The 72089-nt window shown below is 44.4% G+C and overlaps 1 protein-coding gene across 2 annotated transcripts; it reads left to right on the forward strand.

Moving 5' to 3' along the window:
• Positions 1-3845: 3845 nt before the first annotated feature.
• Positions 3846-47873, forward strand: POLD3 (DNA polymerase delta 3, accessory subunit). Of its 2 annotated transcripts, none has more exons than XM_030556775.1 (12): positions 3846-4025; positions 6258-6313; positions 9608-9710; positions 13711-13750; positions 15406-15538; positions 18253-18517; positions 23322-23394; positions 26190-26352; positions 27688-27797; positions 36844-36938; positions 37171-37249; positions 46185-47873. In XM_030556775.1, the coding sequence occupies exons 1-12, from the start codon at positions 3966-3968 to the stop codon at positions 46388-46390; spliced, it is 1383 nt and encodes a 460-aa protein (XP_030412635.1). In that variant the 5' UTR covers positions 3846-3965; the 3' UTR covers positions 46391-47873. The 2 variants fall into 2 exon arrangements, with proteins under 2 accessions (XP_030412635.1, XP_030412645.1); XM_030556785.1 differs by having other exon boundaries at positions 27691-27797.
• Positions 47874-72089: the final 24216 nt, after the last annotated feature.

A 72089-nucleotide genomic window follows, 5' to 3' on the forward strand; every position in this document is an offset into this window, starting at 1 on the left:
CCCTGTGTGGGTGTGGTCAACAAAGCAAACAATATTATTATAATACATGGATGGTGAGTAATACAGAGACTATTCTAATGCCTTTATTTAAATCAATGGTGCAGCTTCATTTAGATACTGCTTGCCGTGCTGGTGACCCCTTCTCAAAAAGGATATTGCAGAGTTAGAGGGGGTTCAGAGAAAGGCAGTGAGAGCCATCAAAGGCCTGGAAACACTCTCCTATGAAGAGAAGCTGGAAACATTAGGATTGATACTTTAGAAAAGAGATGAATATAGGGGTCATGATACAAATATATACAATAATAAATGGTTTGGCAAAGGGAGATGGGGAACTTCTGTTCTGTCTCATAGCACCTGTGTTCAAAGACATTAAACCATGGGAAATTCAAAACTGCCAAAAGGGAAGACTTTTTCACACATCTAATTAGACTGTGGAACCAATTGCCACAGGAAGGTTAACAAGATTTAAAATAGGACTGGACATTTATATAGATACCCAGTTATCATAACTAACAATAACAAAATGTTGGGAAGGGCTATTAAACCTCATGCCTCTTGGTGGGTGGAAAGAGGTTAGGCAGGGAGGAGAGTGGCTAGGATCATGGCTGGGTAAGGTAGGTGGATTTGGGACAGGCTAAGGGGTTTGGGACTGGGATCACTAGGGAAACTGCTGTGGTGGTTTACAGGCCCTGCAAGAGGCTGGGTTGGGGGGCTGTTCAGAGCTGGGATAACTGTAGGTAGTGTGACAAAGTTCCTCCTCTATCTTGGTGGGTCCTGCACGTATTGGCAGATTTGCTCACCTCAGTGAACTTTCCCACAGTCTGGGTCAACTCCTCCCATGTCTAAGCAGGAGTTGGGAGGTTTGGGGGGAACCCAGGCCTACTCTCTACTCCAGGTTCCAGCCCTGGGCCCTGTGGATTGCAACTGTCTATAGTGCCTCCTGTAACAGCTGCAGACAGGCACTCAGCCCCCCAGCGCCTTTCATTGGGGGCACCACTGCTTGTAACTTGCTGGCAGGATTAGGAGGTGCGTGAGGCTGGCGTCTGGGTGAAGTGGCTGCTGTTTACCCCCCAAGGATGATCAGACCAACTTGCATCTGAAGTTGGGAGGGAACTGCCTTTCCTTTTAAATCGGAGTATTTGCAGTGGAGCTTGATGCAACAGGGCTGGCCCCTGTGAAACTGAGCTTGAATTTGCTCCTGTCTCTGGATCCTTAAAAACAACAGCCACACCTCTCTGGGCTCCTTCCCCATGGCCTCCTCCAAACACCTTCTTTATCCTCACCACAGGATCTTCTTCCCAGTGTCTGATAACGCTTGTACTCCTTGGTCCTCCAACAGCACAGCCTCTCACCTGACTGGAGTGAGCTCCTTTTTAAACCCAGGTGCCCTGATTAGCCTGCCTTGATTGGCTGCAGGTGTTCTAATCAGCTTGTCTGCCTGAATCAGTTCTAGCAGGTTCCTAATTACTCTAGTACAGCCCCTGCTCTGGTCACTCGAGGAACAGAAAACTACTCAGCCAGTGACAGGTATATTTGCCCTTGACCAGACTCCTGTACCCCACTGGTTTGGGTCTGTCACAGTAGGCAGGGGGATGTTTGGGGCTAGGATCACTGGGGGTATTGCCATGGTGGCTTGGGGCCCCACAAGATGCCATGGTTGGGGGTCTTTGGGGGGGGCAAGGCTCAGGAAGGGGGTGCTGGGATCATTGGGGATATGAAGATGGGAGGACTGGGATCATGCGGGTGGGTGTGCTGGGGGCTCTGGGCAGGGGGAACTTGAATCACTGGGGGAGGCAGGCAGTGGAGCTTAGGGCAGAAATCACTGTGGGAAGGGGGGTGGGGGCTCTGGTGGCTGGGGGCTTGGGGCAGGTCACAGGGGGCTTAGGGCAGGGGTCACTGGGGAGCTTGGAGCAGCAGGCTCAGGGCTGGGGTTACTGGGAGGCTCAGGCAGGAGGCTAGGGTCAGGGGTGACTTCGGGGTTTGGATCAGGGATCACTGGGAGATTCAGGGTGGGGGGCTTGGGGTGGGGATCACTGTGGGGCTCGAGGCGGGAGGCTCAGGGCGGGCGTCACTAGGTGGGTCCGGAGGGGGTCAGTGGGGGGCTCGGGGCAAGGATCACTGGGGGACTCAGGATGGGTGTCTCGAGGCGGGAGGCTCAGGGCAGGGGTCACTGGGGCACTCAGGGTGGGGGGCTCGAGGCGGGGGTGTCATAAACAGATAGCTAAGGGTTAATGTCTCTTTCACCTGAAGCACCTGACCAGAGGACCAATCAGGAAACCGGATTTTTTCAACTTTGGGTGGAGGGAATTTTGTGTCTGAGGTCTTTGTTTTCTGGCTGCCTGCTTTCTCTGAGCTTTGGAGAAGTAGTTCTGTTTTCTAATCTTTTGTTTCTAAGTGTAAGGACAAAGAGCTCAGATAGTAAGTTATATGGTTTCTTTTCTTTGGTATTTGCATGAATATAAGTGCTGGAGTGCTTTGATTTGTATCCCTTTTGAATAAGGCTGTTTATTCAATATTCTTTTAAGCAATCGACCCTGTGTTGTGTCACCTTAATACAGAGAGAACATTTGTATGTATTTTTTCTTTCTTTTTTATATAAAGCTTTCTTTTAAGACCTGTTGGAGTTTTTCTTTACTTCAGGGAAATTGAGTCTGTACTCACCAGGGAATTGGTGGGAGGAAGAAATCAGGGGAGATCTGTGTGTGTTGAATTGGCTAGCCTGATTTTGCATTCCCTCTGGGTGAAGAGGAAAGTGCTTTTTTGTTTCCAGGACTGGGAACGGAGAGGGGGAGTCACTCTGTTTGGATTCACAGAGCTTGTGTCTGTGTATCTCTCCAGGAGCACCTGGAGGGGGGAAGGGAAAAAAGGATTATTTCCCTTTGTTGTGAGACTCAAGGGATTTGGGTCTTGGGGTCCCCAGGGAAGGTTTTTCAGGGGGACCAGAGTGCCCCAAAACACTCTAATTTTTTGGGTGGTGGCAGCAAGTACCAGGTCCAAGCTGGTAGCTAAGCTTGGAGGTTTTCATGCTAACCCCCCTATTTTGGACGCTAAGGTCCAAATCTGGGACTAAAGTTATGACAGGGGGTCACTGGGGGGCTCGAGGCGGGAGGCTCAGGGCGGGGGTCACTGGGGCACTCAGGGTGGGGGGCTCGAGGCGGGAGGCTCAGGGCGGGCGCCACTAGGAGGGTCCAGAGGGGGTCAGTGGGGGGCTCGGGGCAGGGATCACTGGGGCACTCAGGGTGGGGGGCTCGAGGCGGGGGTCACTGGGGGGCTCGAAGCGGGAGGCTCAGGGCGGGGGTCACTGGGAGGGTCCGGAGGGGGTCACTGGGGGGCTCGGGGCAGGGATCACTGGGGCACTCAGGGTGGGGGGCTCGAGGCGGGAGGCTCAGGGCGGTGGTCACTGGGAGGGTCCGGAGGGGGTCAGTGGGGGGCTCGGGGCAGGGATCACTGGGGCACTCAGGGTGGGTGTCTCGAGGCGGGGGTCACTGGGGGGCTCGAGGCGGGGGGCTCGGGGCAGGGATCACTGGGGCACTCAGGGTGGGGGGCTCGAGGCGGGGGTCACTGGGGCACTCGGACCGGGACGCTCCGGATGGGGGTCACTGGGAGGGTCCGGAGGGATCAGTGGAAGTCTCGAGGCGGGAGGTTCGGGGGGGGAGGAACCCTGGAGCTCGCCTACGGGGGCGTGCCCAGCCCCGCGTCCGAGCAGACACCAGACCAGAAAGCTCCGCGCGGGCGGGCGCAGAAAACAGGCGGGCAGAGGATGGGTCAAGAGGAAGGGGGCGGAGCCAGCTACCGCCGAGCGGGGCGGGGACGGAGGCGGAGCGTGCCCGGCGTGGTCCCGCGAAGCTTGCAGCGGCTTGTGTCCCTGCGCGGCCGCCGTAGCACGCTCCGGGGGTTGCTATGGAGGCGGCGGGGCCCTGCTTTCCCTGGCGTTGATCCGCGCGGGAAGCGGCCTGGCGGGTGCTATGGAGGACGAGCTCTACCTGGAGAACATCGACGAGTTCGTCACCGACCAGAACCGCATCGTGAGAGCCTGGCTGCGGGAAGAGAGATTGCGGGGAGGCGCGCGGGGGCTGGGGCTGGGATTCCGGAAGTTGGGGTGGGAGGTGGAACTGGGAGGCGTTGAGGGGACGAGCACACCGGGAGGGGCGGTGGCTGAGGGCAGTTGGGGGATGAGGGCACTGGGATTGGTGCTTGGTGGTGATGGGCAGCATGGGGGGGTTGTGAGGGAGGGGGATGTGGGTTGGTGGTGGTGATGGGCAGGATGGGGGGTACAGGCGGTATTGGGGGAGGGGATATGGGTTGGTGGTGGTGATGGGCAGGATGGGGGGTACAGGGGCTATTGGGGGAGGGGATATGGGTTGATGGTGGTGATGGGCAGGATGGGGAGATGCAGGGGGTCAAGAAGGAGAGTTGAGGGGTGGGAGACACTGGAGGGTAGCGGGGGTATCCGGCAGTTGGCAGGGAGGAAGTTGCAATGCAGGTGGAAGGATTCCATGACTCCTAACTCACCCCCACTAGAAGCAGCAGCACTGGGCTCACAAAGCACCATTAGAATAAACTCATAGGAGCAAGGCCCTACCCCTTGCCACCTCCCATGTGTTAAACCAGCCTTGTGGCACATTCTGTCTCCTATCATATTTAGGAAGGAACAGCACAACTGCAACCTAATGGTATGGGAATGTAGGTGGGGCAGGACTCTGACCTTGCATCGCTTATGAACATGGGGAATATTTTACCTGCTGAATAGCATTTCTAGCAGTGCTGCATTTCCACCACATAATGCAGAACACATGGATAGAGCAGGGCATTCCTTAGAGCTACAAGCTTGGTGTCATCTTAAATAAAAATGTACTGCCACGTGTGCCGTCCTTAACTTTCAAAGGCACACAACTCAGTCAAATCAATATCAGTTTTATTGGAATAATTTAAAGAAGGCACTTTTTAGGGAGAGCTACTGTCCTGCAGTTTTCTAGTCAACTATTTTGACTGTAGAGAACCGCCATAACATTAATTTTGTTATAACGTATTTTTTCCAATTTTTCTTGTCCTCCCCAGTACATGAACTATTTTTGCTAAAATCATTGTTCCGAAAATCACTATAGGTCAGAGACAAGTGAGGAAAAACTTCAACCCAAAAGGTGAAAGTGACAAGTGACTGAAATCAGATTTAGAATGGAAACAGCTATACAACTTTAACTAGGTTTCCTTGTAGTACAAAAATACTTAAGCCCTGTTATGGTTGGCACTGTACAGAAACATAGAAGGACTTGTCTACGCACAGTTTTTGTACCAGTTTAACTATATTGTTTTAGAAATATATATACCCACATAATGTGGACACAGTTATACCATTATGAACGTGCTTATATAATTTACAACTTATTTCAGTAAACTTAAGCATCTAAACTGATATTTAAATTAAACCTGCATAAAAATAGATGTACAACAACCCCTAATGACAGGCCCTGCCCTTAGCGTGTTAGTCTGAATAGACAGGAGGGAGGGAAAACAGACACAAGGAGATAATTTACCTCAGGTCATATAACAGTACAGAGGTAGAGCCAGGAATAGAAGCCAAGAAATTGCCATGCTATGCTGCAGCACCTGTAACCTAACTGAAGTTTGCCACGTGCCCTGTGTGTGAGACCCAAAGAGAGCCATGGCAATCTTTAACATGGATTCCAAGGCCAGAAGGAACCACTGTGATCATCCAGTCTGACTTGTATAACACAGGCCCTAGAACCCCCCCCCCCCCCCAATAATTGCTGCTTGGACTAGATCTTACGTTTTGTTTTGTTTTTTAACTCCCAGTCTTGATTTAAAGTGCCAGTTATGGTGAATCCACCACACTCTTGACAGGTCCTTGATAGCAATGTTGTGTGAACAGCAGCCACTCTTCACAATTATATATTGGGGCTTGTTTTATTTTCTTCTCTGCTTTGGAAACCTCAACTCAGCAATGTCCATGTGTTGCTTTCTGAATGTTATTGGCTGTATCACTGCCATTCAGACTGTTTCAAAACAACATTCACAAATATGCACCATTTAGGTAGAGGTAGCTTGTTAAATATTTTTTAAGCACAAGTAGTATGCTCAGCATGGTATCACACACTGAGGCAAATTGCTTCCTCTCTCCATTTCTTAATCTTCTCAAAGGCTGGTGGGATTTAGTGAGTCACTGAATGGAGTTTTGTGTGCGTTGTGAACTCAGATTGAGAGCCACTGACCTGTGCAATTATTTTTTTCTGTTGCAGGTGACGTACAAATGGCTGAGCTTCACCCTTGGGGTTCATGTCAACCAGGCTAAGCAGTGAGTGTTTGTGTATACCACAAGCCTTTTATTCAGTGGCAATGCCTAATTAGTTGGTGGTTTTGATTAAAAAAAATTAAATCCAATCTTTTCCAGAAAGATGTAAAGTCTTATTTAGGATTGTATTTAGCATGCCTTATTCATACCTCACTTAAGCGAGTATTGCTTTAGAAAGCGATGCTTAATTAGGCTTCCTGGAGTTGCAGCTAGCAAGAGATGTTAAGAGAAACAAGAAGGGTTTCTTCAGGTATGTTAGCAACATGAAGAAAGTCAAGGAAAATGTGGGCCCCTTACTGAATGAGGGAGGCAACCTAGTGCCTGTGGAGAAAGAAGTGGTTCAGGAATATTTAGAAAAGCTGGATGAGCACAAGTCCATGGGGCCAGATGCACTGCATCCGAGGGTGCTAACGGAGTTGGCAGCTGTGATTGCAGAGCCATTGGCCATTATCTTTGAAAACTCATGGCGATTGGCAGAGGGCAATGATGACTGGAAAAAGGCTCATGTAGTGCCCATCGTTAAAAAAGGGAAGAAGGAGGATCTGGGGAACTACAGGTCAGTCGGCTTCTCCTCAGTCCCTGGAAAAATCATGGAGCAGGTCCACAAGGAATCAGTTCTGAAGCACTTGGAGGAGAGGAAAGTGATCAGGAACAGTCAGCATGGATTCACCAAGGGCTAATCAGGCCTGACTAACCTAATTATCTTCTATGACGAGATAACTGGCTCTGTGGATGAGGGGAAAGCAGTGGATGTGTTGTTCCTTGACTTTAGCAAAGCTTTTCATGTGGTCTCCCACAGTATTCTTGCCAGCAAGTTAAAGAAGTATGGGCTGGGTGAATGGACTATAAGGTGGATAGAAAGCTGGCTAGATCGTTGGGCTTAACAGGTAGTGATAATAGCTCCATGTCTAGTTGGAAGCCGGTATCAAGTGGAGTGTCCCAAGGGTTGGTACTGGGGCCAGTTTTGTTCAGTATCTTCATTAATGATCTGGAGGATGGCGTGGACTGCACCCTCAGCAAGTTTGCAGATGACACTAAACTGGGAGGAGCGGTAGATACGCTGGAGGGTACGGATAGGATACAGAGGGACCTACACAAATTGGAGGATTGGGCCAAAAGAAACCTGATGAGGTTCAACAAGGACAAGTGCAGAGTCCTGCACGTAGGATGGAAGAATCCCATGCACGCTGCTACAGACTAGGGACCAAATGGTTAGGCATCAGTTCTGTGGAAAAGGATCTAGGGGTTTCAGTGGACGAGAAGTTGGATAGGAGTCAGCAGTGTGCCCTTGTATCCAAGAAGGCTAACGGAATTTTGGACTGTATAAGTAGGAGCATTGCCAGCAGATCAAGGGATGTGATCATTCCCTTCTGTTTGACATTGGTGAGGCCTCATCTGGAGTACTGTGTCCAGTTTTGGGCCCCACGCTACAAGAAGAATGTGGAAAAATTGGAAAGAGTCCAGCAGAGGGCAACAAAAATGATCAGGGGGCTGGAACACATGACTTATGAGGAGAGGCTGAGGGAACTGGGATTGTTTAGTCTGCAGAAGGGAAGAATGGGGTGGGGGGGGATTTGCTAGCTGCTTTCAACTACCTGAAAGGGGGTTCCAAAGAGGATTAATCTCAGTGATTCCAGATGACAGAACAAGGAGTAATGGTCTCAAGTTTCAGTGGAGGAGGTTTAGGTTGGATATTAGGAACAACTTTTTCACTAGGAGGGTGGTGAAGCACTGGAATGGGTTACCTAGGGAGGTGGTGGAATCTCCTTCCTTAGAGGTTTTTAAAGTCAGGCTCGACAAAGCCCTCACTGGGATGATGTAGTTGGGGATTGGTCCTGCTTTGAGCAGGGGTTGGACTAGATGACCTGAGGTCCCTTCCAACCCTGATATTCTATGGTTCTATAGTTTCATATAATAGGTGTGAATATTATGTACAGAAATAGTTATCTTAGAATTGTATTTGTGTAGGAATGTATATAGGGCCTCTCTTGCTGAAAGGTCTAAAAGCATTTTACAAGCTATGGCCCAGTCCTGCAGTTGGATGCTTGCAGATGTAAGAGGCTTCCTCTGCATATCTGATCTCAGGATTGTGATCCCCTGTATTATGCAACATCAAGGTAGAAATATAAAAATACAGTCAGGAAATACAAAAAGCCACTCACAGCAACAATACCCATACTACAAATAAATATTTGCAGTCACTGTCCAGGGGGTTAAATGCACACTTCACAGTATACTTACACTTAACAGCCTAGATAATAACCAAAGCTAAATATTTGCAATATGGACAAGTTAACTTTACTCTCAGAACCTTTTGGCATTTCCAGACTTCAGTGTATATTTGCAATCTTAACGTCGTAGTAACATAGCTCTTTGTACTTCATTTGCTAGGACCGTGAAAAGATGAAAGTAATTTACATTCCTTGAAGTACATAATTGTCCATTGAAGTCATTGGTGTGGTACTTACAGGAGCCATATGATTCCTCTAGGAAGTTTTTTGGGAAGTGGTGTACATCAGCTTCCCAGGGCAGACTATACGGGGCCAGTGAGAGTCCTAGGTTCCTCTTTCCCACCATGGAGGGAGAGGGCCAAGGAATAGCCCAGAGACCCATTCCTAATATTGGATTAATAGGTTCTTGAGAATGGACAGCAGACCCCATTTGTGTATTTAGATGTTCTGAGTTCTGGGGGCTGGACTGTGTTCTAGGATGAATGAAAAAACTTCTCCTTGGGATGAGGCAGGAAGATTTAGGTGAAGAGGAGCTAGTTAGATAAAACAAAAATGGGAGATGTTTCAATTCTATCTTATGGATACCAAAGTGATGGAATCCATATAAGTATCCCAATAAATGCAATGAATTGCTGTATGTATGTATGTGTGTGTGTACACACACACAAATTTGTCTAAACCCAGTTTTGAGACGTGAGTGAGGGCAAAACAGGAACTGGTGGTTCAGTATGTGTATTATGGGAACAGAGCCTTTAATATCCTAATGATAGGCATGGTATAAATGTCTAGATAAAACTATGGAGTGTTGCAGTTGTGTCAGTCCCATGATATTAGAGAGATGAGTGGATGAGGTAATGTCTTATTGGACCAACTTCTGTTGGTGAGAGAGACAAGGTTTTGAGCTACACAGACCTCTTTAGAAGAAATAAACACATTTAGTGAGTTCAGAACACTTTACTTTTATTGATCCTATGAATGTCACATAAATCACCGGGAATTGCTACCTGATGGGGTGAAGGGTTCTTTTCCTTGCAGGTGTTTAACATTGGTTTCTTTTGTTGTACAGGATGCTGTATGATTATGTAGAAAGGAAGAGAAAGGAGAATTCAGGAGCTCAACTCCATGTCACCTATTTAGTGGCAGGAAATCTCATTCAGAATGGACACATTGTGAGTACTCAACTCCCTCAATTGTGTGTGCATTGCTCTCTGTGTCCTGCCTTGTTCTGTCATCTTTGGCACAAAAACTCTATTCCTGCTTTTACTATTATTTGTTTCTGGTAGTGTCCACAATGTGCTAGATCTTATATGACCATAAAAGAAGATGCATTCTCTGTCCAAAGAGCTTGCAATCTGACAGACAACACGACAGACTGGGGAAGAAGTTGTATTGACCATGTTTTGATAATGCTTAATCTAATAAGAAAACAGGGTTTTATTCTGTTGATATTACACTGTCTCCAGTTACCTCTCAAATTGGCCATTACTGGTTGGTTGGCTTTGATAGATGCTGTTATAGAATTGGCCCTTCAGGAAGGATTTGAATGCGGAGAAGGTAGCAGCCTTGTAGACCAGCTCAGGAAGGGCAAGTAAGGTGTGATGTGGAAGAAGGCATGCAGGCTGTTTTCAGAGAACTAGTGGGCAAATGCTGTGTCAGAGCTTGTATCTGGGCTTTTTCCCTCGCCCCTCCCTTGGTTCTTGTCACACAGACAGAAAGCAGAAAACCATAGTCCAAAGTGCAGGCCATGCTATGTTGATTGAAGTTAATCAAGCAAGCATATCCATAGCTCTTTCTGACGCAGAGCTTTCCCTGTCCCCCTACCTCTTTCTTAGCAGGCATAATTATACCTGTAGTGTACACCCTGGATCCCACCCCTTACAATTTATGGTCATGTTCCGTTTTGGAGGGTCATGAGTCTGGGGGCTTCGGTACCACCTCTTTTGTACCCAATGGGAGGGGTAAGGAGTGAGGTTGTGTTTCGGCAAGGGTCACCTTTTTCTCCTGCTTTTTAGTATTTCTTATGCCTCCCCTCCCATCCCCCTCTTGCCCCTCCTGACTGGTTGTTTGACCTTGCCTTGATATAGGAGTCGAGGCAGTCTTCAGGTGTGTGGTGGTATATTAATCTCCCACCATGCCCAGCAACGCTTTTCCTCTCTTCCTTTTCTCTTCTCATTGTGTTGTAAACCCCATCTGGTTAGGCAGAAGCAACACAGTGTCTTTGTTCACACACATTAGTAAGGATATCCAAGTATCGAAAATCAAACCCAAAATTCTATCCCAGGCTAAGAGGCAGGCCTGTATACCAGCAGCTGCCATCGTTGCCGGAGCAATGTGGAACAATACAAGAGTTAAAAGGGGAGGAAGGTAGGATTGTGAAGGCTCTTGAAAGTAAGGTGAGAAGTCATGAGCTATAGAGCAGTGAGCAGGGCTGGTTCCAGGCACCAGCTTACCAAGCAGGTGCTTGGGGTGGCAACTCCGGAGCGGTGCGGCACTTTAAGGTATTCGGCGGCAATTCGGCGGAGGGTCCCTCACTCTCTCTCGGAGCGAAGGACCTCCCGCTGAATTGCCGCAGATCGTGATCGCAGCTTTTTTTTGGCTGCTTGGGGCAGCAAACCCTCTGGGGCCAGCCCTGGCAGTGAGAGCCAGTGAAGATATCAGGGTAAGTTGATTTAAATAATCAATTTTAATCTTGTTTTGCATTTGTACTTTACCTATTTTCCTAAAGAAGGGTTAATTCTCATTGGTTGGTAACCATTAGAAGATGCTGATTTGCAACTAAATGTAGCCCTCATGCTAAACTTGATACTTTTGATTTTTGCTAACTAGGAGGTTGCACTCTGTCTGTACACCTTTATTTAAACAATTATATAGCTCAGCATACACTTACTTAGATTCATGTTTGAAAATGGTGAAGAATGCACATAATTTTTTAATCATGACATTTGTCATGCTGCATTTGGATGGAAATTGAAATTAAATTAAAATGCAAAAAAACAATTTTTAATTTTTTTTTAACTGGTTAAATAAAATTACCTTAAATGTTCTGGATACATAAGGGGAAAAAAAGTGAGCTTAACAAGATGTTTTGCATTTAAAACTAACTAATATTTATTTAAAAAAAGAAATTCCCTAACTACAGTAGTTAGGGAATGTCAGAGTTGTGTCTGGTCACCCTGGGCCAGATTTGTAAAGGTATGTAAGCACCTAACGGTGCAGATGGTGAATCCCACTAGGCACCTAAGTAGGTTAAGTGCCTAACTCTCATTGAAACTAATGGGGGTTCGGAGCCTAAATTGCTTAGTTGCTTTTGAAAATCCCACTTTAGATGCCTAATACATTTGAAAATCTGATACCATGTCCTTCCTGTTTTTAAAATTAGTAGATCTCATCATCACACCACGGTTTTATCCATAGATTGGAAGAGGAAAACAAGATTTACTGCTTTTTCAACTTCTAATCAGTTCCTCAACTTTGAATGAGCTAGTCCAAACGAAGAAAGTATTAATTCTGCACCTGCTAGCTAAACTGAAACCCAGAGTAATAAGGGCCAAAGCTTTTCTGTAAGCAAAAACTGAAAATACTTTCATTTGAAAAACAATATAAATACCAAGATTTGTTCAGTTGTAAAGACTAAATACTACTGATATTTACTAATGCTGTACATAACATTTTGACATTTATAAAGCTTAAGATAGGTTTTCCCGTTTCTATATGTAACTAATAAAACAGAATATGTTAATTCATAAATTTGGGGAGGGCTCATTGATGCAGCTTTTCTAAATTCATTTACATGATTTGAATAGATTACAGTAAATTTAGGCCTTAACATAGATTGTAGGCTGTCATAATGTCAAATATAGTTTTAAACAAGTTTAATTTTTAAAATCAAAATGTATTTAAATTAAATGTAGAACATCCATTTATAATTTAATTTTTTTAATCCATTCTGAGGGATATTAAAAGATGTAATTAGAATGACACGCAAGGAAGATAAAACTTAGGAGCAGCATTTTATAAGTACTGCGCAGGGGAAAATAATAAGTTTTGAGAGGAGCCGTAAGAACTGAAAGAAAAGTCCTGGGCTTGGAAGAACTAACAGGTTTTGGAATAAATGAGGCTTTATCGGACACAAGGTCATTTAATGTGGAGGAGACTAATGAGCTTGCGTCATGCATTTCAGATTAAACCTTGTTTCTTAATTTGAGAGAACTTGATGATCTTGCAGTACTGACTCCTCTCAGGAGGGGCTGCTGCAGGGCTGTAGATTTAACATTGCAAGAATTACTTGAGTGGACAGATCGAAATTGAACACCTCATAGATCTCTCTCTTCATAGTATCTCATTTTATTCACTACATGCTCACTTTACTGTTATCACACTGCTCTACTGCCTTTTCCAACCCTCAAGGGATGGCTCAGGCTGCTTCTTTTCCTATCCTTGGCTCTTAGACTATTCTCAGATTTCTCTTTCCTCCCACTTCGACTGCCTGTTTGTGGGTATTGAATAATCACACAATTGATTAATGTTGTCAGACCCATGAATTCTGATATTGTTTGCATGGATTGCAGTCTTCTTAACATGGTGATCCAGCTGTACATAATAATAATACTTAGCTCTTGCACAGAGTTTTTCATCAGTAGATCTCAAATCAGGAACGACATGCACATAGTGGAGCACATTTTCCTGGATCTGTCTTTCTGGCTGTTGGATGAATGCTCAGTTTCTCATTGTATAAAACCATGTCTGCTCATGTTAACCGTAATGTGTCAGTCATCTTAAATGCTTGCAACTAAGATGGGTCAATGCATCAGATTTGTTCCTGGCAGAGCCATATGTCAGCTACCTTAATTAGCTTGTGCACACCTACCGTGTGTGCACAAGCTGCACAATTGTTCTTGTTCTAATGCACTTGAGCAGCTGTTCCATTACTGCTTCATCTGCTGCTGCCAGAGATTGAGGATTGGATGTTTCTCCAATGTTGTAGTGATTTGGGGGATATTGCCCCAGGAAAGTAGGCCTACAGTGCCCCAAAAGACTATTAAGACAAAGCCATAATCAAGTTTTGTGCTGCTATAACGCTGCATCAAATATACATTGACCATTTCTTTTGTTTTCTTTAAATTTCAAGACCTTGGTTCCTCATTGTGATAAATTATCATTTCTTTACAGTGCCACAAAGTTGCAGTCGTGAGAGAGGATAAACTGGAAGGTAGGTGATTTGGGGAATTATGCTTTTGTAACTTTTTTTTTTCTCTGAAGGAACAATGTCAAAAAAGCTTAAAAACTTGCCATCTATTCACACTATCTCCAGGTATTTTAATCAAATTATTGGATTCGGGTGGATACTCTTTAATTAGCTTTTTCCTAGAACTTTCAGAATCTGAGCCTCCATCAGCATGACTTCTCAGACTTGTAGCTTAGTAACTGATTTTTATTGGCACTTCTTTTATAGAACAAGGGATCACTTCACCTATCTCTGAGGCAGCTTCCTCTAGGCTGGAAAGCAGCAGTACTGGAACTGTGCACAGCAACACTCTCGACATTTTAGGATGGGAAGGGAAGAATACTGAATCTGACTGTGAAACTACAAGGGAAGCTTAGGCAAAATCAGAACACTGGGGTCAACAGTCCTACTTTCTGGGAAGTGCAGCCCTGAGTGTCTTAATATCTCATTTGAAAGACATCTCTACAGCATAGTGTCCCATAATCCTATACAGGGATGTTTGATTAAGTACTGAATGGGAAGTGCTACTTACTAAACTGCTAACATTGCTTTCTGAAGCAGCTGGGGTCAGTCGCTGTTGGTTTTTCATCTAACTATGTGAACCTAACCCTGCTTGTGAGATCTGATGAATCTCAGCCTAAACACTTATGACTACAGGCCATTAAGAATTTCCATCTGATGACTTTGGCATCAGATAATATACCAATATTTTTGTTGTTCGGTTGAGACTGCAAATGCCTCAGTACTAACATTCCAGCTTCTCTAGTCAGGCTCTTGTCATTTCACTGTTGAAAACCAAAACTTAATCAATCTAACATAGGATTTTTCCATTCTTGTGCTGTGCTTCTTACCATAGTATATGAACACCCTCCAGTAGTACATTAGACAGTAACTAACATTGCCACTTGTTTTGTTCTCTCATCCTCTCTCCAGGGAGAGAGTTGTGTGTATGGTGGAGCAAGTTGTTTCGATAGGGTTATTTCTGTAGTTGTTGTCTTTTATGTGCATGTTGCTATGAGTTTATATTAGACTCATAGACTTCAAAGCCAGATGGGACCATCATGATCATGTAGTCTGACCTCCTGCACATTGCAGGCCACAGAACCTCACACATTCGCTTCTATAATAGACCTATATTAGAGGAAGCAGATCAAAAATATGCCTTGAACTTGGAATAGAAGGTGTTGAGGTTTCTGATGGTCCATAATTCTTGTGAGAATTCATTTCACAGCCCGGGACTGGCCTCCATGACAGCTCTGTTTCCCGCGCAGATAATCTTTACCCTTATAGTTCAGTTGTGCAAGAGGAGAGTTGTCAACCACAGCCTTCAGCCCAGTGCTTTAGGCAATCTCTTAGATATCCTGGATCCAGGCCACAGAGCAGCTGGAAGATTAGGATTGAGACTTTGGAATTTACTCAATATTCTGTGAGAAGCCACTGTAGAGTGGAGAACAGGTTTGATGTGCTTGCGGTAGCCTGAATTCTGAGTCAGTGGGTACGTTAAAAACGGGTGGTACTAAGATCCAAGAATGCTTTCTCAGAGTTAGAACCCTGGTATCGAACATACCGCTCTCCAGCTTTTCTGCCATCTTCGACTGAGGCTGGCTGTGCTAATGAAGGGCTTTCCTGTTGATTTTCAGCAATGAAGTCTAAGCTAGCCACGATTGCTAGTGTGCATGTCTACAGCATTCAGAAAGCCATGCTGAAGGACAGTGGGCCCCTCTACAATACCGATTATGATATTGTCAAGACAAACCTACAGAACTGCAGCAAGTGAGTTAAGAAGTGCTATCATATGAACGTTCTTCTTGGATCCCCTTTTCCTTTTAACATTGTTTGAATGTAGGGCTGATGAATCGCATTTATATAGCACTCTTCACTTGACTCCCACTCCTGTGCTCTGTCTGCTGGAGCATGCTGCCTCCTCTAAAAGGTGCCCTGGAAAATGATGTCCTTTTGTACAGAACAGATAGTCTGGGCAGAGGCAGTGGAAGCCTTCCCCACATCTAATTGGGAAAGGGATCACCTCTGAATTGAGGGGAATTCTGTCTCCATGGCTGGTTAATCCTTTTTCCTTTCTTAGATTGATAACGGGGGGCCAAGTAATGCCAGTTGTGGAGGTGATTTCTTTTGGGTCGGCATTTGTCCGCAAGGGACTGGATTAAAGCCACCAAAGTAACTTTAAATAGGCCCCCAAACAGCTATTAGATAATGACTCCATGTTTGAGTCTCTTGTGAAATTACTATCTCCATTGTATTTATGCACCTCTGTTTTACAACACCTGTTGTGTACTTTTTTCTTTGTACACTTGGGTAAATCAGTGAATTTAGTTTCCATAGTGGTAGCTGATAGCGCCATGAAATCCACTAGGGACTTTCCTATAGCCAATCTATTTTATGTGGAAGGCAGTCAGCTACCAATGTTATGGACTGCAGTACAAATCCCAAAATAGATACATAGCTGCCTCGCAAATGCCTACAAGAGAATGTTTACTATCCCAGCCAATGTCCTGTAGCTCGGGGCCATTGGGGGGGGGGGGGTCAGAGAGTTGTTTTTTCTGAGTAGATGATAGCAAGCACCATAATAAGTGATAGAATATTATGTTCCAATTAAAATGTACAAAGACTGGCCATAGTTGCCATACTTTGATATTAATGTATCCTAGGGCACCCTTTGCAGTGAAATCTGTATCTTGGCATAAATCCATGTTTCTGACTTAAAATTTGCTAAGGTTTAGGCCATACCAAACTTTAAAATAACTCTCTCTAAAACTTGTTTTTAAATTCATGCGGCATCTTGGTGCTGAATTTTCTAACTGAATTTAAAACACGCAGCCTATAGTTCAGTGGTGACTTGCACTGCAGGCAATGCTGGCTATTATGAGCTGAATGGGTTGGGTATGGCAGAGGAATAAGATATTCTTCTCCGTATTATCATTCTAGCTTGTGAATTTGTGACCTAATTAGAGTAAATTTAGACTGATTGTTGTATTTCCTCTTTCTGAAAATTGTATTAGTCAGCTACTGGGTTTTAACGCATATACAAAAAGCAGAAAATCTTACAGCTGGTTTTCAACATGAAAACAATCCTGTGGACTTTGGGCCTGATCCAAAGGCCTTTGAAGTCAGTGAGTAATGGGTTTTAATTTGGGGTAATCACACTGCTTCTCACTGAGGTGTAGTGCAGATGCAAAACCTTAACAGTGACCTCTGCAGTGTTAAGGCAGATTAACTTCCCAAATATATGGAATGTGTGACAGTCAGATATGATATAATTGATATAAATGAATGAGAGTTCACTGTTAAAGTTTTGCATTTTGGTGTGAAATTGATGAAGTTGGGGTATGTATTATTGGTGTCTGGAGATGGCAGTGAAAGTTTTAGGGGGTGTTGGAATGTGTTGTTGTTAGTTTTGGAGGCAAAGTGAAGGTGGAAAGGAATGCACACATCTTTTCCCTTCTTATTTTAATGCTTGTAAGGTTTTGGGTGGATTGGATAGGTCCTCTCGCAACCTTAAACTACATTAGTGACTATGTTGTTTGTTAGAACATATTAGTTTCTACTTAATGTGAAATTAATCATGAGCTTTGCTTATATAATGCTATGGTACAGTAGTGGAATGGAATGAGATTGTTTGTTTGTTTTATTTCTTAACTTATAATTGTGTATTTTTATTGATGTAATTGTATCAATCAGAAAGTGCAGTTCTTACCAGCTCCCATAGTGCTTGAGTGTTTCAAAGAAAAATCAGGATGGGAGTTGATCTAGTGGTTCACATAGTTGGAATAAGGATTCAGGACCTGTCAGTGAATTTCTTTGTAACCTTGAGCAAGTTTATTTAACTTCTGTGCCTCAGTGTCCCCAGTCAACCACATTTCAGATTGTATAAAGATGTGTTCCTTACCCAAATTGTGCATAAAAATAACTTTTGTGTACCGAGTCTCCAAATGTTTTGGATGTCCTCTGAGCCACTTGCATAGTATGGCTCAATCTATAATACTTACCTATCCGTGAAGCTTGGCTACTACTGTGAGGTGTGCATTAGAAATTCCGAAAATAAGATGGTTCATGTTGTAGACTGTCAGATGAAATACATTTACAAAATATGATTACATTTATATGGAAAGCTTTAGCATGTGATTCACTGGTAATACAAATGTAACCAATTTAGGAAAAAAATAGAGCTATTTTCCCTCCCCTTTTCCCACTGTGTAATGACAAGTGTTTCTCCTCAATGAAATTTGATCAGCTTGTTTTGTATTTTAATGCTTCAACCCCTGCTGACATGTTTGAATGATTGTTTCACTGTGACGTCTCTCCCACTCTGTGTGCTAGCTTTTCTTTGTAGTCCATGCCTGAATTAAATTGCTCTTTTTCCCCATAACAGTATATTATAGAACCAGGAAAGTAAGACACTACTAGACAGGAAGCTGGGGTGGAAAATAAGACGTTAAAGTGCTAATTAAATTTTTCACTCCATCACCCAGGTTTAGTGCCATTCAGTGTGCTGCTGCAGTCACCAGGACGTCCGCTGAAGTTTCTCAAGTTCAGACGTCTGCACAGGCTGATTCCCAGACACCAAATGACACACATGCTGTCAATGTGCCTACAATCAATGGTCATGTCTCATCAACTGCTAAACAGCCCTCCCCTCAGCCCAAAGGCATCATGGGATTGTTTGCTACAAAATCAGCTTCCAAATCCCAAGACACAAATAAAGAAACTAAACCAGAGTCCAAAGAGACAACAATTGTAAGTTACCTCAACATCCTTTGGCAATCTGTTTGGATAATAGCCTTACTAACTTCACTTTTACTCTTCAATCTAAATAAATGTTGTCAGTGGCTTCGAATTCTAACCTCATTGTCGCCCGAGAGTACTTAAACCCTCTCCTCATTTAAAATATCTAATGGTTTAGTATGATGATTCTGCTCAGTCATTTTTTCTGTAGCTAGTTTGTGCCTCATTCACTTGTCATTTCCTCAGAAGTTCTGTTTTCCAAGCCTTTTGTGGTTTTTTTTGCTCTCCTTCAGACTTTTTGGGACAGATCCTCAGCTGGTGTAAATCAGCGTAACTCTATTGCAGTCAATGGAACGATGTCCATGTAATAAAGATAATTCAAACCTTAGTTAAACAAGATGCTTTACTGATCACCCATATCACCTTTCTTTTTAAGAGGCTTGCATACTTGATCTCATTTTATGTCTGTGTACACTTAGAACTCAAAAGGCGGTATGAAACTTAACTGTGGTAGACGTGTACACCATTTCACAACCTTAGTTAACAACTGTAACTTGTTTAGTTTCAAAGATACTTTACAACAAAGCTGATTGGAACCTTTTATAAGACAAGGGTACACACTATAACTGTGACACTCTTTAAAGCTCATACCCAAGCATGAAAACTTCCTTACTAATTTGTACCCAATTTCAGTAATCAGTCAACTAAGAAAAACTCTGTATTACTCATCAGGTTTTTCCTCAGCTTTCAGCTCACTGTTGGCACTGCAAATGCAAGGGGAGGGAAAAACAGACAACTCTTCCTTGGGAAAATAGAAAATGACAGGGAAAGATGCCTATCCAAGATAGTGTTTGATGTCACAAGGAGGATTCACAGATGGGCAGCCCAGGACCCCAGTCGTCTACCTTCCAGGTGTCTTTGGCTTTCAGAAAGTGATGTGATGAAGGAGATGGGTTATTGTATCCCATATCTGCTGGGTGGTCCCACTTGGCTCCTGTTTTGGAGGTGCTGGTGTGGACCAATGATATGGTGACCTTACTGCTGCTGAAAATTCAAAATGTCCAGTCAAAAATGAGAGTTGTTCTCTCTCACTATCCAGTCAGAAAATGAGGCATCACCTTTGAGTTTTTGAAAGTGGGGCTGGAATTTTGCAGTCTTTTAGACTATAAGGATGGCCATAGTGGGTAAGACCAAAAGTCCATCTAGCCTAGTATCCTGTCTTCTCACAGTGCCCAATGCCAAATGCCCCAGAGGGAATGAACAGAATGGGTAATCCTCAAGTGATCATCTTCTCCCCCGTCTCCCATTGTCTATTCCCAGCTTCTGGCAAACAGAGGCTAGAGACACCACTTCTGCCCCTCCTGGCTAATAGCCATTGATGGACCTATCCTCCATGAATTTATCTAGTTCTTTTTTGAACCCCGTTTATAATCTTGGTCTTCACAACATCCTCTGGCAAAGAGTTCAACAGGTTGACTGTGCGTTGTGTGAAGAAATTTCTTTTGTTTATTTTAAACCTGATGCCTGTTAATTTCATTTGGTGACTCCTAGTTCTCATGTGATGAGGAGTAAATAACACTTTCTTATTTACTTTTTCCACACCAGTCATGATTTTATAGACCTCTATCATATTCCCCCTTAGTCAACTCTTTTCCAAGCTGAAAAGTCCCAATTTTATTAATCCCTCCGCATATGGAAACTGTTCCGTTCCCCTGGTCATTTTTGTTGCCCTTTCAGAACCTTTTCCAATTCCAATATATATTTTTTGAGATGGGGTGACCACATCTGCATGCAGTATTCAAGATGTGGGTGTACTATGGATTTATATAGAGGCAGTATATTTTCTGTTGTCTTATCTAGCTCTTTCTTAATGGGTCCCAATATTCTATTTGCTTTTTTAACTGCCATTGCACATTGTGTGGATGTTTTCAGAGAACTATCCACAATGGCTCCAAGATCTTTCTTGAGTGGTAGCAGCTAAATTTAGACCCCAGCATTTTATATGTATAGTTTAGGATTATGTTTTCCAGTGTGCATTACTTTGCATTTATCAATATTGAATTTCATCTGCCATTTTGTTGCCCAGTCACCCAGTTTTGTGAGATCCTTTTGTAGCTCTTCACAGTCTGCCTGGGACTTAACTATCTTGAGTAGTTTTGTATCATCTGCAAATTTTGCCACCTCACTGTTTACCTCTTTTTCCAAATCATTTATGAATATATTGAATAGGACGGGTCCCAGTGCAGACCCCTGGGGGACACCACTATTTACCTCTCTTCATTCTGAAAACTGAACATTTATTCCTACCCTTTGTTTCCTATCTTTTAACCAGTTACCAATCCGTGAGAGAACCTTCCCTCTTATCCCATAACAGCTTACTTTGCTTAAGAGCCTTTGGGGTGGGACCTTGTCAAAGGCTTTCTGAAAAATTTAATTGCACTATATGCACTTGGTCCACGTGCTTGTTGGCCCCCTCGAAGAATTCTAGTGGATTGGTGAGACATGATTTCCCTTTACAAAAACCACGTTGACTCTTCCAACATTATGTTCATCTATGTGTTGGACAATTTTGTTCTTTACTATAGTTTCAACCAATTTTCCTGGTGCTGAAGTCAGGCTTAATTGGTCTGTAATTGCTGGGATCACCCTTGGAGCCCTTTTAAAAAAAAAATTGCCGTCACATTAGCTATCGTCCAGTCATTTGGTACAGAATGACTCTTTATGCAAAACATCTTGTCATAGGAGCCTGCGTAAGACAAGTTTATCACAGCTGTTGGTACAACCACCTTGGGACATACATCACAAACTGGATGATTTGTTCTGGTCAGCAACTTACCTCCATAACTTACCTCATTTTCCCTGGGCCCCTATGTGGGACCTCACTTGGCCAGCTTTGCTGTTATGCTTGCTCAGGTTGCAATGCCTCCATCAACACTCTGCTAGCTGCTGAAATATACAGGTTTAAGTTCATATTGCTAATACAAAGCACCTCGGCATTCTTTAAACTGGTTTTATTGGTCCATTATACAATTCAAAGTCACTTAAAGAACAGTTACTCCCCAGTAGGCTGGTACAGATGTATAAATCTTCCATTTCTTATTTTACAACAGTGATGGGACCTTTGTAAATATGGTGCAGTTGAGTCTGTGCTTTATTGATCAGTACAGTTCTGATGATTCTACTTTGCGATCAAATGTCTTCATATCATACTACTTCAATCTTTTTTTATTTACTAGCTCTTTCAGCACAGATGTATTTCTCTAACTTGATACCATAAGCGTGTTTGATTGCAAATATTACTTTATCACTAAACTACAAGAAATCAGTATAAATGCAACCCCTTTTCCCTGACAGATTTGCCCCTGAGGTAAACCCTTTCGTTAAAGTTTACAACATTTTGTCCAAAGTTGTATCACTTATAGTTGACTTCCCTTTTACACATATAACTTCATTTAATCACAACTGTTGATGCAGGCTGGTTCTCTATTTTTCCTACTACTTCTATCTGACAACACAATATATAGTATCTTAATATTTGGTTTTAGTTTGTTCATTCACAGACGGGGAAAAAGAAGTCTTTTCGGCTGCACCAACAGTACACTCTATTGAAAGGCTGCAGAAACTCAGTCTGTTTGGAAAGTTTGACAAAACCTTGCTTTTAGAGTTTGAGTTTTTTTATTCTCTTGGCCTTCTGTCCTGTCTTTTCTGAAAAGTCTTGATATCAGGGCAGTTCTTAAATAGTGATAACTTATAATTTGGTGGCCTTAGTCATTATGTCCAGTAGAATTATGCCAGCTGAAGTTCCTGCCCTCTGTGGTACTCAAAAGTGAACTGATCCTAGCAGTTATAGGCATGTGAACTTAGAGTATCCATGACACCTCCCTAGATGATAACTTATGTTAGGGTCATTAAAGTTTTGGACTCTGAGAGAGGCATTTGCAGCTTGATTTTCATGTGGGCAAAATACTGAACTCTTATCCCCTGTTTCTTCTGAGAAAGGTAGGAAACTCATAGTATTCAGACTTTTTAAAGAGAGGAATGGCAGGAAGATTAAAAAAATGGCTAGGTAGCTTCACAATATCTGTTTTCATAATTTAACATACATTGGTTCAGAGTGAATGTAGGGATGGTGAAATATGCTAGCTTGATGGTCTTGGAGACTAAAGGCATTGGGCAGTAAACTCCCATTGAAAGTCAATGAGACTCGGGCACCTAATGCCCATTAGCACTTTTGAAACTCTTACCCTGCAGATTGGGTATGTTTATATAACAGGTATAGTGCGCGTAGTGGAAGCGTAAGCTCCTTTACACTGTTCTGCTGTGTTATTGTAATGGGGTAGCTAAATCTCTGTGGCCGGTTCCGTCTTTGGGTGGTCTTTTGTCAATCAATGCAAATTGGAGTAGCGGCTTTTTCCGATAGGAACATTTGTTCACTGGGAATCGGTCTGAACCCCAGCAGCTTATTTAGTAAATGATGCTGAACAGCCATCAGATGGGAATGACTTTGTGATCTGGGGTGACCTTGATCTGGTGACCTAGGAGTGAAAAGTTCCATGCTCCTTTAACAATTCCCTGAAACATGAAGTCTCTGCAATGGATAAATTCAGTCTTTGTTTTCCCATAAACATGCTGTTGACAAGAAGAAAATCAGTATGTTGTATTAGTGAGTTTTATGTATCTAGAGAGTGTAGTGTTGTGTATTTTGAAGGCTGCATGTGCCAGGTTTGGTGGAGGTCTTGTGTTAATTCTTATTTTTACTAGCATTTTGATTGTGTCTGAAAAACCGTCTTACCGTTTCTCTTATCTTTACTTCCAGGCAACTACAGTAAGCAGCAAAGTTTCACCCAAAGGGAGTGCAATGAGCAACTTTTTTGGAAAAGCTGCCATGAGTAAGCATGATATAATATGCATCTGTCTTCTGAAATCATTGTGGTAATGGGTGTGCTAATTGTCATAAGGGACTACTTTGGAACATTAGGAAATCAGTAAGAACATAAGAATGGCCCTACCGGGTCAGAACAAAGGTCTAGCTAGCCCAGTATCTGTCTACCGACAGTGGCCAATGCCAGGTGCCCCAGAGGGAGTGAACCTAACAGGCAATGATCAAGTGATCTCTCTCCTGCCATTCATCTCCATCCTCTGACAAACAGAGGCCAGGGACACCATTCCTTACCCATCCTAGCTAATAGCCATTTATGGACTTCACCACCATGAATTTATCCAGTTCTCTTTTAAACGCTGTTATAGTCCTAGCCTTCACAACCTCCTCAGGTAAGGAGTTCCACAAGTTGACTGTGCGCTGCGTGAAGAAGAACTTCCTTTTATTTGTTTTAAACCTGCTACCTATTAATTTCATTTGGTGACCCCTAGTTCTTGTATTATGGGAATAAGTAAATAACTTTTCCTTATCCACTTTCTCCACATCACTCATGATTTTATATACCTCTATCAGATCCCCCCTTAGTCTTCTCTTTTCCAAGCTGAAGAGTCTTAGCCTCTTTTAATCTTTCCTCATATGGGACCCTCTCCAGACCCCTAGTCATTTTAGTTGCCCTTTTCTGAACCTGTTCTAGTATTAATCATTGTTTTAGTAAAGTATTGAAGCAGTGAAAATATGGATAATAACAAGTGTGTATTCTTTGCTATATAGGAGAGTTGTAAGTGGAAGATTTCATACTAGAAACTTAATAAGTGGCGATCAATTGGGCTGACGCTTGTCATACAGATTTTTAACCCAGGAAGAATTTTTTATGGCATAAAATTTTTTATTTAAAATGAGCATTTTGGGGCAGGAGAACTGAGTTCCTGAAAACTGCTATGCACAGAGTATGTTAATGGTAGTGATTTGAGAGAAAAAGCAGAGGAGGAGGAGGTAGCTGGTCTTGGAATTTAGATCATTTGTGGGATAATAAAGAGCGGACAATTGGAATGGATGAATGAGGGAGATTTTTCTAAGTGAAGTCATGTGAAGATTCTGAAAGTAAAGGGTTTGGGGAGTGAATGTGTAAGACTTTCTTCAAATGTGCCACAGTAGCAAAAATAAAGGAAGAGGAGCCAAGGAGGTGTTTCTGCAACAAAGTTGGGGGTGGTATTGGTAGTGGTATTGGTAGTGTTGCTCTGAAAGAAATCTCTTGGATTTTGCACAGTGCAGAATCTAGCATTGAACATTTAATAAATGATATTAGAGTAGTGTCTGATCATAGTGATAAAGATTTGCTTAGGTTTCCATTGTAAGTCCTTGTTCTGTTAAGGTATGACAGTGTGAGGTGAGGAGATTCTCATCGTAAACTTTAAAATTATGTGAGCAGTTATTATCATTAATCCAATTAAATACTTAATATCTACAAAGATCCCAAGATCAAAAGAACATGTTCTAAAAAGTGGAGAAGCTGACATAAAATGGAAACATAACTAATTTGGAATAAATGACTTTCTTCCTCTGCTCTGTTGCCATGTGTGGTGTGCTGTGTACTATTCTGGTACTGAGCTCCTGCGAATACACCCCTTCAATAACCTTTGTCTAGTGACTGAAAGGATGGAGCAGCATTGCCAGGAACAAGGGGGCCGAGAGAAACTTGGCTCTTGGGAACTTGTGTCTTCCCTAGCCTCAGAAACTTTATCTCAAGACTCTGGCAATAACAAACAATGATTGGGTTCTCTGACTTTTGCCGCTCAACATGCGGATGGTCGTTTTGTGTCATAGGTGAGATGTGTTACCTAGCTAGGATCACTGAAACTTTGCCAGATGAAGTGCTGACCCGTTTTTGGTGGATCTACGTCCAACTGACGGCTTGTTTCAGCATGAGCCAAAGGATGGGTGCCAGGAAGATGCTGATGGCAATTTTATTAGAGCTGTCTGCAGTCTCTGATCCCATTGATCGGGAGGTTTTGTTGACTCAGTTTTTGAATACTTACTCTTGCTCCTTGAAGTATCTAAGATGTGGGTTTTAGCTTGGCACCTCTCCTGTTCAGTGTATGTGTAAGGCTGCTGAGTGAAATAAAGGCATTGTGGTTAGGCTGCTGGTGTATAAGACCACCGCCTATCATTCTGACCAATATTGTCTCACTGGTTTTTTGTACTCCCCTGTCTGTCTGTGCCCAAGTGTTGTCTCTTGTCTGGTACTTAGATTGTAATCTCTTTGGGGCAGGGACCATCTCTTTAGTCTGTGATTGTACAGTGCCTGGCACAGCTGGCTCCTAGGTTATAACTATGGCTTCTCGGTGCTGCGGTAATACAAATAATAATCGTGGGCTACCATGTCACAATCATAGAAGCTAAACACAGCTCCATCTGCACTTCATCAGTCCTGGATTTTGCTGTTTCTGTGCTTCTTGTATCTGACTAATATTTGGACTTGGATAGGAATGAAGTGGCTGAGCTGAACCCAGAAGATCGAAATTATGTTGCGTTGAGGGCTTGATCTAGAGCAGTAGAGGGGATCATGCCTGCCCCTTCATATGGAAGTGTGGTCGTGCTCTTTTTCTGGTATGGCTTGCAGTTGTAAGGTCATATAGGATCCCTTGATGCTTCTGGATGTGGTCTGTAGAGACGGCTTCCATCTCTGGTTGACTGAAACTGCAACCTTTCCTTTTGCGTGCAGATACTTTTTATTAATTCCTTTGTCATTTCCAGTTCATGCTGAATAACCAATGTGCGCTCTGACTTTGTTTGTATTATTCACAGATAAGCTTAAAGTCAGCTCTGAGTGTGAACAGCCAAAGGAAGAAAAAACAGTAGCCAAGCCCTCCGTTTCGGTAATGGAACCAAAATCACCCCCCAGTGCAGCAGTGGAGAAACCTGGGAAGAAAATGGAGCCTGTGAAAATTCAGCAAAAGGACAGAAGAAGGTAGAGCTGTGGTTTTCAAATGCTGATCCATAGGACTGCTTGCTGATGCAATGCAGAGAGCTGCCTGGGCATGTGGTGCTGGCTCAAATCCTTGTTTCCAGCAACATAAATTGCATTAAAGACAGCTAAAAATATATTAAAATTCTTTCCTAATATTTCTTTTCCATGTAAGCAATAGCTGTAGCTACAGTAGGGACATTATGCAATTGCAAATGGTAGGGCGGTGGTCCAGGTAATCACCAGTGGGCGGGGAGGTGTTCTACAAGACAATATCTGAGTTGTGACCCACACTGAACAAACTTGGTAACCTCTGAGAGCAATATGGGGAGCTGGCAAGAGCACCTGTCTTGCAGGCTGGATTTATATTCCCAAACTTATGTGTGCAAACAGCTTTCAACATGTGAAGTTCTGCTTGATGGTTGGAGTAACTGATGAACTGCTGCTTTTTAAGACACTGAATTACGTTGGGTGATGTTCCAAGTAAAATTAAGCACAGTCCTGTGTTTTTAATCCAACCCAGGCTGACAGACCAAAAATCATTACAGCCTCATGGCTGTTCGGTGGCCTGGGTATAATTAATTGGTGGTCTCATTCCATTTCCTGCTGCATAGGTATACGCATCACCCAGCTCACTGTCACAGCTGCTGCTCATTGGCCTTCTTGTAGATCATCTCATTTGAGAAGCCAAGGGCCTGGAAACTGCATGTTGGCAGTGCAGCGTAGGGAAGACTACTTGGGTTTACCTGTTCTATGAATATGCAGAGGCCTTCAGCCTCCAGGGCTTTTAGTCTGGCATGTCGCGCCAGCTCTGAAAGAAGAAGGAAGCTGTTTTTACTTTTCCAGTAGCAAAATGCTATTACATTTTAAAAGTCTTTAAAAAATGGCTCCAGAAATCTGAGACACTACCTCATAGTCAGTGGCAAGGAGTCTATCAAAATAACTTCTGAGTGGGTCTGTTAGGACACTAGTTCTTAGAAGGCTGAGCTGTGGTGACGAGGTCAGTAATGCACTCCTGCCAGGCTACCTTGGTCAAGCGAAGTGAGGTTCTAGACAAACCTCTCTGCACGCTGCACTGGAGGGGTGCTCGAGAAATGTTCACCATAGGAAGAGCTGGGAATGGATGAGAAGGGTGATCTTAAAAAGGAAAAAAAAAAAAAAAAAAGTCCATACGTGTGTTTGTAGCCACTTGAGTACTTAGTTGTGTGTTTTGGAGATGTCTGTGAGGTACTTGGTTTCCTTGTAATCTGAAGACCTGTAGTTGCCTAAATCTGTGTGTCATTTTTTATAAGCACACTTAGAGCTGTGAAGCATGTTCAATTTGTTCCTTTGTACCAGTAGAGCAAAGAGGATGGCTGTGTCAGATAATGATGAGAAAGAGGATGAAAATCTGAAGAAAAAGAGAAGGCGAATCAAACGACCTCAGTCTGACAGCAGTGAAGACGAAGGTAAAAAGATGTGATTACAAGAAACTAACCAAGGAAACCTGGAACAGGTGTTCTTGTTTTGACCATATTATTAAGTGATGACTTTAACAGCGTTGGGTGGTGGTAACAGTTGAGGGAAAAATTTGGAAGACCCAAGAAGTATTTGTGGGCCCAGTATCCATGCAAGTGGCTGCAGTTTGAGTTTCTCTCAATATTTTGGCCACAAGCCACCTCAGTGTGCCTTCTGGAGGCCCCAAGTAATTTGATCTTATTGTAGCTTAGCTCAGACCTGGTTCTGTCGTCAGCGAGTATGCTGCCAGTTGCACTAACTTGTACATTGTGGTTTCTTTGATATCCTGTGAAAGGTATAGCACTCTCCTCAGTGTCATAACCAGTAGGGTCCCCCAGGAGTTAGTTTTTAGGATCTTGAGTATTCATAATGTCTATAGAAATGGTTTGGATGACAATACTAAAAATGAGACTTTCAAGAATGCAGTATGATAGACCCAGGCCAGTTGGGAACAGCAGAGTAGTAGAAGGGAGATATACTGGCCACTGGATAAGCAGTTTTCTGTTCCCTGAGTGACCAGAGCAGGGGCTGCTCCAGGCTAATGAGAACACCTGACTCCAATTAACCTGCTAAGAGTCAGGTGAGGCTGTTAAGCACCTGACTCTAATTAAGGCCCCTCTGATGCTATAAAAGGGCTCACACCAGTCAGGCAAGAGGGAACCAGAGGAGAGGAAGTGCGTCCGAGGAACTGGGAGCAAGAGGCATGCAAGAAGCAGAGAGTGAGTAAGCATACTGCTGGAGGACTGAGAAGTACAAGCATTATCAGACATCAGAAGGAAGATCCAGTGGTGAGGACAAAGAAGGTGTTGGGAGGAGGCTATGGGGAAGTAGGCTGGGGAGTTCTAGCTGTCGTGCTACTGTACCAGAAGGCACGCTAGAAAGCTGCAGTCCACAGGGCCCTGGGCTGGAACCCGGAGTAGAGAGTGGGCCCGGGTTCCCCCCAAACCTCCCAACTGCTGATCAAACACAGGAGGAATTGACCTGGACTGTGGCTTCTACCGAAGGGGAAGGTCTCTAGGCTGTTTCCCGACCCACAGGGTGAATCTGTAAGGCGAGCAAATCCGCCAATAAGCACAGGACCCACCAAGGTAGAGGAGGAACTTTGTCGCAACAGATAATAGAGAAACAGGAGGCAAAACAATACAGCCTGACCCAGCAATGTGCTGAGTGTTCTTGGCTCTCATTGACTTTGATAGAAGCTGAATGCACAGAACCTTGGGGCCTGTAATGAGGAACAGCACAGCCAGATTCCAAAGGATTTGGGTATTTGAGGTGACAGATGCTGTTCAATATAGATAATTGGGAACCAAACTGGGGAATGCATGTTAAATGAAATAGTCGTTCATTGAGCTGATCAGGAATAGAATTCGGAAGTTGTTGAAAAATGAATGAAACCATCATTCACTGCACAACAACAAGAAACGGTACAAAATATACTAGATTGTATTGGAAAAGGGTTGAAATACATAATGAGAATTGATACTCTTGCTTTATGAGAAATACTGTGCAGTATTTGAGAAACATTCCTAAAACGAATAGAGGTTGTCACAGAAGTTAGAGGTGGGAAAGACCTCTTAGATTATCGTGTCAATCTTCCTGCTAATTCAGAATTGCTTTCTTTGTTCACGTTTTGTCCAATCTAGTTTTAGATGTCCCACATGATTGATTTCTACCACTTCTCTTGTGAAACTGTTCTTCAGGCTGATTAAATCTCTCAGGGACTTTTTCCTGATGTTCCATCTTAATTTTTCCTTTCTTAATTTAGTCACATTATTCCGAAGTACAACTCCTTGTACCACTGTTTTAAAAAACAAAACCAAACCCTGCTCACCCTCCTTGGTATTTACATCTTCGTGTTATCTGGCCTTTCCCTTTAGTTCCCAAGCTGCTTTACATAGCTCTGAAGAGGGCAGATTAAAATCAGCCTGTCTAGCCACCTGATCATTTTCGTTGCTCTTCTACGATTTTCTTCCAATTTGTCAATATTGTTCTGGTAAGAAAGTGACCAGAACTGAATGCATCATTTCAAGTTTCTTTCTAGTAGAGCCAAAGAAAGGGACTATTCCATTGCTGTGCATATGTAACCCAAAGTTCCATTGGCCTCTTTTTTTGTTGCTATATTGCATTGCCAGTGCATCATATTTGCTGTACACCAACACTTATGTGTCTCTTCTACATTAGAGTTCTTCTGGTCTCTCCCATTCAATATCTGCTCTGGATTATTATATGTTGGGAGGTTAGGTCTTCTGGGTACACTACCCTGTCACTTCCCTTAAAATTTGATCCAGGGAGATGTCTTCTCTTCTTCCTGTCTTGGTGTCTCTCAGAAAATGCCCTCAGCTGTTCTTCCTTTGTTTTCAGTTTTCTGTTCATTGTCTCTTTGTTCTAAGAATGGCACCACCAGACTCTTAATTAAATTAGAAATATAGGAACTGCCACACAGGATCAGACCAGTGGTTCATCTGGCCCGGTATTCTGTCTCTGAATATGTAACTTATAGGTGTTGTAAATAGTCCTGGCATAGTGCTACGCCTCTTCCCCTTTTGCCCAAGTTCACTTAAATTGTTTGTAGCCAACCCCAGTCAGTTTTGAATCCAGAAGACTGGTGCCTTTATTGCTTAAGCAGAGACCTTCTCAATCAAATCTGATTTAAAAACAAGGAGGGGTTAGAATTCATTGGAATACTGAGACAAGAGCAGTGTGTCATCAGCAGTAATGCATAACATTCTGTGTGTATATAAGAACAAGAATATAATTGATTCCAGTGCTTCATGAATCCAAGCTCCTTCCTTGTTCGAATCCTGTTTGGCTTAGAAGATTTTCACTTGAGCAATGCAGTTATAATCAGTTTGTCAGATTAGGCTTTGTCTAGGCTAGAAAATGTTGCTGCTTTGATTTTATCAGTATAGTTAATATCAAAACCCTCGCTAAGGTGGATGCAGTTATACTTGTATAGCTTATTGCAGTTCAGGAAGTGCATTACCCTGTATTGGTATAAGGCACCTTTATACTGGTATAACTATCAGTAAACAGATCACACTCCTACCCAAATTTAGGCTGCTAGGTAAGAAATTGAAGTCCAGGACCTCCATGGTAGCATTCTCTGCAATGCTTCAAGTTCTATGCGCAGGGCCAGTTAGACAAGCAAAACTGCAGGGTCTCAATGTGTGGATGAGACAATGATGTAGGGAGGAGAGGTTTAGATTTATTAGGAACTGGGGAAACTTTTGGGAAAGGGGGAGCCTACATAGGAAGGACGAGCTCCACCTAAACCAGAATGGAACCAGATTGCTACCAGATTGCTGGCACTGAAAATTGAAAAGGTCATAGAGCAGTTTTTAAACTAATAGCTAGGGGAAGCCGACAGGTGTGGAGGAGCACATGGTTCGGACAGAGATATCTCTTAGGGGGAAGATTTATTAATGGAGATTCTCTGTCCTAGTAAGGAGTACAGGATGGAAGATCATAAAATACAGGTAGGATCCCATGAGAAACAGTCAAATGAAAAAGAATCGCATTCAATGACATCATTAATGGCAGACAGCTAAAAAGTGACAATTTTTTTTAAGTGCTTATATACAAATGCTAGATGTCTAAATGATAAGATGGGTGAACTAGAGTACCTTGTATATGAGGATATTGATATAACAGGCATCACAGAAACTTGGTGGAATGAGGATAATCAATGGGACACAGTAATATCAGGATACAAAATATATTGGAAGGACAGAACAGGTCATGCTGGTGGGGGAGTGGCACTACATGTGAAAGAAAGCATAGAATCAAATGAAGTAAAAATCTTAAATGAACCAAACTGTACAGTTGAATCTTGATGAATAGCAATTCCATGCTTGAATAAGAATAATTTAGCAGTATGGCTATACTACCGACTGCCTGACCAGGATGGTGATAATGACTGCAAAATACTCCGGGAGATTAGAGCGGTTATACAGATAAAAAACACAATAAAAATGAGGGATTTCGGCTCTCTCATATTGACTGGGTACATGTCACCTTAGGACGGGATGCTGAGAAGAAGTTTGTTCACATCTTAAATGACTGCTTCTTGGAGCAGCTAGTCCTGACTCCCAGAAGAGGAGAGGCAATTCTTCATTTAGTCCTAAGTGGAGCACAGGATCTGATCCAAGAGGTGACTATAGCTTGACTGCTTGGTAATAGTGACCATAATATAATTGAATTAAACCTCCCTGTGGCAGGGAAAACACCAAAGCAGCCCAACAGTATCGCATTTATATTCAGAAAGGGGGACTACAGAAAAATGAGGAGTTTAGTTAAACCAAAATTAAAGGGTACAGTGCCAAAAGTGAAATCCCTGCAAACTGCATGGAAACTTTTAAAAGACATCATAATAGAGGCTCCGTTTAAATATATACCCCAAGTTAAAAAACATACTAAGAGAACCATAAAAAGGTGCCACCGTGGCTAAACAACAAAGTAAAAGAAGCAGTGAGAGGCAACAAGGCATCTTTTAAAAAGTGGAAGTTATGCTCCTTTCTATTTTCCTCACTAAGATTTAAACTCTGTCAAGTGAAGTGTAAAAATATAATTAGGAAAGCCAAAAAAGAATGTGAAGAACAGCTCACCACAGGCTCAAAAAGTAATAGCAAAACATTTTTTAAGTATATCAGAAGTAGGGAGCCTGCTAAACAACCAGTGGGACCACTGGATGATTGAGATGCTAAAGGAGTACTCAAGGATGATAAGGCCATTGCGTAGAAACTAAATGAATTCTTTGCATTGGTCTTCACAGTTGAGGATGTGAAGGAGATTCCCAAACCTGAGTCATTCTTTTTAGGTGACAAATCTGAGGAACTGTCCCAGATTGACGTGTCATTAGAGGAGGTTTTGGAACAAATTGATAAATTAAACAGTAATAAGTTACTAGAACCAGATGGTATTCACCCAAGAGTTCTGAAGGAACTCAAATGTGAAACTGCAGAACTGCTAACTGTGATTTGTAACCTATCATTTAAATCAGCTTCTGTACAGAGGAGTGGAGGATAGCTAATATGTGAAGCCATTTTTAAAAAGGGCTCCAGAGGTAATCCCAGCAATTAGAGGCTAGCAAACCTGCCTTAAGTACCGACCAAACTGGTTGAAACTACAGTAAAGAACAGAATTGTTTAGGCATATATTGAACATAATTTGTCAGGGAAGAGTCAACATGGTTTTTGTAAAGGGAAATCATGCCTCACCAATCTACTAGAATTGTTTGAAGGGGTCAACAAGCATGTGGACAAGGGGGATCCAGAGAATATAGTGTACTTGTATTTTCAGAAAGCCTTTGACAAGGTTCCTCACCAAAGGCTCTTAAGCAAAGTAAGCTGTTATGGTATAAGAGGGAAGTTCCTCTCATGGTTTAGTAACTGATTAAAAGTTAGGAAACAAAGGGTCAGAATAAATGGTCAGTTTTCAGAATGGAGAGAAGTAAATAGTGGTGTCCCCCACGGATCTGTTCTGGGACCAGTCCAATTCAACATATTCATAAATGATCTGGAAGAAGGGGTAAACAGTGACCTGGCAAATTTTGCCAATGATACAAAACTACTCAAGATAGTAAAATCCAAAGCATACTGGGAAGAGCTACAAAGGGATCTCTCAGAACTGGGCAACTGGGCAACAAATGGCAGATAAAAGTCAATGTTGATAAATGCAAAGTAATGCACACTGGAAAACATAATCCCAACTATACATATAAAATTCGGAGGTCAGAGTTAGCTGTGACCACTCAAGAGAGAGATCTTGGACTCATTGTGGATAGTTCTCTGAAAACATCCACTTTATGTGTAATGGCAGTCAAAAAAGTGAACAGAATGTTGGGAATTATTAAGAAAGGGATAGATAAGACGACAGAAAATATCTTATTGTCTCTATATAAATCCATGGTACGCCCACATCTTGAATACTGCATGCAGATGTGGTTGCCCTGTCTCAAAAAAGATATATTGGAATTAGAAAAGGTTCAGAAAAGGGCAACAAAAATGATTAGGGGTATGGAACAGCTGCCATATGAGGAGAGATTAATAAGACTGGGACTTTTCAGCTTGAAAAAGGATGACTAAGTGGGAATATGACAGAGGTCTATAAAATCATGACTGGTGTGGGGAAAGTAAATATGGAGTGTTATTTACTCTTCCTCATAACAGAAGAACTAGGGGTCACCAAATACAATTAATAGGCAACAGTTTTAAAATAAACCAGAGAAAGTATTTCTTCATACAATGCGCAGTCAGTCTGTGGAAATCCTTGCCAGAGGATGTTGTGAAGGGCAAGACTATAACAGGGTTCAAAAAAGAACTTGGTAATTTCATGGAGGACAGGTCCAACAATGGCTATTAGCCAGGAGGGGCAGGGATGGTGTCCCTAGCCTCTGTTTGCCAGAAGCTGGGAATGGGTGACAGGATCGATCACTTGATGATTACCTGTTCTGTTCATTCCCTCTGGGATACCTGACATTGACTACTGTCAGAAGACAGGACATTGGACTAGATGGACCTTTGGTCTGACCTAGTATGGTTGTTCTTACGCTAGCAGGTTTAGGTCTCTGGCTAGTCTTCGGTGAATGTTTCAAGCCTTGCAAAGGAGTTTTCCAGACTGTAGTTACTTTCAGAATAATCGCAAATGAGGAAAATTTGAAACTGCTGCAGCTTCTCACCTGGGAAAGACCAGTAGTGAGCTCTGTTTGTCTCAGCAGGTAGCACCTGCAGAAAAGATCAGTGATTAGGTGTCATGGGTGAAGAGGCTTGGTGCTCTGGAACCGCTCGGAATGAAGCTCAGATAGGACCCTGCTGTAGGGTGGTACCCCGCAGGGCGCACACTCACTAGCGCGTGCCTCTTTGTCCTCATTGCCTCAGAGTGTTCAGCATGCGTTTTACGCCATGAGTTCCCTGCAACGAGTCCACCTGAATAGGGCACCTGGGGAAGCCTTACGTGCCCCCTTAAGGGCCATGCACCCCCAGCTCCCCAGTCAGCAGTGACTCTCCGCCAGCGTTGTAAAACAGAAGGGTTTATTAGTCATCTGGAATACAGCATATAACTGTTTTTGTTAGCAGAGAAAGTAGGAAGTTTCAGCAAAGTCCATCTTGGAGGTGGGGGGTGGAGAGCAAGGCTCTGGATCCCCCCCAAGTCCCAAACCAGGTGACTGCCCAGCTTCCAGTAGCCCTCCCTTAGTCACATCCAGTTGCCCATCCTCCATCCTTTGTCTCTTTCCCGGGCATCTCTCTTTGGTCTCCAACTCCTTCGGCCGGCTCCTTGCAGAGCATGGACCCTGGCCATCAGTTGCCAGGATACAGAGTGTCCAGCTATTGACTGAGCCCAGGGAGCTATATAGCAGTCAGTCCTGCCCTTGAGGGGTCTCTGCTACGATCACACACCCTTGTCCCACCACCTAGATACTTGTGCAACACATAGGGGGCAGCTGGGGCACACACAGTATTCATGCAAAACATTAAGAAAGTTCCCACTTTGTCACGTGAGGTTCTGGTGTTTGCACGACACCTGCCACATATCGACTGTTTGTAGCAAGGTGAAATACCGAGTCATGTGATCATGCTCGCTGTTTGTGTTTCTGTGTCTCAGTCGCTGGAGTAGTTATGAGATTGAGTCCTGGTTTGAAGAATGTAATTTATTATTTAGCATTGGCAGCCAACTGTTTTCACTGGAGCCCTGCTTCACCTATGAAGGTCAGTTGACCACACGCCTGGCACAGTCAGAACTCTTAACACCGAGTTAATCGGCTGGGATGGTTACAGATCCAGCTACAGTATGCATGCTGCTGTACAGCCAGCAGAGGCAAGGAGGAGGTGGAGTCCACCAGGAACTGTGCTCCCCCCCCCCCATCCAACGCTTCCATTGTATTTATTAAGCAATAGGTTGGAGGAGGAGGTTTCCCCCCAGTACTAGCTCTCTCCAGATTTGAAGCCTCACATAGCAGCAACTTTCACCTGGGCTGAGGAGGACTCTTCTTAACAGCCACGTAAGCTAGTCAGAATGGTGCCTCTTGAGTGATACAAGGCACTTCTCCCCACTGCCCTGCGCTGAACACACGACCCCCTCACACCTCTCTCCCTCTGCCAAACCCAGGCGAGACTGAACCCAGATCTCTTACATGACTACAAACCTTGTTAGCTTCTGTCTGGCAAAGTTATGAGAAGCACCAGTGCTGCTGCTGCTTTCCAAAGACTCCAGCAGGTAGCACAGTATCAGGTTTTGTTCCGTTTGCATTTGAAGCTTGCGCCACTGCTAGGTCCTCCCCACCCATCTACTGCATAATATAAACGCTGGAAAGATTGTACCAACAGATGAAATAATTCTTACCTAACCATTATAATGGGAGGATGGGGAGAGGGATGTCCTTTGGTGAGCTCTTCAGATCAAATGATAGTAACTTGCCCTTAATAGTTCCTTTAATCAAAGAATTTTAGCGCCTATATACATTAGTTGTTTGAGATTCATAGTACCCTTGCGAGGTAAGTGTCATATCCATTTTACCCTTGGGTAGAGACAGAAATTGAGTGACTTAGTGAAGGTTGCTCACTGAGTTGGGAATTTAGAGTCTCCTAAGTCCCTCTAGCAGAAATTGCTTTGCCTCCCACTGTGAGGATCTGTCAGTGACTGAAATATATAGCTGGTAACTGATGCTAAAATATTCCAGTTGGGGGGGGCCTGAAGTTTGTGCCTGATTTTTTTTTTTTTTAAAGGTGCTGAACATGCACCTCCCCCATTCCGGCCATTGAGAACTGGGGGTCTGCAGCACCTTTGACAATTTAGCCAGTCACTTGGGGCCTAAACATGGATTCCGATGCCTGACTTTAGGCATGCAACTTGGAACATCTTTCCTTGACTTTAATAAGACAGCAACTTTACAGGCAAGGGCTAAATGTACTTAACAAATGCCACGGGAGGAAATGGTGCAAGCCCATACAGGGGCACTGTCCCAAATGTCATCACTATGTCCAGCCCTTTTTCTTTTGGCAGATGTCTCAGTATCTCCCACACCTCAAGAAGCTCACCCCCCCTTACCTTCTCCAGAGCCTGCACTGAAAATTGAATTAGAACCAGCAACCACTGAGGTAAAGCACATTATGGTGATAACTTGCATTTATATGTGGTTTTGTCTCGATCAGGTGGGGAAATCCAGGGTGTTTGCAGAAGCAGGACTGTAGGGTGTGCTGGGGGAGGGAGGATGGTTTGTCAGACCTGACTTTGATAATGAGATGGACATTTGGCTCTTGGTGATCATGCCCATAGGAGCTCTGTACACGCACCCTGCCTTCACGCTTGATCCCTTGTGATACCCTGCAGGCTTCGACAGGAGGGAAGAAGCGGAAACGGAAGCGTGTGCTGAAATCCAAAACGTTTGTGGATGATGAAGGCTGCATGGGTAAGAATAGCAGCTCCCTCCTGCACCCACAAGTAGGGCTCACTTTACTGAAGAGTCTCTGAGTTTTTTGCAAGTTTTACAGACCAAACCTATCCAGGGAAGGGGCCCACAGTGTCACTTTATTCTTTTTCTTGAGCTCTGAGGATTCCAACCCTGCTTTCCTGCATTCTGCCTCTCTGTCAGAGGAGGGTGGAGTGGAGTTGTCATTGACTGTCTCACTCTCAATCGAGAACTTCTTGAATATTTTATTTTGTTCCCTCTTTCCTACCATTATAACCAGCACTGGCACTTTCCCTTCTTTTCAAAAATGTATACCTTTAAAAAAAAAAAATGCCTCAGATTAATTGGTGACACAAAGCAGACAGAGTGCTCCAGAGCAGCTGGATTATACCAGTGCTTCTGGCCCTCAGTATAATGTGGAATACCCCAAATAAACTGGGTAAGAGCAACAAGCAGCATGTTTAGGATTTAAAACTCTAAAAAGCAAATCCTTTGTTCCTAGCAGTCCTGTGTTCTCTAGCCCTTGGGAGGAGGCAGGTCTGAGCACAGATCTGGGAGCCAGGAATGTTTAAATTCTAACCCAGCTCTGATACAGATTCATTTGGTGATTTTTGAGCAAGGCACCTATTTCCCTACCTTGCAAGAGTGTTGTAAGATTTAGGTAACGTTTATAAAGTTCTTTAAATTTGAAAAACTGGCAGAAGCATTATTTATACTAAGCACAATGTGTGCCTGATTCTACAAGATACTGAGTGTCCTCAACCCCTGTGGATTTGAATGGAATCCAGGGAGCTCGGCTTATTCCAGGAGAGGGATCAGGTCCTGTGTTTTATATATCTCCTTTAAAGAAAGCTAAAGCCAGCTGGAAAGTAACTGGTTTTAAAAGTAGCTAAAGGCTCTAGTACTAGGTTTTTGTCAGAGGGAAACATTTGTTGAGAATTACTCGTTGCGTTTGCATGATGGGGTGTTTTGCCCTCCTGACTCCAGATAGGACTGTTAAGGCTTTTGGAAGGAAAATGAAAACCTTGCTCCAGAGCTAGTGTTTTAATAAGGTCTGCATCCAGAGCTTGCCATAATGAACATTAAAGCTTTTATTTCCAGCAAAGAATTCTGCATTCCTTTTTCTATTCAGCCTTTTCCAAGTGTACCAGTACTGGGAAGCTTGCCCTTTTCCCCCACTGGACCATGGGTCTAAATGGTCTCTTGTGAAATAGGCAGACCTTTGGTTTACAAATTAATATCCACTACAGTTTTATGGAAGGGAAAATAAGGCCCTTGTGGTGCACTTGGAAAAGGCTCAGAGTAGCAAGGAGAGAGTCAGATGGGGCTGTGATGCTGAAGAATTAGGTAAGAAGGAAATGCTACTTTATGTACCAAAAATTTGCACCAGTCTGTGGTCCAGAACTTGCTGTGTCCCCATTTCATCCCATCTCTCCCGTCTCTGATATAAAATATTTGTATAATTTGAATTATGGGATTTTCACCTTCTTAAAATCGGTTAAAGCTGTCTAGATCAGAGCCAAGATATTGGATTTTCCGATCTCATTGTTCTGAATATCATCCTGCTATATACTCTCCCTGGAGTGTCTCCACGATTTTAGTGCCATTTTCCCAAGATCTACTACAGCTAGAAACCGGTGATTGTAAAGCAAATCAAATACTCTAGGACCTAGCCCTGAGAGGTGCTAAGCACCTGCTGCACCTAATTGAAGTCAGTGGGAATTGTTGGATGCTCACCATCTCTTAGGATCAGATCCTTAATCTAAAGGCTTGTCTAATGACAAATGTTGTGCAGTTTTTTAACCATGCTGACATAGCTGAAGTTCTGCAACCCCCTCCCACCACCGTGACCACCCCAGTGTGGATGCAGTTATACTGTTATAAAGGTACTTCTGCTCGTATAGCTTAGGGCTTGACTGCATGGGGAATGTTTTAACAGGTGTACACTGTAGTTATACCGTTCTAATCCTCCATGGGGACACTCTTACTCCAGTATAAGAGTGGCTTTATTTTAGGTTTAGCTTAAACGCCTTTCGAAGTGACACAAGCTAAATGGAATAAAGGCACTTTTATGCTAGAATAGGAATGTCTACATGGTGGTCTATTGGTATAACTATACTGGTTTAAATTCACACCTCAAGTTATAGAAAAAAATAACTTTTTTTTTCCTGTGTATATGAAACCTGCATCCCAGAAAGGAAGGAGAGTCGCTTATACTGGTATAAGATACCTGGACACCATTATAACTATGTCCACATGAGGGGTAACTTCTTTTGTTGATTAATAATTACGCCCCTAACCAAGAGAGTGTTACTAGTTCAAAAACTGTATGTGGACCAAGTGTTAGTTAACTCTGCTTCTTATGAGACTGGTTACTAACGTCACAGTGGGACGCTTTCAATTTAGTAAACTCCTCGAGGTGTTGGGCCTGGTCCTTGTTTGCTATGGAAAAGCAGCATTTGAAATGTGCACTGGCTACTACAAAAATGCCAGACAGCCTAGCAAAGAAAAACATTCAGCTAAATGCTAGATTCTCTATCATACAGACAGTCTCTTACAGCTTGGGCCTAATGGAAACCCTCAATAAATGATTGCACACAGATAGGATAGTTTAACCTCCGAGGATAATTCATGCTAAGAGCAAAGGTGGGGAGTGTGTCAGCCAGGAGTAACGGCCTCTTTAGGCTGCTTGCTGAAAAGCTAATTGATTATAAAGAGAAATGGGCTTGTGTTTAGAATCCCTATATGACTGACTAATCACACAGAGGAGCAGGGTTTAGTACCACAGGGACTGGTGCTAAATGGTTTCTCCGAATTGTGTAGAAGACCTCATTTGATTTAGTTGGTACAACTAAAAGCCAGTTTTCCAGAAATGAAGTTCTGACACCTGCAAAAAAAAAAAAAAGAAGAGTTGCTAAAGGAAAAAAATGGCTTACTAGAGACATACCAGAATGCTGCATTGGAAGCTGGTGGATCAGTCTTTACTTGTGGATGTTGATGGTGGCCATCAGTGGAGTTGACTGCAGATCCATTTAGCATTGTTTTAAAGAGCTAAACCCTCCAGGAGAGCTGGCTGTATTTTAAAGAATCCTTATTGAGGTTGCTGGAACAAACCATCCTGATGTGTAGAAAGAATAGTAAATATGGCAGGTGACCAGCTTGGTTTAACAGTGAAATCCTTGCTGATCTTACACACAAAAAAGAAGCTTACAAGAAGTGGAAGATTGGACAAATGACAAGAGAGGAGTATAAAAATATTGCTCAGGCATGCAGGAAAGAAATCAGGAAGGCCAAATCACACTTGGAGTTGCAGCTAGCAAGAGACATTAAGAGAACAAGAAGGATTTCTTCAGGTATATTAACAACAAGAAGTCAAGGAAAGTGTGAGCCCCTTACTGAATGAGGGAGACAACCTAGTGACAGAGGATGTGGAAAAAGCTAATGTACTCAATGCTTTTCTTGCCTCTGTGTTCACGAACAAGGTCAGCTCCCAGTCTACTGCACTGGGCAGCACAGTATGGGGAGGAGGTGACCAGCCCTCTGTGGAGAAGGAAGTGGTTCAGGACTGCTTAAAAAAGCTGGACTAGCACAAGTCCATGGGGCTGAATGCGCTGCATCTGAGGGTGCTAAAGGAGTTGGCGGATGTGATTGCGGAGCCATTGGCCATTATCTTTGAAAATTCATGGCGATCAGGGGAGGTCCATGATGACTTGGAAAAGGCTAATGTTGTGCCTGTCCTTAAAAAAGGGGAGGAGGAGGATCCGGGGAACTACAAGCCAATCAGTCTCACCTCAGTTCCTTGAAAAATCATGGAGCAGGTCCTCAAGGAATCAATTCTGAAGCACTTAGAGGAGAGGAAAGTGATCAGGAACAGTTAACATGGATTCACCAAGGGCAAATCAGGCCTGACTAACCTAATTGTCTTCTATGAGGAGATAACTGGCTCTGTGGATGAAGGGAAAGCAGTGGATGCGTTATTCCTTGACTTTAGCAAAGCTTTTTATACCATCTCCCACAGTATTCTTGTCAGCAAGTTAAAGAAATGTGGGCTGGATGAATGGACTATAAGGTGGATAGAAAGCTGGCTAGCTCGTCGGGCTCAATGGGTAGTGATAAATGGCTCCATGTCTAGTTGGCAGCCGATATCAAGCAGAGTGCCCCAAGGGTCAGTCCTGGGGCCGATTTTGTCCAATATCTTCATTAATCATCTGGAGGATGGCGTGGACTGCACCCTCAGCAAGTTTGCTGATGACACTAAACTGGGAGGAGTGGTAGATACGCTGGAGGATAAGGCTAGGGTACAGAGGGACCTAGACAAATTAGAGGATTGGGCCAAAAGAAACCTGATGAAGTTCAACAAGGACAAGTGCAGAGTCCTGCACTTAGGACAGAAGAATCCCATGCACTGCTACAGACTAGGGACCGAATGGTTAGACAGCAGTTCTGCAGAAACAGTGGGGTTACAGTGGGCAAGAATCTGGATATGAGTCAACAGTGTGCCCTTGTTGCCAAGAAGGCTAACAGCATTTTGGGCTGTATAGGTAGGGGCATTGCCAGCAGATCGAGGGACATGATCATTTCCCTCTATTCAACATTGCTGAGGCCTCATCTGGAGTACTGTGTCCAGTTCTGGGCTCCAAACTACAAGATGGATGTGGAAAAATTGGAAGGAGTCCAGCGAAGGGCAACAAAAATGATGAGAGGGCTGGAGCACATGACTTATGAGGAGAGGCTGAGGGAACTGGGATTGTTTAGTCTGCAGAAGAGAAGAATGAGGGGGGATTTGATAGCTGCTTTCAACTACCTGAAAGGGGGTTCCAAAGAGGATGGATCTAGACTGTTCTCAGTGGTACCAGTTGACAGGACAAGAAGCAATGGTCTCAAGTTGCAGTGGAGGAGGTTTAGGTTGGATATTAGGAACAACTTTTTCACTAGGAGGGTAGTGAAGCACTGCAATGGGTTACCTAGGGAAGTGGTGGAATCTCCTTCCTTAGAGGTTTTTAAGGTCAGTCTTGACAAAGCCCTGGATGGGATGATTTAGTTGGGGATTGGTCCTGCTTTGAGCAGGGGGGTGGGACTAGATGACCTCCGGACTTCCCTTCCAGCCCTGGTATTCTATTATCGTTAAACACTGTGACAGCAGTGAAAGCGGGGAACTCCCAGTAAGGAAATCTCATTTGGGTTCAATGATTGGTTGGTTACTAAATGAACCCTTTCCAGTACTGCTTTGAAATATCTGCTATTACCCTCTCTATAGAAAGAAGCAACCACCTATGTTTAATTTGTGTCTCTCCCTAGCTTGTAATAACTTTCAGAGAGGTATTTTGTAAAAAGAGCCAGCTCTTCATCTGAATTTGAGAAGGACCAAGTTCTCTCTATCCAGGTGTACATACAGGCATCATCACAACAGTCAGTGGATCTTCAGGTGCTCAGTATGATGGGTTCTCCTCAGGGTGCCACCTGGAACTGGGGTACCACTGAGCCTCCCCCCCCCCTCCCGACCCAACAGCCTGGGCTCCCTCTTACACTATACTGCTGTGACAAGCTGCAAAGCCCCCCAGGCTTCAACCTGCACTTTCACCAACATACATACAAGTAGGGACACACCTAGTTGTAGTTACATGCAGGCACTTTGACCAGGCCCTGCATATGAAGGCGACAGCTAGGGCAACAACCAGCTCCTCAGGCACATACCCCCTCCAGAGTATAAACCCAAAATTATACCGTCTTGAGCTGCACAGAGAACTGTACAGTGTAAGTTCATAAAATTTGCCCTCTTCCTCGGTGTGGAGAGGAATATGCAACAGCCTTCTGCCCCTAAGTTACAAGTCTGTAGCATCCTCAGGAAGACTTCCCAGGTGGGAGATAAGGCCTATTGTTTTTCTAATGGTCCATTACCCTGAATAGGTACTTCCCAAGCACTGTCTAGAATGAAACTGTCTAGTGGGCGTTACCCAGGTGCAACTACATTGGAAATACAGATACATAGTAAATATTCATAACTTCAGATTCAAAAATGATGCATGCATACAAATAGGATAATCATATTCAACAAACCATAACCTTTTCAATGATGCTGCACAGGACTTATTTTGCATTATCATTATGTCCTAATCATATCATATCACTGTGAAGAATATGGGGTGCAGTGTCACACTTAGAAGCTTGGAAAATCAGACCATCTGTGTATCATGCTTTTTGTAAGCATTGGTAGAAACAGTTGCCCTAGCAATGCTGTTGTGGGAGTGGGTGGGATTTGGATTGGGCTGTTGAACCTTTCCGTACCAGGGTAACGGTTCAGATTCAGTCCTGGTCAGCAGTTACTGAAAGCCATTACTGTCTGATGGCTGCTGCGTGTTCTGTGTGAAATGAATTGGTGTCCACAATCTAGTCCCTAGCAGACAATTGTCCTTATTGCAAAAATCTTCAGTGTACTTGGCACCCTCCATGTTGTAGAGTCCATGCAGTGAGAAGATTAGGCAACTGAACTGCCCTCTCACCCAGGAAGCATAGGCACCGACTCTGTGGGTGCTCCGGGGCCAGAGCACCCACGGAAAAAAATTGGTGGGTGCTGAGCATCCACCAGCAGCTCCCTGTGGCCCTGCCCTGCCCTTCTGCTCCAACTCGCCTCTGCCGTGAGCACACCGCCTCGTCCTGCTCCTCCCTCCCAGCCCTTGTGCCGCGACACAGCTCATTTGCGGGGCGGGGAGGAGGGGAAACACTGCATGCTGGGGGGAAGAGGTGGGGCTGGGGCTGGGATTTGGGGAAGGGATACAATCCAGGCAGGGAGGGGGTGGAGTTAGGGTGGGGAATTTGGGGATGAGGTGGAGTTGGGTAGGGAAAGGGGCGGGGCTGGGGGCACTCACTTGTGCTGGAGAAAGTTGGCGCCTCTGCCAGGAAGGCAGTCTCACCCAACGGGGCTGAAGCACTTTGGTGGGGAGCCCCATTCTGTGGCTTACTGTGCTCTGATACCAAGCAGTGTGTAAGGCCCTGAGTAGAAGAGAGGACATAATCCTTCACGACTGTTAATCTGCCATCTTTCACTATGTAGCCTCACTCCGTTCATCTTAAATGTGAAGAGAGGCAGACTAGCCAGTTCATAAGAGCACTGGAGACCTGGGTTTTATTCCCAGCTCTGTGATCTGCTGAGAGAACTTGGATAAGTCATTCCACCTCTGGCCTCCGTTTCCCCATCTGTAAAATGGGGACAATGATACTTGCTGTGTCTAAGTGTTTTGAGATCAGTGCGTGAAGAGTGCTGCATAAGAGCTAGGTATTGTTACTGTGTCAATGGGAGCTATCCCAGCTAGTTCTTTTGTTTTGGGACTCTGCCTTGCTGGCATTTGACACTCACCAGACTGCTGTGAGGGGATCCAAATGTTGAATCCTACGTGCCTTTAATTTGCTGGGGCTAGGTAGAGTGTAGCTTGGCTTTGGGTCTCTAAGCACATACTCCAGGGGCAGATCTTGGGCCTGACTCCCTTTTTGGCAGTGTAGACTCCAGGACCTAGGCGACTGGACTTTTGAAACCCGAGTCATCTCCCCCAAGCCTCCCCAGCAGCTCTTGCATGTTCCCCGGAATACCACCAACATGTGAGACTTCTAGTCAGGGCTGGCTTTAGGCCTGTTCCACCAATTCCCCTGAATCAGGCCCTGTGCCTAAGAGGGCCCTGTACCCAGTGAGAATCTCTTACCTGGCTAGAGGCACCTTTTTAATTTTCACTCACCTGGTGGCGCTTTGGGTCTTCAGCGGCATTTTGGCGGCAGGTCCTTTGCTTGCTCTAGGTCTTCTGCAGCACTTTGGCGGTGGGTCCTTCAGTGCCGCTGAAGATCTGGAGCGAGTGAAGGACCTGCTGCTGAAATACCACCGAAGACTTGGAGCATCGCCTGGTGAGTACAAGCCCCATGTGTCTTTTATATGGTTGTGGGTTGTTTTTTTTTAAGTCGTCTCTGCCGGGCCCCGTCGAAACTGTTCGAATTGGGCCCCGCACTTCCTAAAGCCGGCCCTGCTTCTAGTTTACCTCCTACACAGGACCTGTACAAAATAACAAATGTGCCTATATGCGTTTCCCTGCCTCAGGCTCCTCCCCACTCCAGAGAGTTCTTTTGGCTTGGGCAGAATCCTCTGGGGTGTCCAGGATCCTTCCTCTGCATCTTGTGACTTCTGTTCTGAATCAGTCTTTTCAGCCCCACTGGTTTTCTCTGACCGTGGCTGGTCCCTGGTTAAAGTTGATGCTTCCAAAACCAACCTGCCTCCTCCTGCCCAGACTCTGCTGTCCTCCTGTCTCTTTCTTTTTTAACCCCTGCTTTGTCATCTCTTTGCCCTGTCTGGGTATTTCTCTATTTAGACAAGTTGGAAGAAGTAGCTTCTCCTACTTCCCATGCCTACAGTTTGGTCCAGAGCACATGTTAATCTTGACTCCTCTCCATTGTCCCTGGTCTGCTAGTGGGGGTACATATTGCCATCTGTGTCAGCAACTGGTACATTCCACATCCACACAGAGGCATTCCCTGATGCAACAATTTTATAACAGCTTTGTAGCATCAACCAGAATTCATAGAATATTAGGGTTGGAAGGGACCTCAGGAGGTCATCTAGTCCAACCCCCGGCTCAAAGCAGGACCCATCCCCAGACAGATTTTTGCCCTGATCCCTAAATGGCCCCCTCAAGAATTGAACTTGCAACCCTGGGGTTAGCAGGCCAATGCTCAAACCACTGAGCTATCCCTCCCCCCCTACACTAAACCGAGGCAGATTCTCGAAATTGTCCCACTTGCGTACCTGAAAACTGCAGCGCCAGGATGCTATTAATTTTAACTGTCCTTGTTTTGTGTGCCTCTCATACATCCTCACTGATTCCCTGAATATACTGCTTGGTTGGTTGCAGCTGTTATGAGCAAAGGCTTAACCACTTCTGCCACGTTCTCTTTCCAGTAACTGAAAAGGTTTATGAGAGCGAATCCTGTACAGATAGTGAAGAGGAATTCATCAAGTCCAGGCTGCCAGCTGCACACAGTCAGTCCACGGCAGCTGTGAAGAAAGAACCCAAGGAGGATCGGAAGGGCCTGAAGAAAGGGGCAGCCACAGCCAGCAAAGCCAACAAACAAGTCTCCATCATGGGCTTCTTCCAGAAGAAATGAGATGAATCTCTCCCCACGATCACTGGGCAGCTTGGAAATGTCACTCCTCTCAGTAGCTTTTGGCTTTGGAGGAGAACAACAGATGGGCTCCCCTGGTGGGAAGTATCTACCTTACTGTGGAAGTAAGCTCTCCGCACCAGGTTTTGCGTCAGAAAACTTAATTGTATCTATTATCTTGTACTTCTGTTTCTGTGCTAGGCCATATAGAAAGCCGCAGCTGGGAGGAAGTGCTAGGGGAACACCTGGAGATCAGTTAACTTGTTAACATGATATTTTAAATTTTTAAGCATGGCCTTCGACCTGTCTGGTACTAAGGCCTGTTCCAGGAGTAGACGAACAAAATAAGAAGCTAATCCTTTTAGTGGAATCATTTGAATTTCTTTTTGTCTTGTTTGTTTAAACATTCAGGTTGGTTAAAACCTATACTGTAACAGGCACACATACAAATAATGAACATCTGCTGCAGCTATAACTGTATGAAATGAATTTGATTTCTCCCCCAAGACTGGTAAATAGTTTTCTCTCTGCCTTTATAATCTTTGTTGGACAAAGTACCACACATAAAATTCTCTCAACCATTTCTTCCTTAAGTACGTCCTCTGTAAAGTGCTTGGATGCCTAATTATAGACCATGACACTGCTTGTGCTCCATCACTCTTCGCAAAAACATTAAGGCTTCCCACGCAGTTGGATATAGTGAACGTAGGGGAAGGCTCAAGTGGGAAAAGAACTGTGTGCTCAGCTCTACAAGTGGGTGGGTTATTCACTCGAAGGTGGGCATGTGCGTGAGTTGTCCTGATGGAAGTGGCAGTGTACCTGCTTGCATCGTAGCCAGGGACATGAAGTATGCAACTCCTCTTTTGTTGGCTTTTATTTATTTAAAGTCTAATGGGCACGTGCCATGTACAAATGTTTTTTTACAAAGTCTAATGTCTAAGAAAATGTGCCATAGCAAAATACTGGTCCCAAGGAACCAATAGCCTGTGAAGATGATGTGCAAAGTATTGGAGCCCAAATTGTCAGAAGTGACTAGAGATTTTGGTTGTCTGAGCTCTTGTCTACAGCTAAAATTTAGATGGACCTCGCTATGTTGCTCAGGGGGTGTGAAAAAGTCACACCCCGGGGCACCATGGTTAAGATGACCTAATCCCCAGTATAAATGCAGCTGTGTTGATGGGAGAATTCTTCAGTCGACCTAACTAGCACAGTTCAGGATGGTGGATTGTGCACGTAGACAGAAACCCCTTTCTGTTGAGCTAGGGAGCATCTACACTATGGTGCTACAGCTGAGTAAGGTTTGGCATGTTTGGGACATGTTGTAATGGAAGTAGAGGGCCGCCGATGGAAAGCCTTGGTTTAATCTTTACAATGAACTTTTGTATCTTTCCCAGAAAAATACCACTTCAATGTTTCTATTTTTCTTGGCATAGCTGGAAGTATATTCTAAGAGTAATGTTAAATAATAAAACCCCTTAAACACTTACCTTCTTTGGTGTTATTGATTGTTCTTGGAGAGTTGTGCTGCTTTCTGATTTCCCATAGAGCTTGTATAAATCTGAATAAAGCAGGTTCATGGTATTCAATTGCATGGCAAAACTTCCAGGTATACAAGCAGTCCAAGACTTTACAGAACAAAGGATACATATATTAAAAATACAGCTGGAACTATTAACCGGTCCGGTAACAATTTGGGAGTCCAGAAGGGGTTCTGGGACAATGCTTTAAAATCCCAGTTATATCTATTTAGTGTGGTGCTGTGTTAGGAAACAAAGGTGCTGGTTTTGCTTGTCATTTGTAAAGATTAAAACGGCACATTCTGGCATGACTGTTATCATGATAGGTTCTGGCCCTTTGCTCTAAACATTGTTCTCAGATTACTTGGTGGTCCAGAGGTTAAGATGCTAGCCTAGGACATAGGGGAACCAGGAGCCAGTGGGCAAGTTCCCCATCAGTGAAAACTGGAATAGCACTTCTTGCCTCCCGGGGTGTAGAAGATAAATGCATGAAAAGATTGCAAAGGACTCAAATACTAAAATAATGGGAGCCATATAAATACCATAGGTAGTAAGATTTTCTTTGTCCTCCCGAGTTCAGATTGTTTGCCCTGGATGTAGCCTGCATTAACAGTCTATGTCTCTAGGTATAATAATACACAGTGCTTGCATGATGCCTCTTTTCTGGGGATCTCTGAAAGCACTTCACAGATGTTGGTGTCACTGTCCCCATTTTAGAGATGAGGAGGCTGAGGCTCAGGGATTCAGTTACACATTCGGACATCTGGGAATAAAAATCAAGAAGCTCACTCTGCCAGGCTCCTGTTCTGACCACTAGATCTCGCTGCCTCAGGGCGGAAGGTAGTTTTAAAAACAACGCACTCATGCTAAGTGATGGCTTGAAAAATTACAGATTGTTTGAAGGGTGGAAATATACATCCTTTGCTTTGTAAGCTAACTCGTAAAAATGCGTCTGACAACTTCCTGCATCATTAAGCAGAGCAGATTGTGTTTGGAATGAGTGTCGGCATTTTCGCTACTCTGTGCTGCCTTGGACTGGTTAGAAAGGTCCTTTCCTGACTATAATAGCCATTGGAAAAAGAAAGCGATTGTGGGAGGAGCTGGGAAGCATTCTTATCAACTTGCACTGCCCTGTTCAAATAAATGTCTGTGGTGAAATCCATCAATGCTTGGCATGGAAATCAGTCATTTCTAAGCAATCCCAGTCCATGGTCAGAGTGGTGGTAGCTCCCCCAAAAGAGCATGTGGAATTGTTTTGTTCTCTCTGTATCTTTGTTCCTGGAATGCGATGCCAGCAGAACGTTAGATATTGAACAGGAGAGTGCAGAGAACAGCAGGCCCATATAAGGAAATAAAATCACTCCACAAGGTCATGAGTGGATAACATGCATTTGCCAGCACTCTACTGTGCGTCAGTACTCTGTTTTCGTAGACTCCTCTTTTCCTCTACTGTTAGGGGATCCTACAAAGTGTAATAGCAGTTTTAGTTGGAGCTCCTCTTAGTGTTCGTGTGCAATAGATTATGGGAGCTGTGGCTTGGCCTTCAGGGCATCAGCTCACTGGATTCAGTTTTGTCCCATTGTCCAATCTGGGTCACATAAGAGCTTTAAATTCCACCACTCTGCAGCTCCACTGTCCTTGTTCCTTCATTTGATAGCCTAGTCTCTTTAGTAGCCCTGTCCATGGGGAAGCAAGCAGTATGTGCCACTTTGATTCTGCCAAAACCGATAACTGTATCCCAAATAGTATAAATCCAGTTGCATCAAAGAAATGAATGTTCCCTCCCCATCCTGAAGCATATCCAACTGAAGTTCTGTAGTCCATTGATTTCCTGGTGACGGCACATCAGGCCCCTCAATGCTTAGCTGTTACAGTGATGAGCACTATACATAGCAAAGGTACATTACCTCAGGGAGATTTTGCTATGTACATCTTGTCCTATTGCTTTTCCTTCCAGAGTCCTCAGAGTGTTTTACCTAATGCATCTTCTCGCCCTACTGATAGACCAAACAGAACAAGTGCTTCTCCAGACTATTAGGCTGCTTTGTTCCAGCTACTGGTGAATTTCCTAGACCCACCCTTCCCTCAATGCTGAAGACTATCCAGGACTTTCAAAGATTATGAGTACTGTGGAATGGGTATTTGTTCCTAGCCTTCACATCCTTCTTAACTAGCAAACCAGTGTATGGGCTGGAACCTCAGCTGATGTCAATCAGTGTAGCTCCATGGAAGTCAATGGCCCCCTAACACTAACTAGCATAGTATTTTCTCTCGACCCCATTCTGACTCCTTTCATGGCTGTTCTTGCTTTTATCCTTTTCTTGGAAATTTTTGTAAAGCTCGGACCAAGAAATTTCACTAACCACCATTTGCCCCAGGCATGCTCAACAACACATGCTCTTGAATATCTTTCTGTGCGTTTAGAATGAAGTAGGCTTGCAATGTTTTGGGGTTTTTTATGCCACTGACATTTCAAATTGGATCTTTCAGTAAGTATTAATACTTATAAGGTGGAAAACCTCTGCTGATGTCTATTATTATTATTATTTATTATTATGAATATGTAAAGCTGGAGAGAGAACTTCTGACCACATGGAATGAGAGTGTAATTTGGTAGAAAGAATTTAACCTCTACTTTCGTTGCTCTGTGTGGCTTCCAGAGCCGATTCACAGCTTAGCTTAATTCTTGCTGGCTGCATGGTTTCAACTTTCCTCCTTACATCTAACAGAACAATACCTACTGAAACACGTAATCTCGTCCTATAATTGCAGGATCATCATGAAGGAGTCAATAGACGGTCTGGTGCATAAGGACCCACGTCCTAAGGAGATGGCTCATGCATATGCCACCAGTGGTCCCTTTGAGCATCAAATATCTATGAAAAATGCAGGGAACTCAGCTGGAGCATCCAAATTATTTTTGCCTAGAGCGCGATTATGTGCGCATGGTACATTAAAGACCTGATATGCTTCTGTTCTCAGGGGCTGAGAATTGAAGTTCGGCTCACAACTATAACAAGAGGTGAAGACAGACAAAGGGTAGCTGACATAAGACAAGCTCAAGTTACAACTGCTTGTATGAATAGCTTTGCTGTATGTATTTTATTGGTGCCTTTTTGTTGTGTCTGGACAGGATTAAGAGGATCTGCTGTGCTAATCCAGTTTTGCTGCGGCACAAGGAGCTTTGACCTTATTGAACTGAGGGGAAGGGGAGTCATTCTAATGGAATCCTTACTCCATTTTCTACATGAGATGGCTGGTGTAATGGCACTGGCCCCCAAGAGATCATCACTGGACAAATTCTGTGCCTGCTCACAGAGCTATTGAGTGTTTCTGAGCAGAGTTTTTAATAGATTGAGAGTGAAGTCTAACCTGTGACACTGGTCTCAAGTTATACCCCTTGTGCTGGGATCCATTTATATCTTGTAAGCTAAGCAGGGTCACTATGTGGACAGGAGATATTCCAGGAGCTCCTAGGTTCTATGGGGAGTTGTGATGGTTATGCCGTAAGTGAAATTCCTTCCCTCTGAGCCACGGTTGAACTGATGCCCACAGGGTATTGGAGGCAGGCGGGTCCACACTGCTAGAGATGTTGTCTTTCGCAGGAGACATAAAATCAAGTTCCTGACCAGTTATGGTCATTTAAACTCAAAATTCTTTCCACAGATCATTGTAATTTAGGCCTTTAATAATACAACACTCACCATGGAACTGCAGTCTGTACCTGTTACATGTTAATATGGATCTGGTCAGTGCTGGAGAGCAGCCATTATTTACTATTGGATATTTACATGGAACCTTAAGTGTGTGCGTGTGCTGCTTTATGCAAATAAACCAGCCCCTGCCCCAGAGATCTTTCCAGCAGATTGGGATCCCCTTTTGGTGAACCAGGAGCTATCTGCATCATCAAGAAGCAGCAAAGCTTGTTTCTGGACAGATAGGACACTGAAGGATAGTAGGAAGAGAGCAGTGTTTCAGGGACCTGGCAGAAGCTGTTGACTCACCTTCCGTTGAAGGTATCTGACCTGCCAAGGTGGATGTGTGGCCATGGATCTGTTTGGATCCACTGCTGTTCCTGGGCAATCTTATATCAGTGACCAGAAATGGCTTTTATTTTGTTAGGCTAATTCGGAGACTGCACTGTGGTCCTTCATGGTGGTCCTCGCAACTTCATCTCCACGCTTGTCTACTGCAACACATTCTGCCACTGTGGTGTCTGCAAACAGAAAACCTGGTCTCGCTAGTCTGTTAGAATTCTTTGAATGTTGATAAAGTAGTGGGGAAAGGAGAACTCACTGATTTATTTAGCACAAGGTCCCTTGCAAGAGTTTGCTAAAGAAACTAAACCGTCATGGGCATATGATAAAGTATTGTTGTCATGGATCCAGTGTTGTCATGGATCAAAAACTGGCTAGGAACAGAAAACAAGAAATAGGACTAAATGGTCCATTTTCATCATGGCAGAAGATTAGCAGTGAGCACCTCAAGATTCCATACTAAATCCCGGGGTGTTTAATATATTTATTTATGATCTAGGGTGGGGAGTGAATAGTGTGGTAGAAAAACTAGCAGATGATACAAGTTGGAAGCAGAGAGGATTGTGATGACCTTCAGAGAGACCTAAACAAACCAGGCAAACGGGCAACATGATGGTAAATAAAATTTGCTGTTGATAAATACACAGTAAAGCATGTTGGAGGGGTAAATCAGATTACAGATACTCCTTTCAGGGTTCTAAATTAACAGTATTAATGTGGGAAAGGGATCTGGGCATTGCTGTGGACAGCTCAATGAAGACCTTGGCTCAATGTCAAAAAAGCAAACCAGATGCTGGAATGTCTCTGGAACAGGATGGTGAATGATGCAGAGAATTACAATGCCTTTCTAGAAATCAGTGCCGTGGCCTCATCTGGATACTTTGTGCAGTCCTGTCACCCCGTCTCAAAAGGATATTGTAGAGCTAGAGAAGTTCAGAGATGGGCAACAAAGAATGAACATAGGTCTGGAAAAACTCTCCCATGAGGAGAGGGAAAACATTGGGATTGTCTGCCTCAGAGACATGAACAAAGGGGCATTCAATTCAATTACAAGGTGACCACTACCAAACTGATAAAAGGAAATGCTTTTTCATGCAACATATAATTAGACTGGGGAATTCATTGCCACAGGATGTAATTGAAGCCAAGCATATAACAAATCTAAAAAGGGGCTGGACATTTATCTGGTAACATGCATATCCAGAATTATTATCATCGTTAATGCTTTCAAAAAAATTGGAAGGGATCTTAACCTTCATGCTTCAGAGTTTCAACAAATCTTTGGCTATTAGAGACTAAGATTAAATCTAATGTGGGTGACAGGTTATCCCACATCCACCTGCTGTGAGGTCCTTGCACCTTGTTCTAAAACAGCTGGTTCTAGTGACTGTTGGAACTAGATGTACGTTGTGTATTGCGGTATTGCTGTTCCCATATACCTGGGGCTGACTGTGAGGGGCACAAGGTACCATTAGCTGGTCTACCATGCAGCACCCATTTATTCGGTCATACAGACCAAGAGTAACACATCACAGCACTGTTCTCTATACTGGTTCCCTATCCAGTGCTATCTGGTGCTAACTTTAGATAGACTAGGGCCTGGAGACGAGTACTGTCTCGGCGATGGGGGGTGCAGTGGCTGACAGAGCCTGAGGTGAGACTGCCATGAGACATAACCCAAGCATGGTGGGTGGCAAGCGCTGTACTGTGGAACTCCCTGCTACTGGAAGTCAGGATGAGCCAGATCTGGCTAGTTTTAGGGTGCAATGCAAGATTTATCTGTGTGCCATGGCAACTACTAACATAAACTGAACTGTCATCAGTGCCTTCTTTTGAAGCAAACAGGAGCAACCCTCCTTAGCAAACGACAACACCTATGGAGAGCGTGAGCATTTTGTTTACTGGTGAATTGTGTGCTTGTGGCATCTAGACAATTTCTGGGGGTATTAGATATGGCTACATACAAGTGAAGAAGCAGCACAGGGTGGGTGATGTTGCTGAAGGATCAAGGATCAAGAAAAGGCTCAAGCTTTTTCCCTTTTGGTAACCTCTGCAGCAAGCCTTTCCGTGCACACATGGCCGTGTTATGTGGCAAAGTGTTTCTGATGATTGGGTCTGAAGGCAGATCAGCAGTTCTGAACCCATTCTCACAAGGATTAGTAGAATTCCATTACTTCTGAAATTTGAGAAGCATATCTCATGCCAAGGGGGAAAGTGAGTGTAACCTGAGCAGGTTTCATTCTTTCATTGATCTGAAAAGGACTAGATTCGCTTTTGATGAGTTGCAAGTATTTCTCCTTAGAGGCTGATTAATATCCTTGTGGTATTTTTGAAGTATTTTAAGAAAGGTTGTGAGCAATTCTTCCTTTGGTTGTATCACTCAGATGGAATGAGTCTAAGATATCAAATTACAGTAACACTTTTATTTGTGTTGCTTGATGCCATTATTTGACATTTTCAAATCTTGTTATACCATAAGCAAAGCAAAATGGATTGCAAACAACAAATGGCCATTTATGGAAGCTTATAAATCCAGATATTTTAAGGATACAATGATCAGAAGTATAACCACCCTAACTCCAGGGGGATGTTAAGATTGAATGAGAAGATAAACTGGTTAGCTAAGATTTTATGAATAATGTTTTGTGAATAATTCATAAAATTTTATGAATAATGTTTGTTTTTTTTACATTTTGGGCATCCTGGAAAGACAGGCTTTACAGGATTAGTCTCTTAAACACAAGAGTTGAAGTTTTGTGTCAGTATGGCTTAATGGGTAGGGCATTGGGCTAGGAGTCAGGAAAACTGGGTTCTATTCTCAATTCATGTCACTGACCTGCTCTGTGACCCTGGGGAGTCACTTGCCCTTGCTGTGCCTCTGTTTCTCCATCTTTAAATGAGGACAATGATACTGATCTCTGTTGTTAAGTGCTTGGAGATATTGAGCTCCTTGTTAGCTGCTGTGTGTGAGGTAGCCACTAGGTAGTTTTCTTTCTGGTGGGGGTTTGCAAACATATTTTCCTCCTCTTAAAACCCCCTTCTTCTCCGTGGCTCACAGGAAGGGAATTCATCATGTCAAAACTCAAAGTTCTCCCTGCCCCTGGGTTTCCCAGAGTGAACTGTTTACTACGGGCCAGATCCTCAATACAAGTGTCTCTTTTTTACTCACACTCGCACTCTCTCTCTTTCTCCCCCTCCCTCTTTTCAAGGCCTTTGTGTCATTTCTGTTTTCTCCTTCACTGGTTATAATAGTGCCTTGGAGCTGCAGAAATAACATTTGATCTATTTGCCCATTTATTTGCCCATCCTGTCCCCTCTCATCCTGCCGCTTGTTTTCCAGAGTTGGAAATGGATGTGAAATTGGCTGAGCTGCTGCGTATTTTAACAACAACTTCCATTTAGATTGCCCTGATGCCAGAACAATCTTCATCTTTGTCCACTAGAATTGGTCAGCACAGCTTCTGTTGTTAGACTTCTCACTGCTGCTGCTGCAGGGCCAGTAGGGGGAGCACAGAACATTTGAAACAAAGGTGTTTAATTTTTACAATTTCAGGATGAGGGTAAAGTAGCAGCAGAAATGGTCAAAGCCCAGCCAAGGGGCTTGATCCAAAGCCCATTCAAATCAACAGAAACCCTTCTGTTGACCTCAACAGGTGTTAGATCAGATCCAAAGAAAGTTCACTCAATTTGTGCACATGTGGCAACGGGTGGGAAATCAAAAGGGGCAGACTTTAAGGTACAAATTCATCCAAAGCATCTTTCTTTTATTTATTTCAACCATCCATCCATTTCACTGGGCAAGTTTGCAAAAATTAAAACACACAGTACAATCATTGGAAGGGATGTAAACCCTCATGCTTCAGGACATGAGCCAATCACTAACCATGGGAGTCAGGAAGAAACTTTCCCGGTAGGTAGTTTACTCCATAACTGCTGTTGGGTTACATGTACTTTCTCTGAAGTGGCTAGTGCTGGTCACTCTTGGATACAGGATATCTGATGAGATGGACCATTGGTCTGACCTGTAACAGCAAGTTCATCTTCTAGACCTTTTACATCTCCTTTCCTTTATCCTTGTGAAAAAAAAATCTAATGTAATTGTAAGCAGAGTCAGAATGAGCTCTTCCCTGACATCTGGTGGTGAGCTGTGGAAAAAGACTTCAGGGGCTGATCTTGTTTGCATGGGCACACCCACCCTGCCTAGTATGATGGACTGCTTGCCCAAATGGTCACTTTTGCTGCTGTGGGATCCCCAGTCTCCTTGTTATTGGGGCAGGAGGGTTGTTATCCTGGTTATGTGAATCGAGGACAGCAGAACTGTACTTGACGTTTTATGAAGAAGGGACTCACCCTCAACTAAGCAGCCCTCATTAGGCAAGGGACATGGGTTCCAAACCCCAGTGAACTGAGAGAGGCCATAGACAAGTATTTGTGCTTGGTAGTGTGGGCTCCCTTTGAGTGCCCTAAATACCACCTTTACCCTGCTTCTTTCATTTTGACTCAATTAGGAGTTTTTTTATATGCTACAGAGCTAAAATCACTTTAGTGTCGTCTAAGTATTAAACCTACTTTGGGCTAGTGGTGCACTAGTACTGATGCTTCTCTAATACCATGTAAAATAATTGAGAGCTGAAGTCACTAAAGAGCTGAGATTGCTGAGAGCTGTGTTAAGTGTGTGCGTGGAGGGGGGCTGAAGATAAGTTGGTGAGTGCCTAGTGGAGAGCAATGGACAGGTGTGGCGAGCGGAGTGGATAACAAGTGGCTGGTGGAGCGGAGTGGCTAGCAGGATGGCTAGTAGAGCGGAGAGGCGTGGCGAGCAGAGCAGCTAGCAGGGTGTTTGGTGGAGAGGAGCGGCTAGCAGGACAGGTAGCAGAGAGGCACGGCTGGTGGTGAAGACTGCAGCAGAACCCCATGGAGAGGCGTGGCAATCAGCCATCAAACCGAGCAGCGGAGCATGTGAGATGCCCTCCCCCATTTCCCTCCTTACTTTCCCCTACTTCCTCCAGGCTGGGAGGTAAACTCTGCAGAGGAAATTCTGAACTCTGGGAACTGCACTGTGGGTGGGGTGACGTTGAGAAAAGGACACTGCCAAACTTACTTGGGGGTGGGTCTTTTGCTCATGATTTGTTTTATGAACCCTGTTTGTGGTAAAAGCAGCAAAGAATCCTCTGGCACCTTATAGACTAACAGACGTCTTGGAGCATGAGCTTTCGTGGGTGAATACCCACTTCATCAGATGCATGTAGTGGAAATTTCCAGGGGCAGGAATATATATGCAAGCAAGCTAGAGATAACGAGGTTAGTTCAATCAGGGAGGATGAGGCCCTCTTCTAGCAGTTGAGGTGTGAAAACCAAGGGAGGAGAAACTGGTTTTGTAGTTGGCAAGGCATTCACAGTCTTTGTTTAATCCTGAGCTGATGGTGTCAAATTTGCAGATGAACTGAAGCTCAGCAGTTTCTCTTTGAAGTCTGGTCCTGAAGTTTTTTTGCTGCAGGATGGCCACCTTGAGGTCTGCTATAGTGTGGCCAGGGAGGTTGAAGAATTCTCCTACAGGTTTTTGTATATTGCCATTCCTAATATCTGATTTGTGTCCATTTATCCTTTTCGTAGAGACTGTCCAGTTTGGCCGATGTACATAGCAGAGGGGCATTGCTGGCATATGATGGCGTAAATTACATTGGTGGACGTGCAGGTGAATGAACCGGTGATGATGTGGCTGATCTGGTTAGGTCCTGTGATGATGTCGCTGGTCTAGATATGTGGGCAGAGTTGGCATCGAGGTTTGTTGCATGGATTGGTTCCTGAGCTAGAGTTACTATGGTGCAGTGTGCAGTTACTGGTGAGAATATGTTTCAGGTTGGCAGGTTGTCTGTGGGCGAGGACTGGCCTGCCACCCAAGGCCTGTGAAAGTGTGGGATCATTGTCCAGGATGAATTGTAGATCCCTGCTGATGCGTTGGAGGGGTTTTAGCTGGGGACTGTATGTGATGGCCAGTGGAGTCCTGTTGGTTTCTTTCTTGGGTTTGTCTTGCAGTAGGAGGCTTCTGGGTACACGTCTGGCTCTGTTGATCTGTTTCCTTATTTCCTCGTGCGGGTATTGTAGTTTTGAGAATGCTTGGTGGAGATTTTGTAGGTGTTGGTCTCTGTCTGAGGGGTTAGAGCAGATGTGGTTGTACCTCAGTGCTTGGCTGTAGACAAAGGATTGCGTGGTGTGCCCGGGATGGAAGCTGGAGGTATGAAGGTAGGCATAGCGGTCGGTAGGCTTTCGGTATAGGGTGGTGTTAATGTGACCATCACTTATTTGCACCGTGCTGCAGATATTAGGAATGGCAATATACAAAAACCTGTAGGAGAACACCAACCTCCCTGGCCACACTGTAGCAGACCTTAACGTACCCGCCCCTGGAAATTTCCACTACATGCATCTGACGAAAGCTCATGCTCCAAAACATCTGTTAGTCTATAAGGTGCCACAGGATTCTTTGCTGCTTTTACAGACCCAGACTAACACTGCTACCCCTCTGATACCCAACATAATGCTGCAATGTTTCCCTCCTTTATTTAAAGGCTTTTGATACACTCAGACTCCGTGCTTCCGAGAGGGGAAGTATTACTTCATAGAGTCACCCAGGGGGGTGGTATGTCACTGGATGGGGGCTCGAGCCGGTTTTGCATTCCGTTATTAAAACGGAACTCTAGATACTGAACCCAGCCCTTGTTGCTGCCAACTCTGACGAGCAGGAGGGTTACATAATGAACTAGTAGAGGGAAGAGAAACTGGGCATACATGGGTGGGAAATTCAAAAGTCTAAGTGGCTTAATTTTGATTTGATATATGCCTGATTTACACTGGGATAACTCATTTGAGAACAGTGGATCTACTTCAGTTGACGCTGGTGAAAGTGAGATCAGAAGGTTTCTAATTCAGTTCTTGTCCACATTGCATATGCATATCAGTTTCTGTGGAGGATCTCAGTGTATATGGATGTGCAGCACAGCTGAGTTAATCTTGTGTTGGAAACTCTTATGTTCTTGAATGTCCTGCCTAGCTGTGCAGTGGGGTTGAGAAATTAACATTAGATTTTGCATGTGAGGATACATTTTACTTTGCACAGTCTTACAAACCGAGTGCTGTTAGTGTATTGTGCTATAAAGGTCAGACTACATCATCGGATGATCCTGTCTGGCTTTAAACTCTATGCATGCATCTACACAGCACAAAGAGACCCCCATCAGTGAGACATAGCGAGGGGGGAAGGATTGAACATCTACAGCTGCTCTTTTTGGCCTCTCAGCGAGAACCCAAGGCTGGCAAACTCAATGCCGCAGGTTTGTGGTTTTTGGGGTGTGTTTTTTTGTTTTGTTTTTGCTGTGCTGTACAATGATCAGTAAAATTAAAAAGCAAAATTATAAGCAAGTATCAGTAGATCCTATGGGGACAATCAAGATTAATTGCCAAATATTCAGTGAGAGAGACAAATATTCTGCCACAAATCCAAGATCGTTATTTACTTGAAAGAACATTTTAAAAAAAGTTACAAAACAAGAAGTCAGTATTTGCATGGTGTCCTTTTTTATTGTTACAGTCAGTCAAACAGCCAGACTAGAATTCCATCTAAGTACATAAACCACCAGCAGGAATTTTTCTGTAAAACTAACATGCTAAAAGGGACAGAATGTCGTGCAGGTCAGTATTATTACCCCATTTTACAGATGGAGAAACTGAGGCACACAGTGATTAAGTGACCTATCTAAACCCATGCAGGAAGTTAGTGACAAAACCACACCTCTGTTGCCATAAACGTCACTTACCAAAACTAGGAGGGCAGTAGCAGTGCATTATGCTATGGACTCCTTGCACCAGCCTGGGGCATGGGGAGAAAGAGGGCAGCCTATGTGTATTACGTGCAGCATCAGGAAAATGCAAGAAATCCCTTTGTTGACAATAATGGAATAACATGCCAGTGGAGAAGCTTCTTCCTAACACCCAGCAGTTAGTTATTGGCTTCTGCCTTGATATATGAAGCTTCATAGTTCTTTTATGCTTTCTGTTATAACTGTGATGTTTTCATTCATACAAATGCCGGATCTTTTTCGTTATTTATCCTACTAGGCTCTTGCCCTCAGTATTATCATGTAGCAATGAGTTCCCCAGGTTAGCTTGTCTCCTCTCCATACTAAAAAGTCCTAGTCTTTTTGAATCACTCCTTATTAAGGGAGTCTCTCTGTGCCTCTAAATGTTCTTAATCAACCCTACCTGGTTCCCCACTCACCCTCACCCCTTACCATATCCAGTGTGAGCTGGAGTGACAAGTACTGAACACAACTTTCCAGATGAGGTTCTACCAGTAATTTCCAGAGTGAGAGTTTAATACTTTTAGTGTTTTCCATGTCGTTCTTTGGAGATCCTAACACTTGCTTTTCTGACCACCGTGGCACACTCAGCAGAAGGTGAGCTGCTCACAGGTCGTCCCAGCCCCTTCTCCTAGGCCAGACAAACAGACACCATTCCCGTCCTGAAGAGTTTTGGCCTCAGTCCATGAAGGTACATAAATGCCCAAACCCCAAACACAGGTTCCTAAAACAGGTTTAGGGACGTAAGTACCAGTTTTAGGCTCCGCTCCAATTCACAAAACTCCCACTGACCGGTGTGGGCACCTAAACTCGCTCTGCACCTAAGGACTGTGTAAAAAGTTCTCTGGGCACCTGTTTCTCTATCTTTGGGCATGCAACCTGCTGCCTCCCTCTAGGCGCCTGGATGCCTGTCTCCCACGTAAACTCCAGAGCAGGTCACGAAGCGGGGGAAGATAGGCGGATGAAGGCCTGTCTCGTGGGTGGGGCCTGATCAGGAAGGCGTGCTCAGAGGCTGCCTACCGCACTGAGTCCCTTTCCAAATCTGGCCGGAGGAGAAGTGAGGCCATTGTGGATAAATTCTTAACTAGCCACTGGGCCAGAAGGTGTGAGAGTGACGCTGTAGCCTGGTGGTTAAGTTACACCCAAGTGGGAGGTGGGAGACCCAGGGCCTGGCTCCCTGCTCCAATCCCTCTTTATCCACAGTGGAACAGCTTCAGCCACATCAGAATCTCCCATAGTTCAGGGTGAGAGCTCACTTTCTCCTAAGCGATGCCTGTTCAAATCCTTTCTCCTCTCACGCCGAGGGGGGAATTGAACCTGGGCCCTCCAACAGGCGAGTGCTCTGAGCACTGGGCTAAGCGTTATAAGGGGGGTGGTTCCTCTCCCAGCTTTAGGCTGAGTGAAGCAGATGGCTAATTCATTCCCCCAAGAAAATATGTTGATGCCTAGTTCTGTGAGAAAGGCAGAGCTTAGGACACACCCGCGTCCTCAGCATCTCCCACCACATGGTTTAGGCGGCTCCCTCCCTAGCATGCAGGTTTTTGTGGATCGTGTTCTAAGGCACCTGTCTCTCCCCATTCACTAGCTGCCTCCTGTAGTTTTCTAGGTGTGCAATGCCTAAATTCCTTTGTGGATCTGGGCCTTATAGTCTAAATAGACTCAACAGACAAAGCATAGGTAGGAATTGACTTGCCTAAGATCATACAGTGGCAGAACTGGATCTAGAACCCAGGTTTCAGGCTAGTGCCCTATCCACTGGACAATGCTGCCTCTAGCCTTCATTTCTAATTCATTCATTGTCTCCCACCTGAGAGCATTTCTCTGCCATATTCTCTACTGTTGAATTGCAGCTCATTGGCATTACAAATACCTTGTGCTCGACCCCTTTTTCTTACTCCTATGCACACGTTACCCATTTAGATCGATATTGCGGCGGGGGGAATCATGTCATAAGAGTCCAGTTATGCCCAGTGGATCATAATCACCATCATTTGATTGTTCTTCTGGCTTGTTTCTCTTGCCCCTGAATTCGGGCACAGATACTTTCCATACATCTCCCTCAGTGTCTAGGGTGGGAAGCTCAGGGATTAGCACATTTCAGTCAATACCAGTATCGTCTGGATTTGAACCAGGGAAGTTGTGTTGCAGTTGTGCGTAGATATCCCGGTCAAGATATCCCGGTAGATCCCGGTAGATATCCAGGCCCCACTGTGCTAGGCACTGTTCAGACATAATGAAAGGACGCTGGAGAGAGTCCATTCTCATTCACTAGATTACAGCAGATGTTCTCATTATCCAGGCCGTATCAATTCCCGTTTTAGGATTCTGAGGAGCTTTTGGCCTGTGTCACTCTGCCAGCTCCCAGGCTATTCAGGAGGAGGACTCTCTGCTCTGGCTCCCCAGCCTGCGCTGATCCTGCTGTCTGAAGCACACACAAAGCCGCTACCTTGTCCGTTTCCATCTCCTGTCAGCTCATCAGGATGGAGCCCTGGCAGGTGGCCTGAAGAACATGGATGTCTTGAAGCAGGTCTGCTGTCCCCACGGATCTCAGGTCCAGTTTTGCGACGTGTTGAGTGCTTCCAGATCTCTCTGTGCCTTGCATGATTGGGCCTTTCGACTGAAAACTGTTAGGGGTGTATGTGTGCAGACTGAGGCCTGGTCTACAGTGGGGGTGGGGGGTATTGATCTAAGTTACGCAACTTCAGTTATGTGAATAACGTAGCTGAAGTCGACGTACTTAGATCGACCTACTGTGGTGTCTCCACTGCGATGAGTTAGCTGTTGCCACTCCCCCATTGACTCCACCTATGCCTCTCATGGTGGTGGAGTACAGAAGTCGATGGGAGAGTGCTTGTGGGTCGATTTTATTGCATCTAGACTAGATGTGATAAATCAACCCCCGCTGGATCCATCATTGCCCGCCGATCCGGCAGGTAGTGTAGACAAGTCCTGAGACTGTGCGGACCAGGGATCAGGGCACTGGGCTGAGACCTTGGATACCTATTTTTTTTTAAAAAAGGTAAACAAGATAACCCAGGTAATTACAGGTCTGACAGCCCGACACTGATCCCAGTAAGAAATGTAGCGACTGATATAGGATTCAATTAATAAAACGTTAAAGGAGGAGAATGTAATTAATGCCCATTCATATGGGTTTATGAAGACTAGATCCTTTCAAACTAGCGTAGTTTTTTGTTTTTTATGAGATTACAAGTTTGGTTGAGAAAGAGAATAGTGTTGATGTGATATTTGTAGATTTCTGTATGAGGTTTGATTTGGTACCACATGACATTTTGATTACAAAAACTAGAATGATGTGAAATTAACCTGGCCGCATTCAATGGGTTTAAAAATAGGAGGCTAGATCTCAAAATGCATTTGCAAACAGAGAATCGTCATCAAGCAGGTGTGTTTCCAGGGCGGTCTTGCCTTCTGCTGTTCAACATTTTTATCAATGAGCTGGAAGAAAACATAAAATCATCGCTGATAAAGGCTGCAGGTGACACAACTTCAGGGAATGTAAATAATGAAGAGGACAGTCACTGAATCAGAGCGATTTGGCTCACTTGGTAAACTGGGCACAAGCAAACCATAGGTGTTTTAATATGGCTAAATGTAAATGTATACAGCTAGGAACAAAGCATGCAGGCTAAACTTACACGATGCGGGGCTCTACCCTGGGAAGCAGTGACTCTGAAAAGATTTGGGAGTCTTGGGTCATCACCTAAAGATGAGTACCCTGTGTGATGTTGCGGCCAAAAGAGCTAATGTGATCGTGGGATGCATAAAGAGGAATCACAAGTGGTGGAGGGGTTATTTTGCCTCTGCGTTTGGCACTAGTGTGACTGCTGCTGGAAGATTGTGCCCAGGTCTGGTGCTCACAATTGAAGAAGGATGTTGATAAATTGGAGAGGATTCAGAGAAGACCATGGGCAGCGGGTCAAACAGGCTGGGGGAGGCATGGCCTGACCCCTGCTTACCACCGTTCCCCGTTTGCAGATCCAGTCCTCTAGCCCCCAGTGCTCCAGCCAGGGCTGGGGAGCCTGGGGCCACACACTGTCGTCTTCCTGGTGCTCTGGGGTTGGGGGCGGGGGCTGTGGCCACCTGCCCTCCTGTGCTCCAGAGCTGGGGAGGTTGGAGCCGTGCGCCGCCCGCCCTCCTGGCACTCCAGGACCGGGGGGCTAGCCTGGGGTGATACTGGGCTGGTGGCTGTGGGAGAGGGGAGCTCTGTAGTCCAGTGGTGGTGGGGCCTCTGTGCTCCAGTGGGGGGAAGCAGGGCCTTGGGAAGAAGGGGTGGGGCTGGGGGCTAGCCTCCCCCAGCTAGTTGTTCATGAGCTGCCCATGGAGAAGAGCCATGAGAGCAATTAAAGGATTAGAAAACATGCTTCCAGCGATAGCCTCAAAGAGCTATTTAGCATAACAAAGAGAAGGTTGTGGGGGGACTTGATCACAGTCTACAAGTATCTATGTAGGGAACAAAGATTTAATAACAGGCTCTTCAATCTAGCAGAGAACGGTATAACATGATCCAATGGCTGGAAGCTAAAGCTAGTCAAAATCAGACAGGAACTAAGGTGTAAATTTATAACAGTGTGAGTAATTAACCATTGGAACAACTTACCAAGGGTCGTGGTGGATTCTTCATCAGTGGCCATTTTTAAAACAAGATTGAATGTTTTTCTAAAAGCACTGCTCTAGGAACTATTTTGGGACAGCTCTATGGCCTGTGTGGCACAGGGGGTCAGATGTGATGATCACAATGGTCCCTTCTGGCCTTGGAATCGAGAAGTCTATTTCTGGGTTGGTCACTGATCTGCTGTAGACCTTGAGCAAGTCACTTCACCACTCTGTGCCTCCATCTCCCCTCTCTGCCTTCTCAATTTAGCTTGCAAGCTTCTGTCTCTCTCCTCTGTAAGCTCTTCAAGGAGCAGGGATGGTCTCACTGTGTGTTTGGAGGGTGCTTGGCACAACAGGGCCTTTATCTCCTTTGTGGTGTCCAGGCCCTGCTAGGAGCAGTACAAACAATAAACAAAGCAGTGTGTAAATCTGATACTAAGTGATTTTCAGTGCTGATAATGAATGTCACCAACTTTCATCTGGTTCCAAGTCTTCCTCTTCAAGACAGAAGGGGATATTCCCTAGAGGATGCACAATCACAACAAAGAAAAACTACTATGTCTGGAAAACCTGCGTTACTGTGAGAGATGTAAGCAGCTCAATCTATTTAGCTTAGCCCAGAAAAGGTTAAGAGGTGACTGGATCGCAGTCTGTAGCTACACGAGGAGAGGATTTCTGAGGTACGCAGCTCTTTAATCTAGCCGGCAAAGGCAGAATGCAGTGCAGTGGCTGGATGCTGTACTTAGACACATTCAGACTAGAAATAGTAAAGTGCACACTTTTAACAGGGTAATTTACCATTGGAACAACATACCTAGCGATGTGCTGGAATCTCCATGAGGTTAGACTAGGTGATCACGATGGTCCCATCTGGCCTTGGAATCTATGAAAACTCCGACTGAAGAGCTAAGGGTAGTTGTATGGCTAAAGGCCTGGATTCAAGATCTACCTTATGGCCACAATACAACTGTATAAAGAAGGTGGAAGGTAACGATGCTGTGTGCTGAGCAAGCTCTCTTGATGTGTTTTCACTGCTGCTCTGAGTTTCCAAATGGTTTTTGGTAGCTGACAACAGGTGTGTTCAGGGGCTGGGTGTTTCCTCTCACCCCTCTAGTCTCTGTTCTTTTTCCCATGGAAAGGAGCATTGTGCAGTTCAAAGCAAGTTAGCTCAGTGCGTTAGGCGCTGGTTTGTCGCAGCCAGAACCACAGCCTGATTCTAGTGCTGAGCAGAGTGACAGAAATTTTATTCGAATCAGTTGGCAACGAGGGGTCCTCAGTGGAATGAATTTCATGATCTCATGTCAGCTCAAATTCTGGTGGGCTGCAGTCCATAGCACACATCACGCTCCCAGCTCAAGCTGGTACATCTGGTGATTCTTCTGTGAAAGACTCTTTGGGGAAGAGGGGAAACAGCAAACCTCCATTCCCTGCAGTAGAGGGGAGGCTCTTCAGCTGAAGGCTCAGGTAACTCGGTTGGATTGTGACTGGAAAGCATATTAGGACAGATATTACAAATACACGGAAGGCGGGAGCCCTTTTATTCCTCACTCCCTCAGACATGTCTTCTTCACAGAATTTACATACATTTTAGTTCAGCCCTCAGATTAAAGCGTTTGGTTGTTTTAGTGAACGTAATACATATATCATCCTGCTGTGCAGCTTCCATCTCTGTTTTATCATAGTATCTAAGCACTGCACAATCGTTCATGTATCTAGTAATACTAAACTGGAGAAGTCCTGTTATTCATTTTGCTGGTGGAGAACAGAGATGCACAGATCCACAAAGGCTTGATTTCAGTGGCGGGCAGGAGCCTAAATACCTTTGTGGATCTGGGCCCAATGGGCTAACTGACTCGCCCATGGTCACGCAAGAAGGCTGTAGCAGCGCTGGACAGTGAACTCTGGTCTTGAAAGTCAAGGGTTACCACCAATGTTCCCTCTAATTTTTGACAGGCTGTGTGCGCAAAAAAATTCTTCTGTGCAAATTGTTGTGCTTCTGTGCAAATTTTTGTGCACGCAGTATTTCGCCGCGTGCGCAGGGTTTAGTATCTGTGTGTGCGTGCACATGCGCACAGCTTAGAGGGAACAGTGGTTACCACTCTAACTGCTGCACCACTCTTTCTCTTAGCACATTGCTCATTCTAATGAGTTCGGCTTCCAGATACCCTGTAAGGTACTTAAATATCATTGCCCCTGTTTACAACCAGGGAAATAGAGGTACAGAGAGGGAAGGCCCAGATCTTCGGTATTTAGGTTCCTCATATCCGTCGAACTACATACCACTGAGGATCCAGGCCCATGTGAATTTCCCAAGGTGCCTCCACAGGGTGTGGTGGGGGGAACTGAAATGAGGACTTTAACTAAAGTCATGCACAGAGTTTAAAGCTAGAAGGAACAATTAGATCATCTAGTCTGACCTCCTCCTGTCTATCCCAGGCCACTACATTTTACCCAGTTACCCTGACATTGAGCCGAATAACATGTGTTGGGCTAAAGCATTTCTTCTAAAAAGACGTCTTGATGCGAAGACATCAAGAGATGGAGGGTCCACTCCTTCCCTTTGTAGTTGGTTCCAATGGTTCATCCCCCACACTGTTTAAAAAAAAAAGTGCTTTATTTCTAATTGGAATTTGTCAGGCTTCAGCGTCCAGCCATTGGGTCTCCTTATACCTTCCTCCATTAGATTAAAGAGCCCCTTAGTACCCAGTACTGACTGCTAAAGAAAACTTCTCATCAGGGCAGAGACTCCCCCATGTAGGAAAGAAAGAGGAGGATTGGCAGGGAAGGAGAAACGAAGCAAGGAAAGATGGAAGGAAAGAGGCCCACCTTCCAGGGAGGAAATGCTGGTGAAGTATGGCCTTGAGAACAAGCCTCATTCACAAGCTGGATACTATGTCTAAAGCTTTCTCCAGGCAGAGGACAACCAGCTAGAACCAATTCTAGTTATTCCTGTCCCGCCTCAGCTCTTTCAGCTCTTCTGGTTCCTTCGCCCCTGGGGCTGGCTTACCTCACACATTTGGGTGATTTCCATGCTCTAGGAGGGGTTTGTCCTAGAAGTCTGTCCCTCCCCACCTCTCTCTTTTCCCAGATTCCAGCAGCAGAAGGGACCATTCTGATCATCTAATCTGACCTCCTGTATAACACAGGCCAGAGAACTACCCTCAAAATAATTCAGTCTGCTATGACCCTCGGTACATTGTTCCAATGGTTAATTACCCTCACCTGACTTCTTATCTTCAGTCTGAATTTGTCTAGCAGCCACTGGATCGGGTTATACCTTTCTCTGCTAGATTGAAGAGCCCATTAGTAAATATTTGTTCCTCGTGTTGGTTCTTATAGACTGTAATCAAGTCATCCTTTAATCTTCTCTTTGTTAGACTAAATATGTTAAGCTCCTTAAATTTATCACTTTAAGGCTTGCTTTCTAATCCTTTAATCATTCTTGTGTCTCTTCTCTGAACCCTCTCCAATTTATCAACATCTGTCTTGAACTATGAACGCCAGGTCTGGACACAAGATTCCAGTAGCAGATGCACCAGAACTCATAATAACTCATAGCTACTTCCTGTGTCCCAATACAGAGGTAAAATAACCTCTGCTCCTACTCGAGATTTCCCAGTTTATGCATCCAAGGATCCTTCACTCCTCTCCTCCAGTGCCTTCAGAAAAAAGGTCTAAACCCAGTAGTTTGTAGTCCAGGGCTATTAGGAAAGGTTGAAGCCTGTGTGGAGCAGCTGTCATACCTCCATTTGGGAAGGCGGGGACAGGGAGCACCCTGTGGCTGGCTGCAGCATGCAACAGGCCCTGAGTGCTGTGTTAATGCAAGCTTAAATAAGAAGAGTTTAGTTGCTCAATACAAGCAGTTGGTGCCTTGCTAAGAAGAAGGCCACAATACTGACATTCCAGATGGATCCTGTACTCAGTGCTAGCAGCCATGGATCAGGCTATGGCCCCCTGTGACCCAGAGGTGAGTGGGGTGGCCCTCACTGAAAATGCTACAGTCAGGGAAGGCTGCAAAAAGGAGAACAGTCTCTCCTAACTGGCAGTTAACACTGAAGTAAACTCACCAACCAGTCACAAGCTGTGCTTCTGATTCCCGCCCCCCCACCCCCCCACACACACACAGTGGTTATCAAGAAGCAAAAGAGAGAGAAATCACACAGCCCCCTTTATTGCATTCCAGTTCTCTGGCTTCCAGTCAGCACCTAGGTCCAACACAGTGAGAGTTATTTAAAAACTCTTCTCACTATACAAAATGTTCTGCTGAACCCCAAAGGGCCAGCCACATTGCCAGGTCAATATTGGGTTGGATCTTACCCAGAATGCCATTCTGCCAGCCAATCCTTTAGTATCTAAAACTAAAGGTTTCTTATAAAGAAAAAAAAAACGAGAGATGTTAAATGGTAAGGCAATCACATACATACAAAGACTTCAAAGTCTATATATCAGGTTCTTAGCAGTATTGGTGAGTTGCTGGCTTAAAAGTCCCTCTGGATCACCTCCACAGCTTGGACGGGTCATTCAGTCCTTTGTTCAGAGCTTCAGTTTGTAGCAAAGTTCCTCCAGAGGGAAGAAGCAGGAATGAAGACAAAATTGAGAGGATGAAGTTGGCTTTTATATTCTTTTGGCATGTGGCTTGTACTTCCTGTGTCCCAAACACAAGCTTCACAGCACATGGCATGGAAAAGCCTTAGAGTTCAGTCCGTAGACATGCCCCTATGTGTCTTGCTGACTCATAAGGTGTAGTTCCTGGTCTTTCAATGGGTTTATTGTACAGCTGATGACCCTTGAGGGGCCATTGAACAGGCTAGGCAGTATCTATTACTCATAATATAAAGGTGATTCAAACATATAAACAAGATTATCATAACATTTGTACAGATACCTCACAGGGCATCTGGTTCACACTAAATTCCAAAGAATCCTTCTCTGTGGTCTCCATTGCAACTGCTACTTCAACAGCCTTCTTGAACATAAGTGCTGATACAGTCAGTAACTTCTTCCAGACTTGGTCATTGTGTAACTCAGAGACTAAATGTTCACGCAGGGCACCACTTACTGTTTGCCCGAACTGACAATGCTCTGACAACTTCCTTGAAGCAGTGACTCTCCAATTCCTTGATGTCACTGGTGAAACTGACATCGGTCTGCTATCACCAATGGGGTAGGAGAAAAATGTCCCTGCAGAGCTTGTGGCATACCTGGCAGCTCCAGGCGCAGTTGGCGACAATAGGTCACACAGCAGTCTGTACTAGGGTGACCAGATGTCCAAATTTTATAGGGACAGTCCCCATTTTGGGGTCTTTTTCTTATATAGGCTCCTATTACCCCCACACACACACACACTCCCTGTCCCAATTTTTCACATTTGCTGCCTGGTCACCCTAGTCTATACGCCTTCAGACCTGTCACTGTCAGCAAGATTGAAACTCGTCGTCCATCTGGAATAGAGTTGCAGGTAACAAATTGCTCAGAATGTTTGCAGTACCCCACCCACGATCTGCATTTTTTATCGAACTCGCCAGCATTGACCACAAAAGGTGCCAATTCTCTGCTCTCCTGTGGGGCTTCACACCTCCTGGACGTCTTTTCTTCAGGGAAGTTCTTGTTTCCCCTTTATTTTGAACTGTGAAATAGCTGCACTCCATCACCCTCTACTGGCTATGTGCTTACACACTCCTTTGGCTGTACTTGGGCTCCTTCTACTGGCTACAGATCCTCAGTGTAGTAGGCTAAGCCTGTTTCTCTGCCAGCTTGCACGAGTCTAGTCAAGATGGCTGCTTGCTTGCCCCCTCACTGCTTCTTTATTTGAACAATTCTGGCAGTAATTGCAAACTCTTCTCCTGTGTTCTGCCTGTATCTGCCTAATTCCCCCTCTCTAGCTGGCTGACTGTTCCTGTTTAGGCACTGGGACCGTTGGACGCTCATGGGATATAAATTCCATGTCTCCAAATATGATATTTCTGGAGCCAGCAGAGAAAGAAACAGACAAACAGATACAGAGGGAGCTGATGGACACACACGAGTCTGCTGTGGTAGCTTTATTGTGGGTTGAGCATTGGCCTGCCAAACCCAGGGTTGTGAGTTCAGCCCTTGAGGGGGCCATTTAGGGATCTAGGGCAAAAATCTGTCTGGGAATTGGTCCTGCTTTGAGCAGGGGGTTGGACTAGATATCTCCTGAGGTCCCTTCCAACCCTCATATTCTATGATTGTTGTGGCTGCAAAACTGAAACTAACACAAAGGTGATGCTTTTAATTGGGGGGAGGGGAGTACTGAGCCCCCTGGACATTTAAAGGGACAGGACATCAAACTAGGTCACTTGATACAGATGTTTTGGTCCTTGCTCTACAGGCTCCATTACCAGCACAAGTGAGAAGCTTCGCTTCATATCTGTACATACAATTTATGATGCATTCACTTCTGACTTCTGCAATTTATTTCCTGCTGTACCCACGTTAACAGGCTGTGACTCTCTGTCATCCCTATTTGGTATTGGGGGTGGGGGGGGGGAATCTGTGTTTAATGTCAAAACAAAGGGAACTTACCACTTCAGAGATCTTGCCAAATTGGGAGAGCGTGGTGGACAAACCGCAATTTCTGCAGCAAGGAAGTTGGTAGCAGTGCTGGATGACCAGAGTGGGGAAGAATAGGAGACCCTGAGACCTGAATTGCTTTTGCCTCAGTCTAGCCCTCACAAAGGACAAGTCACTGGGCAAACTCCCACCATGGAAGGACAGTTCTGAAGAATGTGGCAAAATAGCATCTTGGCAAACAAAGATTTGGATGTCTTTGCACATAGGTAAACCAGCTATTGAATCGCCACTGTAACGAGGATGGACACATGAGGATGATGAACTGCTTCAAGGTCCCAGTGGCATCTGAACTTCTACAAGGCCTTATCTGTACCTGTTCCAGTAGGGGTTGCTGCACAATCAACTGTGTCTGTAGTCAGAACAATCTTCCCTGCCCAGAACTATGTACATGCCAAGGTCACAAACACAGTGGTAACCCACACACTCTTAACAGAGATCATACATGTCACGCTGTCTGGAGTGGCTCACAACTGAGAGTCTCAGTCTCAGGTCAGACTGTCAGAAAAATCGGTGGTGTGTTCTATAATTAGATTTCACCAGGCCAGTAACAAATGTGCACTCCTAGATCAGCATGCCAGTCTTACCATGGAGTCACAGACAGTCTTCCTGTGTTGACACTAACCTCTAGGCAAGACTGCTCATGCCCTGGCCCGGATGTGTGTCTGTGTGTTCCCTTTATCTAACATTTCCCCTCTAATTCAATAATAATTTGGTCCAGAGAAAGAGGGAGGCTGATGTCATCTCACCCAGCAGGGCAGAAAAAGTTCTGATGTTTCTAATTGGGAAGTCATTAAATGTCATTAGAGTTAATGATGTTAAAGCATTCCCTACAACAATGGACATTAATTATGTCTCTCTCTGTGGAGCCAGTCAGACAGAGGCACCAGGCTGCCAGCTGGTGGCGTGTCCAGTTGTACTTGTGCACCGAAGGTTTGTTAATGTAGCTAAAGTGATCAGAACAATAGGGTTCAGATAAATAAGTTCTTTATAGATAACGACCACAGAGGTTCCCCTGCTGAACGGAGGTAGATGTGATTCAATTAGCAGTCAGGCAGATTTAGCCAGCAATACCACAGCCCTTCAA

The sequence above is a fragment of the Gopherus evgoodei genome, chromosome 1, assembly GCF_007399415.2.
Source record: "Gopherus evgoodei ecotype Sinaloan lineage chromosome 1, rGopEvg1_v1.p, whole genome shotgun sequence".
Classification (NCBI taxonomy): Eukaryota; Metazoa; Chordata; order Testudines; family Testudinidae; genus Gopherus; species Gopherus evgoodei.

Bases quoted from the DNA above. Each gene is read 5' to 3' on its own strand.
- POLD3 (XM_030556775.1), top strand. From the start codon at position 3,966: ATGGAGGACGAGCTCTACCTGGAGAACATCGACGAGTTCGTCACCGAC. The intron at 9,711-13,710 runs GTGAGTACTCAA...ATTTCTTTACAG, and splicing joins TCATTCAGAATGGACACATT to TGCCACAAAGTTGCAGTCGT. The intron at 36,939-37,170 runs GTAAAGCACATT...GATACCCTGCAG, and splicing joins TAGAACCAGCAACCACTGAG to GCTTCGACAGGAGGGAAGAA.